Genomic DNA, 63,801 nt, shown 5'->3' on the forward strand with positions numbered 1-63,801 from the left:
TTTATACACAACTGCCATTTGCTAGATATGCCTCATGTGATGGAGGGCTATCTCAATTCATTAGAACAACACCTTTTAAATCTCTTTATGCTATGAGCCGATGTGAAAAAAATTGTTGTGCAATGATTAAGTTTCAACATGCTCTCAATATAATACAGATTATCTTTCCTCAAATTTGTACTAATGAACAGAACATAAAAGAAAGCAGACAAATGTATAAATAGAAGGTTCTCGGATATTATAACATTATATCTCTGTATATGATATAATAATAATATAAAATATAGCCTAACAGCAGTAGGCCTATTCTATGGCAAAAGACATTTAGAATTTTTCGCTTACCACTGAAATTGCCAACTGGGGAGTAAACATATTAGAACAAAACATGAAATCTTAGTTTTAATTGATTCTAAGTTATGACTGATAGTTGCTTGTTTTCTTGAGTTCATCATGTATAATTGGTGAAACTTCTAGTGTCATTCACTTTAATTCTTATATTTAACTTCCACATCCAAAAAAGATAAGGTGGAGAAAAAGACCAGCTTAATTAAGTTGATGAGCAGTAATTAGCATAATTTGAAACCTTTATTATATATAATAATATATATATATAATAAATACATGAGTTTAAACTGCATCTTAAAGCAGGAATTACAAGCCATTCACTCAGACCTCCGTGACAGACTGACGACAATATAAAACATTATGATGATGAATGGGTCGTGGTGTCTCTGCAATAAAGTCACATTTGATTTTCATTTCAAAACATGCAGTAGGTGAACTCCCTTCATCCAGCTAGGAAGATGAGTGTTTATTAACTGACAACACAGACCAAGACCAAGCAGCGGAATAAAATTAAGTAATAACATCTGGCCATGAAAATGACACTCATGTCATGAATGAAACTTTTGAAATTGTTTCTCTAAGAAAGAAGAAAGTCTCATGCTATTGTGTGTATAGCTCTTTTAGTTTCACGTGTGATTTAGGATACGGCTGATCTCCTTAACCTTCACCATATGTCACAAAACACATGAATTTACCTGTCGTGTGAATCACATGGATCTTTTGATCCGTCTTGTTAAATAATGGGGTCAGCAATGAATTAAACTCTACCATACCATATAGTGTTGAAAAGCACTAACTAAAAGTTGGTGACGCTAGTAATAATAATTCAACATTTCTCAGTAGCGTCTGTTGTTTAAAAAAAAAAAAAAAAGCTACGTTTTTTCCAACGACTAGCGGTGTAGCGCGACCAAACGTCATATTGCCGTTTTTAATGCCAGGGCTGAGGGAATAGGCTAATCAAACACGCTCACCTCAACGATTTGAGTCATTTTAGCGATTCGGTTCATTCTCCTTTTATCAGTCTGATTCATGGTAGTTAAAGGAGAACTCCGGTCAATTTTAACATTTTTTTGTAAATTTGGAGTGCTGTCAATACAGAGAACAACGACAAAAATCGGTGTTGTCTACACCGTGTTATCCTCTTTTTAAAATTTGCACCCTGTTGACTTCAATGGGGCAAGTTTTAAACCTGCTTTTAGCCTCTTAACATCCTTGATGTGTCATTACAAGTGCCCAGCCATGTTAGATGATTCCTTCAGAGTGAACATGGTGAATCTGACTGCAGTAGATGTGAAAGATATGAATAAAAATGATGTTATTTCAGCCAGCGCACATACCTGTATTTACATCCTGTTTTTGGTCGAAGTCCACAGTAGTCGATTGTCGAGTTCACGCGCGTGATCATAGGTAACTAAACCTATGCGCGTCAACTCGACAATCGACTACTTTGGACTTCGACCGAAAACAGGATGTAAATACAGGTATGTGCGCTGGCTGAAATAACATCATTTTTATTCATATCTTTCACATCTACTGCAGTCAGATTCACCCGTGTTCACTCTGAAGGAATCATCTAACATGGCTGGGCACTTGTAATGACACATCAAGGATGTTAAGAGGCTAAAAGCAGGTTTAAAACTTGCCCCATTGAAGTCAACAGGGTGCAAATTTTAAAAAGAGGATAACACAGTGTAGGCAACACCGATTTTTGTCGTTGTTCTCTGTATTGACAGCACTCCAAATTTACAATTTTTTTAAAAATTGATCGGAGTTCTCCTTTAATTTCGCTCGCATCAAAATGATTCACCAATTCAAGTCCCTGTAGGCTACTTATTTTCTTCTCGGTTATGAAAGTTAGGGTGTTTTATTATTTAGTATAAATTTACCTGTTTACCTTTTACTACTTTTTCAAAACAGTAGCTTGACTATAGGCTTTCTTGAATTTAAGATTAGCTTGAAGCTTGCCACGTTTTTAAGTAGCTTGGAACCCCAACACTGCTTACGCCAATTGTAATGGTTGTGGCTGATGAATTCAACTGGTCTTTCACAGACATTCCATTGCAAAACAACGTAATCGCTGTCCAGTTGTGATTAGACTGAACAGATATTGGTTCAAGAGAGACAACAGGCCCACATATTATTTTGGATCTCATTTGCTTTGAGCTCCACAGGGGCAGTGGGAAAAAAGCGAAAGTGGAGGAGATGTATTATCAGAGGCCCTAACTCATCTTTAGGGGAGCTCGAATCTGCCCATTGTCTGAGAAGAGGAGCGAGCCCCACACTGTGGCGCCGTGCATTTGAATTGCTGACATGGCAGAAAACTGTCTGGGTCACAGAGTCACCTGGCACCAGTGGTAATGGCCGGCGAGGCAGGGCGATGGGGGGGGCGGTGGTGTTTTTGAGGGTGTGCTTCGTACAGCCACTGCTGGGCATCGGGGCCATTATGGCGATGCTGAAATGCTCCCCTTCTCCGTGATGACAGGCCAATCTTCCTCCAACAATACGGTGTAATTTGTGAGGGGACCTCGCTGTGAGAGTGAGGATGGGTAATTAAGGGAAGAGAGGACAGTCGGGGACACACACAAGCCAACAGTGATGACAGCCATCAGCTGACTGCTGTATGGAGCCTTGTTATACGCTCCATCATCATGGAACTAAACGCTCCCTTGACCCGGTGATGAGCTCGGAGCGAAGCTCAGTGGCAGTGGAGAGGGGCGGGTGGCTGAGGGGGGGGGGGGCGTTCGGAGCCTGTTCTTCTCAGGGGAGGGAGAGGAACCAGGGAGAACAGTGCAGGGAGCATTGTCCCCCCGCTTTCTTGTACGTGGGAAAAGCCTTCGAGTTGTACGACGGGAAGTTATTATGAGGCCTCGTTCAGACCCCCCTCCATTACTGTTACTGCCCAACAAAGCCAGTTCAGTCCAAGAGCCCAGCACTGACATGTTAAGGCTGAGCTCTTGCCACAGTCCTAACTGCTGAATTAGGAACTTTCATTTGGCTATTAAGTCATGAATGGGATCGTCCCTCTACTGGCTCTTTAAATGTGAGGGCCTTTATGCTTTTAAGGGGAGTTAGGCTCTATACTTAGGGGGAAATGATTGGCTCTATTGTGGACAGAGATAATCTCTCTTGTCACTTAACAGCTTAGACTGCAGTCAAAGAAACAGCACAAAAGTCCTATTTAGTGAAAAGGCCACTAATACACAGCTAGGTACCCATTTGTGTACAAAATGGACATTAAGCTGCTTAAGAACAGAATATGATATGACTTTAAGCAGTTAGGGAAGTTATTGAGACTGGTCATACTGTCAATGTGTCAGTGGGTGTTGCAGAAAATCTAATGTATATTTACATTTATTCATTTAGCAGATTAGCAGATTTAGCAGTTTTGACCCATGGGGTAAAATGCCCCCATTCTGAAAAAAATCGATTTACTTTATACATTTACAGCAGAATCAGAGTACAAGCAGTTGTAGCTTACAATTAAAAAGACAAGCCAAAATAACAGTAGATAAATTTGAATATTTATTAATGAACCATGCTGAAAATCCCTATTTGAAAAATATTGTTAGCTGATGTTAACTGGCTAGCTAACTAGCTAGCTGATGCTAACTTGAGGTAATTTTTTGCTACAATCCTTACTATTCTCATATTATATATAACTGCGATGTTCTGCAAAACAACAAGCTTTAAAACACTTTTTTCTTACTGCTCAATCACTTACCGTGAAATCTGTTTTCTCTCAGGTAGCCTATACTTCACCAGTGTCAGTCTTCACAGTAGTGATACTTCAACATCACTCTTGTCAACATAGTCCATAGCAACAACAAAAACGGGCTTTATCTATTGGTTATTTTGGGGAAAACAGTAGGGGGCGTTTTCCCCCATACCCTATAATAATACATATTAATTTAGCTTCATAAACATTAAAAAGTTCAAAAGTTTTGAGTAAGAATTTTTTTAAGAAATGTTTACTTTTATTCAGCAAGAGTGGATTCAATTGATCAAAAGGGACATTTATAATGTTACAAAATATTTATATTTCAAATAAATGTTCTATTCATCAAAGAACACTGGAAATGTATCACAGTTTCCACAAAATATTAAGCAGCACAACTGTTTTGTGGATCAACAATTGATAATGAGAAATGTTTCTTGAGCAGCAAATAGAAAACAGTTCTTTTAAATGTACTTTAAAAAAATAATATATAAATATATATGTACGTATTATAGTCTATGAAAGGACAAGGGATGTTACATTCTTTAACTCATTTGGAGGCCTTTCATTCTCCTTTAAAGAGCATTGAGCCTGTTGTGGCCAGAGTTCCTCACACTTCAGGTTTAACATCATTTCATTGCTCCCAGAGTTACAGAGGCTTCTATCTTTCTCCAGTGCTTCACACCAGAGCAGATACAAGCCATATGAGTGTGTGTGTCTGAAGCTGCTTGGCACAGTCATGGGCAGACTGTGGCTTCCCCCTCACAGACAGCACACTTTCAACCACACTTCAACCCTCATATTCACCATGAGACCACTGATCTGCTGACAGATACTTGATTTACGATTACTTTGCAGATTTTTATTGCAAATGTTAACGTGACATAAACCACTCATGGAAGTCATTTTGGCATCGGTGATGATGGCTGTATTAAAGTACTTTCGTTTTGCAAAAGCATTGGCTTAATGATATGCTTTACCCAACCTTCATTTCTGGATTTTTGGTCCTGTTCTGTAAAAGATGACATTGCATCAGTCATCAAATCCAGTAGATCTGTGTCTCTTAAAGGGATAGTTCACCCAAAAATGAAACTTCAGTAATCATTTACAAAATCACTTTTGTGCTCTTTCGTGAAAAAAGAGAAATGCATAGTTGGGATTGGCATGATGGTGAGTAAATGATAACAGATTTTTTGGGAGAACTCTCTTTTTAACATATAGCTGAAAGCATTGCTGAAAAGCTCAAATGCACCTTTTGAATAAAAGGACAAACTGGCAAAATAAAGGCAACAATGTAGCTTGTTGTGTGAAGCTGGACAGTAACCGGTGAAAGCTCACTACATGAACAAAATACAGCCATGCCTACGGGCTGCCCTGCATTTTAACGTACCCTTAATTAGGCTCTTTTAAAATGCCTAATTATACATTTATTGTAGTTCGCAAACACACAGACGCACTCACACACACACAAACACACCTTCCCAGCCACAAACACATGCATAAACATATGGTAACGCTTAAATCCATTTAATAGCTATTTACTGTGATCTGTACTTTTTTATTTAAACACATTTTCCACTCTGCAAATGCAATTTTTTCATAAAACCACTTTTTTTTCCTGCTTTGAATTACATTATTATTATGCCAGCACTTAGAACATTAGCTGTTACATCTGCGTGTGAAGTGATGCACTTGTGTATTGGAAAAAGTCAAACAACAATTACCTCCATAAGGCTGGAAGAAGCTGATGTCAGGCTATCAGCCCCTGCTCTCCTTAGCAACACTGGGCCGCTCTGATAATAATAAACGAGACTCTCCCAGCAAAGAAAAAAAAGGCTCTTTGGCAGAGCGTGAATCATGCAGTTTTAATAAACAGTCATGAGAGCTGGCCAGGCTAAACCTTTGAGGTCAGCGGTAGTTCTGCCATCTACAGCGAGTCTCAATCGCTGCGTACTGAAGGCCTTCAAAAATGAAACCCGACTCCGCGGCAGCACAACGGGACATGTGTTCACTCTTACTCTAATGTGAAAATGGACACTCATACATTCAGCTGTGACCTGTTTTATGGTTTTACACAGTCATAGAGCCCTATAACCTCTAATGGGACACAAACCTGTGCCACAGAACCATAACACTCCACCAGCTGTTTCACAGGGAGAGTGATGGCGAATCTTTAAAAACGTAAAATAAAATTACACTGCACATGGAAGAAGAAGAAACAACGATGAACCAAAACACAGACACCTTACACGAACTCCATAGTGTCGATTTTATAGTTGTCTGACATAGTAAATAACTGAAATTGTAGCATATTGCATCAAGTTTTATTATCTCCAATTTAATAGTGTGTGATATTTTCTTATAAGTAAATAAGAAATATTTTCATGTACAAAATAGGATGTATAAACAAGCACACTACAAATCACTTTAAAATGAGCTCATAAAGACCCAGTAAATAATGTTTTGTTTAAGAGGATGACAGATACAACTTCAGGAGGCCTAAAATGGCCCATTAAGCATTTGGTGCTTTGTACTTTGGCAGGAGAATAACAGCTGGCAGGCTGGGCACTCCTCATTTGGCAGTTAAAGAGGGAAGAATTTGTTTTTTTAAGGTAATTACTCTATTCAGAACTGACATGTACCTAATTGATATGGAATATGAACCTGCTTGTTAAATATACTTTGCTATTGCAATCAATCTAATGAAAGCAGATAATAAAAATAAGCTTCATACTAGATTTACATCTGAAGGAACTGAAATATTTTCATTATACTTTGCCCCACGGTATATTAAAATATAAGTAAGTTAGGGTGTTCTATAATTAATTTGAATTAATATTGCAGTGATATATGGCAGAAAAAAAATGAGTGATTGTGTCCTACTTTTCTCAACGGCACCTTAAAAAAATGCCACAGCTCCTGCATGACATACTCCACCCATAATTCCCAGACGCTGTTGAAGAAGTGATCTGTGGGTACAATTATCACACATCTTGTCCTTGAAATGGAGGAATGTAAATTGTACTCTGTGGCTCTAATCTCATACTGATACATTCAAACTATGTCTTTCTGGCTAGAAGAAATGCGCAAGATTTGAGAGCACCATTTTTCATCTTTTTCCTGATTAACTGGAGTTTTCCAGGACTCGAATGACACACATTAAAGCAAGTTTTATGTTTATGTTTTTTGTCCTTTGGCTGCTCCTTTGCTTACATGTAAACTCCTGATCTTTTCAAGTGAACTAGGAAATCTGTGGAATGTTTGTTAAAAAAAAAATTGTTAGAATACACAGGTGATTTGTTTTACAGTAAGCTATGTTGTCAGGAATTAATGTACTATTAATGATGTCTAATTAACTGCTAAATATAATTAAATTCTCATTGTCTAAAATAAATGGGGATTGAGCACTAGAAACCCAAGTTTAGGGTTTCTAACATACATTTCATTAATGCAACACTGTTTAGAGAAACTTGAAATTAAATCATAGTCATTGATTTTGAAACACAATGCCAAGAAAGGAGCTCAAAGTATTAGTTGAGAATAAATAGAACAAAACTATATTTTTTTAAAAATGTGTTTTTTATCAAACATTGTGCATCTAAAGTAACCGGTTAAATTCATAAATTCAGAATTACCATTTAATTTGCGTTACACTAGTGGAAGTCATTTCTATGGGTCAGATCGGGTAGAAATAGCTTCTGTGAAAGTTCTTCACTTTTACAGTGAACAACAGCAATAATTCAGAAAGAATGGCCACTCCGTTGCATCTCGGTTCTTTTCACAGAACACAACTATGGGGAGGTGGTGCACAGAGCCAGCGTGGGGTGGAACACATGGCCAGCGCTTCAGTCAGGTGAAAGTGTCTCCCCCATGCTGGCGTCTGAAATACCCGTCTCCAGGTCCCACTGTGGCCCCTGCCTGCCAGCTGGAGCCCCCTGACCTCGGCCCTGAGTGCCGTCACTGAGCAGGACACAGAAATGAATGAACGGGTTAACCAGGACCCCCTGAAGCCTGCTGGGGTTAGTTCACAATGTAAACACTAATCTAATATTAGATGAAATTGGAATTTAATATTATCTGACAAGGAAACACGCAAGTATTATCTAATAAAATCATACTTATGCACTATTGCACAAATATTGTAAATGCAAATCACTAAAATGCACATTTTCATGATCTTGGACCATTTTCTTTAAATTAAAGGGTCTATCAATTATATATTTTTCAACACCAAAAAAGGTGGTAACCTGCGATTGTTACCTTAAGGAGTCATTTCTGCATGATCTAAAATTTTGCTTTGTTGGTGTAACTTTATATATTTAAGTTGATTCAGTGAATAAAAATTACAATTAAATGAGTCAAGGCAAAACAGTAATTTATAATTACTATAAGTTTATAATTAGTCATAATAATTTAGATGTTACCACATGAAGCAAATTTTTAAGGTTAACACAGTGGAAGACAAAAGTAAAAAAAAAAAAAAACTTAAATCACACACGCACCTGAATAGTTTCTGAATACTTTGATATATTTCTCCTAAAGAGCAAACGACTAATAAATTGTTTTCTCAAGTTATAGAAACACAATAGTAATGTCTATGACCTGTCGCTGACAAAATTATGGCGCTATTTTAAATCATTTCAGGTTATTCAAAGGAGCCAGAATGGATTGGACACTGCTGACCCAAAAGTTCAGTGGAGAACGTAACTCTGAAAAAGCAAACCTGTAGGCAGACAGTCGTAAATTCCCCCTACATGAAAACCTTTCTTTCCTGTACTGATATATCTTAGGCACTAAATCTTCACTGCTAACTCGGGGCCATTAGAACCAAACACAGGGATTGCTGACTAATTGATAACGTTACGATTTGAAACATTCTCAGAGGCCCTAATTGAAAACATTAGGGAGGAGGCCTGGAGATGTCTGGGGAACGAGCGGAGGGAATCGAAGGGGGTCTTTGATCTTGGAGCTTGTCTGTCATCCTGTTTTCCTTCAAGGTTTCCTGGTTTGTTTCAGTAGACTGAGGCAGACTCTTGGGGACAGGACGTTAATGGATCACTTAAAAGAGACCTATTCTTTACGAGGAGGCTAAAGCGTTATCAGCTGGGTTAAAGACAGTCAGGCCGCAGAGCTGCATTTATGGGGGGAGAGGGGGGGGCTGACAGATAACCCTTCTGAGTATTACAGTAGCTTTTTGTTGCAGGGAGGAACTGCATTTTTCAGGGAGGAAAAATGGGAGAAAATCATTGCAGAGTTCAGGACATTGTTTGAATCAATTTGTCACATTGATGCAAAACTAAGTTTGCAAGTTTCCAGAATGCAAGAGCAGAACGTACTCGTGTGTTAGTCCATCCAAACATTTTACAGAAAAAAAATGGCTCAGAAAAACTTTTCAAAATAGGCGCTAAACAACAGATAAAAAAAATATTTAATGTGTATTCATTTTACTGTAGTTTTTTCCTAAATGACTGCAACAAAGCACTTGATTGATTACAACAAATATGTTCACAAAACAATAGTCAATCCTTTCAAAGTTGCACCGATTGATAGGGAATGTTATCAGAACTGTTCTCCCATAGAACTTTCAGCGTTATCAGGATTGATAAACAATCTCAAAACACTAGCATGAAACCATTATTCATAAATTGTTTCTATGGAGAATCCATGAGTTAATGAATTAACAGCAAATAAAAATTGCTCAGGGTCTGAAATGTTTTACAAAGTGCTTCAAAGTCATAAGACACAAATCATAATTCTGTTATTTTATCACTGTTAATCACTGTCATTTTCACAAACATGAAATCTCTGGGTAGGCTTATCATTGAGATAGACTAACATTAAGCATGCAGTACATTTACTGATAGAGCATATGAAAGTAAACTGCACCATAGTCAAGAACGTTTGGATTTGATCTTGGGCAGTCTAGCCATCTTTACACTTGATCCAAAGCACCAGCAGAAAATTGCTTTTTGTCCCTTTGCAACCGTACATTTGGATTACAAATGAGGCCTGAATAAGGTGGAATAAATCATTGTCCAGTGTTTTTTGCACTGTGAATTAGCAGCAGTCATCTCAGTTGAGTAAAGACTGTGCAGAGAAGGACTCCTCTGAGAACATAACACAACATGATTCTCCAAGCTGTCCAGGCTCCGGAGCACAGTTGGCTTTGATAATGGGATTTCAAATCACAGTTGGCTTTGAGCAGAAACATTTACTTTAGAGAGATTTTTTGTTTGCGTGTCAAAGCCCCATCCATTCCAATGGCTCTGAATTATAGTGGAGATCATGCTGTTCCAGCATGAAATGGTGCCTGCAACAGAAAGATCAGATTTCATGAATTTTGGTCTTTCATCCTTATGAAAGAAATGTGTGCACCATCCCAAAATGTTATGAACGTCCGTTTAAAGTTTGTGTAGAAAGCACATTGAACTATGCAATATTTGAGAAAATTACATCACAAATTTCACTGAGGAGACAGTTTGCTGAATAATAAGGAATCACTAAATGAACACAACATCGCCATTTTAAATGTTCCTTAGACCTGAATCTCCCTTGACATCTAAATTGAGATATATCATGCACGCAGAAACCACTGAAAATGCAAAAAGAACCTTAAGCTAGCTCTTATTTATCATTTAAAACTGATGGCACTCATGCTGCCTCAGGCCTTCACACTTTAATTGGACTGGTGCCACGGCTGCAGAGGGGCTGGAGATCAATGGATTGCATGGCCAGTGGAGCGTCCGTGACCCATACAGTCAGACTCTCAGTGAGCGTCTGCCTCTTGCTGCCTGTCTCACTCTCTTGCCCCGGGCTAGTCTCTGTGTATACAGGCACGCCAATCAAACAAGCCTGATCACAGTCTGAGTCAGTGTGGGTCCTCACTTAAACGGTCTTAATTGTACCGTGATTACATTTGGTAAGCTGTGTCTTTATAAAGGTGGTGTGGGGTGACAAAATTTAATCAAGTTTCTAAGAAGGTAATTACATCAGACCATGTTTTCATAAACACAATGAGACCACAGCTGCATTTACAAGCGTTTTCATATTAAAAAGCAAAACATTAAGGCTTTAAACTCGATCATTAAGAAGTAACTATGAAGATTTTAGCATTTAGAATTTTGCAAAACATTTTTTGGTATGTTGTTTTCTTCATTCTAAACCATCAATAACAGGGAAAAAAGTTCAGAATAGAGAACATTTGCAAACCATTGTGGGGCATTTTACTTTTATTTTTATCTACAATGAGATATTAATTTCAACAAATCTGAACCAACAACTTAATACATTTCACTAAAATATTTGTTATAACATCAAAGTCTCCCCATATTGGGAATCAGCTCCTCCTAAAACATTCAATCAGTCCTACCATTCTACATTATCATTATCCCCTAAACAAGCAAATGTTTAGTATCACAGACTTATGCAATGTCTATTTTGAAGTGCTTTTCACCTTTGAAGAGTTTTCAAGTCTATTTGAGGAAGAGATAGTAATTCATATCTACAGGGCTCTGCATAGGAAGTACCGGGTCCCTTTTGAACCTTTGGGTTTGCTTTAATGTGGGTCAGCTTGGAGGTGTAGTCCAGAGGTGTGGGGTGATATTACAGACTGCGAGAGAGAGTGTTTGCTCTCTGCTTATTATGGAGAGGAGCCAGTCTTCTCCGAGACCGTGGGGAGAAGATGGCAGCACTGATAGCAGCCACATGGGTTCCATCAGACTAATTGAAGCAGGCTGCTCTGCACCAAAACTGAGCCCTGAAGGACGTGACAAAACCAATTGATTTAAAGGCAATAGAAACAGTACTCAAAAAATGACATTTTTACCAACAGCCCTTAATACGAAGCAGGGTTGTTTACGGCTGAGTAGGTGTCTCCCGAATATGTATTTTACTTTTACTGATTAGAGAGAAGTTTGGGCTTACATGCTGCAGGGTTTCAGAAACAGAGCTGCACTTCAAAAACACAAGAGTGATGAAGGCATTCTTTCCAGTGCAGGAACCCAAGTATGATATTACAATAATCTGAGTGATTCTTTGCTCATGTCAGATCCATTTGGAGCACTAAAAGATGTTGACAGAGACAAGGATGAACCAAGGAAACTTCACATGCAGCATGGAAAGATTGTAAAGATGCATGTAACATGATCAGAGATGTGAAAACAAAATAAAGGTCATTTTTAAAAGGATTTGGCATAAAAGAGTGTGTACATGAGCACAATGCACATCATGAGGTTCTGTATAAATAGCTGAAGTAAGTGCAAGCTAAGAACTTTTTTTTTTTGACAAATGATTTGTTATCACTAATAAGATCAAATTGGTCACCAATATATCAAGATTTCTACAACACAGTGCTATAGTGAAGATAGTCCTGCTAAAAATACCTTTCCAAGGATCTGATCATCCAATCACAATTTTTGTAATAATTTACACACACACACACACACACACACACACACACGCACGGACACACACACACACAATTAAACTAAGGTCAAAATATACTTCGGAAAAAAGTAGGAAGCTACAAAAAAAAGTAGCTAACTACTACGAGTTGCATGGTGATGCTCCAGAGCGGTGTCTTCGAAAATCTGCTGAGAAATATAATAAGAAATGCACCTCTACCACAGATAAGCATGGAGGAAGAGTATCATTGTGTGGGGAGCCTTTTAGCTGCTAGGGTTGGTTAGCTACTTCACTGTCAAAAGTAAATGTAATGCTTTGGAGTAACAGGATAATATTACAGAATGGCTTGCTTCCCACAACTGAAAAATTGTTATCTCAAGAGGAATGATCAGATGTTATTTTTCAACAAGAAAATGCTCCTGCCCAAATTACAAAGACAACCAAGAAGTAGCTTGGGAGCAGCTTTGAACCCTATAGTGAATATTTGGTCTCAAACAAACTGGGAGACATTTTTCAACTACTTATGAACTGTTTGAAGCATTGACATTGAGTGGAACAACACTGACTCTACTTTCTGTAAAATGCTATTGCAAGTTGGGGAAGGCTATTCCATGCTAAGTTACTTTATCTACAGTATTTGTGCAATTCTTGCAAATTTCCTGACCATTGATTTGTGATTAAAATTGTTAAGACCATTAAAATACCACTAAATATTTTACCATTTTTTTGCCCAGGAGTGTACATAAAAACTGGGGGCAGATGGTGCGACATTGTTCGACCAGATTAAAAAAAAAAAAAAAAAAAAAAAAACTGACAGGTTTTAGTTGGTCGTTTGTCTGTTTTTTTTTTTTTTTGTTGTTGTTGTTTTCATAACTTAATAAATATTTTGCAAAATGTACTTGGAACAAACATATTTTTGTTAGCTACCACCATAAAACTAAAACACCACTTTTATAAAACCTAAAATAGTCTATTACATTGTTATTAACACCAGCAATTGGCTAAATTATACTATTGTGTAAAATCAATGTAAAATATAGCCTATTATAATATTATTCTGTAGATCGCTACAAAAAAAGACTTGATGCTGCTCATTTATCTACGCAGAGGAGTGATGAATCAGTGAATTATTTATTTAATGTTTGAACCGGGTCATTTAAATGAATCATCAAATTAACCGACTATCTAAAATGAATCAAACTTTTCCAGCGCATACGAAAAAGAGAGACAGAGTGTGCGGCTACCATTGTAGACTACCGCTTTTCATGATTACCTCTTGTTATGGAAAAGCTACACTGTTTTGAGAAGCTACTGTCAAGTTAATGCAAACTATAGGTATAGGTTATATCGTCACTTTAAGTCACTTTACTTTGAATTACTAGTTTCTCCCTTTAACATTAGAAGCAAAGAGGCTTTCAAAAGGTCCCTCTCATCCAGAGCAGATTAACATAGGTTTTAGATACAGATATGCCAGGTTAAACAGTCAGTGGTCACAACAAGCGGTTGACCTAGAATATCTATTTCTAATTGTGTGTAATTACACTAAACTGGACATCCTTGTGTGTGATGAGGCAGGGAGAGGCAGGGTTCACATGTCCAGCCTGCACATTGTTCAGAGCCATTGTCCCCTGGATTGTCTGGCTCCAGACCTCAGAAACCCTAATTACATGTCTGCAAAAACCACATACAATACTAGACCAACAAGGCAGCTTATCACTTGAGGCTCTCCATGCACATTTTTTCATCCCCATTGTTTTGCTATGTCTTGTGTCAGAAGAGAAGGAAACTTATTGTGTGCTTATATACTGTAACAAATAAAGCAAGAAAACAATGAAATGCACATAGCTAGATTGTTCTATGGTTTAACAGGGTGCACATAGTATTGGCCATGGTTTCGCTGGTCAAATTTCAAACCAGTAAACAAAAAGTTCAATGTAAAATGGGATCAAGATTTTTCTTCAGCAACAACAAAAAATGTGTATGTCTGGATATTTATACCAAACATTTGTGACAATTAATGAAAATGTTTTTAAAGATCACTGGCTAATGAAAGAGATAACTGATAAAAGACAAAATGGTAGGCCCACATACAATCCATAACTTGCTTCTGCTTATCTGGTGTTTCTTCAAAGGCTGCACCGAAAGAACATTAAGGCCTTCTGAGTCAGTAATAGGACATGACATACAGAGAAAAACATACAACCAGGGTCAAATATGGTGCTTGTTAAGATAACGAATGCCCCATGTGAACACTATGCTATACAGCTCTCACATACCCACTCAGATGAAACTGAAGCCAAATAACAGACGTTTGCACTAAACTGTATTTTATGCTGAATATTTCCCAAGTTTTCACTGTCTGCAAACATTCCTTTGCATTCTACATGGCAAAGGCCCACATTTTTGCCAAAGAGTGAAGTCGAAGCAATACAAATATATAAAAAATATCACCTTTTTTTACCTGTTACATATGGTGCTAAATATTTATAATAGTTGTAATCACTTTAATGATGCCTACTTTATTAATTTAGTCCATCACTTTCTGTCTTTAGACTACAGTGTTGTGAAATCAAGTTTAGCACCCCATAGTTGGCAATGAGAAGATGTGCAGTTTACTGGTCTGTATTAAAATAAAACAAGCTACTAAAAGTCAACAGGGAAGCTTGGGCTCTTTTTAAACTGTGCCTCATATAAATAATGCAGAACTTGGTAATTCTTACTAAACTGGATTATAATTACATTATTGGTTTACGTAGCCTCCCGAAGTATCCCAAAGGGAAGTTCTTTGGCAAAGACTTGCTTTAATATGTCTCAAAATTGTTACCAGCTGACTTGGCTACAGGAAATGCGTCCCTCTTAAAAACCTCAAAGCAAATAATACAAGTAGCATGCAATATTCATAACCCTGTTTGGTTTTATTGCCGTCCATCCAATGGCGACATGTAGTAGACATCTTGCCTCTCGGTATTTCATTACATGTATTTTTGTTTAATACTTTGCACAAAGTCTGTGATATAATTTAGTCTCATCAATCTGTCGTCTCCCGAGGCTTAGTTTTATCCATGCTACTATGAAAGCATCTCTTGACCTCCTAACCCTCCTGAGACTATCATCAGAGCCTTGTGGAGCCAGATCAAACCCATAATAGCCCTGTGTTCTTTTTTCTCTCTTTCTCTGCATGAGACAGGACACAATGTCTTCAGGCAGTGGTGTAAAGTACACCCTGCCAGCAAACTTAGATCTTAAATATCACACTAAGAAGGTATTTCACCTTCTCAGCTTAAACAAGTAGATTTTTTTTAGAACTTGTTTACAACTATGCCGAATTAGTCAAACAGCCAGATCTGTTCGCCACATGAGAGATACATTTTTGCATTACATTATGCCTGGCTTTGGGCTGTGGGAGAGATTTCATTTATTTCCTTTTTCAGACAGGCAGAGAAAGACAAAGTATGTTTAGATGGTGACATCATACATGCTGAAGCATTCAAAGGGCCCAGTGGAGAGAGTCCAGCCTGCATGTCTTGTATCTACCTGGTCTCCGGCTTTATCATTCAGGACTTCTACAGAGTGGAGAATAACAAGCTCTGAAGGTTCACGGTATGAACTTAGGAAGTTAGAATTTCCCTCCCCAAAATACAGAATACATAAGAGAAGAAATATTCTACATGTAACATGCGCAATGGAAATGTGACAACTTTGGGTAATTTGACAGGAATCTGATTATATAACTTGGAACCATATCATATTTAATAGTTAATCATGTTAATCATATACAAAAAATAAAAATATATTAAAAAACATTTGTGTCATTTGGGTTAATAAGCAGAATTACACATTCTTTCATTGCTTTTCTTACACAAAGGTTGAATGGATGAGGCCTGGATGAGGACTTTTTCCCCCAGTTTCTGTTAATCCAAGTTGTTGTGTTAAATTGTAACGCAAGTTAAAGCACATGTAATTCCATCACCTTAACCTGTGTCTTAAATTCCAAGGTAACTAGTAAATAGAGTAGTAATTCACCCTATCGAATTGTGAATGTAATTAAGAGAAAAGTAAACAGCCCTGGGCAGGCAATAACACGAAGTGGAGTTGATTCAAGAAAACCCTCCGAAAGTACTTAGTGAAATTAGACCAGAACTGATAACATCTACTTACCAAACTTAATTAGTTCAGGCACTCAGATGTTTCAAAGCATTCCAGGCTGTCTATGGCAAGGCTGTCCCATCCTAGCTTTTTTTTCTTGGCACATGCGATGCTTCTCAACTGCGTTTTTATCACTCCTATTTGTCATAACAAGACATGCAGTCTAATACAATGGATGATATTTCAAAACAGTCAGCGATGTCAATATTGAACCTGTCTTTGCTCTAAAAAAAAGAAAAAAGAACCTGCAGATAATCTATGAAACAAGTTCAGAGAGAAGACACGTGATTAAGATACACGTTATGTCAAAAACAACTAATGGTGATTTCTTTGACATTGCAGATGACACGCAAAACACGAAGGCAGAGGGGGAGCAGGCACACTGGTGTGAACTGAGAAGTCTGTGTTTTCTCAATGCGGCCCCCGCTTCAAACCCTCACTGATGTGAAGGAAAGTCATGCAGTGGTGACTTTCGGCCGTCAGCATCGGGGAGTCCAGCTCCCTTGTCTACTTAAGCCTCTTGATATGAGTGTGAAAGCTGTTGTTAATAAAAGTTTCAAAGGGAGAGATGAAAAGGAGAAGAAATTGAGCAGCCTGGGCAGCATTATTCCTGCTCTGTATGGAGGCTGCCCTGGCGGAGGTGTTCCGCCGACCGCAGGGGATCGCAGAGGTCGCCGGAGATGTCGCCACCGTCGCCCAAGGGCAGGGGCGAAATCACTCGCCTCTCACAGGCTTCAAAGAGCCGGGCAATTACACTCAAGTAGCCAAATGAATAGATGTCTCAGCTTGCCAGCAGTTTCTTCAGAAAAACAGAGGAGGCCTTTGAGAGGGAGAGGAGGGGAGAGCCACACCTTATGAGTAATGTGTAACAACTCGTTTGATAATTGCAGGGGGAAAAAGCTGCCCGTCTTCTATACCGAAAAAAGCAACCCGCGCCAGCCGCTGGCTCTGATCGCAGACAGAAAAACCGGAGAGAAAAAGGCCTAGTGGCAGTACTCCATATGAGCAATGTTGTTTAGAGAAGGCGTCCATTGTGAATGCTACTCTCGAGCAGTGGCACATACGAAGTCAGCTTCCCATTGAGTGGGCTGAAAAGGGCCTTTGATTGGAAATTGCTCTGGCAGGAGAGCACACCTGCAGAGAGCGCTCTATAGAGCCTTTTGGAGGGCCCAGCAGCTGCCAGAGCTGTAAGTCTGGGCACCTAGTGGGCCGAAGAATAGAAGCTGTGGAGTCTTTCAATGCAAAGCCACTTAGTAACAGAAGGCATGTGCCAAGCTTGCAAAGGCAGAATGAAAAGTGCCCTTCGGAGTTGACTAAATATCAGGGGGGCACTTCTTCGAAACTCACCCAGCCCCCTCTTGCACTTCTATTTGTGAGAACAATAACAGACCTGAGAGCCCAAACGGCAGAAATATACCAACAATCGCCAGGGAGAGGGGCGAGGAACTCAGCCGGAGTGTGGAAGCCATCAATTACACAGAGCAAAAGTTAAAAACCCAGCGGGACCAACGCATTAGAATGCAGAGATATGCAGGCCTGCAGGCAATGGACAGCTCTACTGTGCTGTGGTCGAGGCCCCAGAAAAGTACTGTGTGGAAGAATATGGACCATGACTGAGAACATTCGACCACAAGTCTCAGTCATATGCAAGGTTCCATCTTGCATTGTTCAGAACGCTGTCTTTTGGAAGTTTGTATAATGTGGAATTGCTCTTAAAGGGACAGTGCACCCAAACGACAAAAATCATGTCATCATTTACTCACCCTCATGTACTTCTAAACTGGCGTGAGAATATATTTTAAGAAATGTCTCGGTGCATTTTGTCCATTCAATGAAAGTCAATGTGATATTTTGGACCTAACTGACTTTCTTTTATTTGGACAACAACAGTTCAAAATATCTTCTTTTTAAGAATGAAAGTCCTGTGGGCTTGGAAAGACATGAGGGTGAGTAAAAGAATTTCCATTTTTGGGTGAACTATCTTTTTAAAGCTACAAAGACATGATTTGTTGAATGCAACTGGAATATAGTTTTAACAAACATGGCCTCCATATAAACACAAAATAAGGTTTAACAAGACTTCCACTGTATACCACTTTGGATAATCTCATCTGAAAGACTTCAAGGGATCAAAAGCAGTTGACTGTCCGGGCACTGAGGTCCCGGATCCCCTTGCGTTCTTTCGGCTGAATCCCTCTGAAGGCGCCGCCTGACACATAGAGAGCCATGTGCAGGAATCACACAAAGCATTGTCAATTGAAGTATCTCCCAGCAGCTAATTTATGATGCCCTCAAAGCAATTTTCACAGTCAGAAAAGTGCAATTGTATTTTCCAGCTCATTAAACCCAAGCACAACAAAGCTTTCATCCTCCCGCAACCCCCTCCCTCTCTTTCCACCCCTCCAACCCACAGTCTGCATTTCAAAAGAGGCAACATGAAAACACAAGCCTCCGCTAAGTGTAAAATAAACATTTTGCTCTCATTTCGATGTTTTTACGGTCACCACCAGGAATCTCTCTGCATGTACGGTACGGATGAGAGCACGGCAGCTTGAAGTGTTCATAAATGTGGCGCAGCTAAGATTCAGTGAGAATTTAAGGCTTGTTTATTCAGAGGGCCTCTCTGCTCTCCTCCCTCCTCTTTGTTCTGGGTTTCATGGGAGGACTTGGAAATTGTAATCTCAGGACAATCAGGCTGACTTATTTGTTCAGGCCCTGTCTCACTCGTAATCGCAGTAAACCCTTTAAATCATGTGAGTACCTGTTAAAGAGCCTCGCTGTGAGGTGCTTGGATTCCCCAGCCTCTGAGAGAGTGTTTCAAGCAGGGAGACTTCAGTCTCAAGTGCTTAATAAGTGTTAGCAGTTAAATAAATCTCATGTTAAAAAAGCACTCTTGATGGATGAGTCTTGTTTAGTTTTGATCTTTGTTTGTAGGATTTGATCCGGCTTGAAAACAGTTTAGTTTCTAGTTTTCTTTGCAAGTAAATTGAGGAGCGATGCTAGAATAGGCTGACTATGACTTCTTTTCTTGTCTGTTTTTGACTTTGAACACCTGAGCTTCTAATCATAAACAAGAACCGGCATAATATCTTCCATAAAGAAATCAAGAATTGCATTTGCAATGATTCTAATGACAAATAGGGCATTAATTACACTGAAGAAACTGACATACAGACAAATGTTTTTGGAGTGGTTGACAAGGAAGGTCTGCATAAGAACAGCCCCTTTTAATTCAATACTACATTTCTGCTGAGGGAAGTGTGCTCTGAGGAACAGTTAAGTGCTGGTTTTCTGTCAGGCGTTTATCAAATTTAGGTTGAAGAACCAAAAGGTATAATTCACACTTCTGTGAAAACCTAACTCATTGATTCATACAGAGAGCCACTGCAGACAGAATGAGAGCCGTTGGTGCATTCGAATATGTGGTCACATTCTTGGTTCCTCACTAAACCACAAAATGGCCACAATTAGTTTCTCATCCCAATAGTCAAAACCATGTGACCACGCTCATTGTCCTTTGCTTTCCCTCAAAAATCTCGGCTCGATTCCACAGCTAGAGTCCAGAAAAATTGCCTCAATTTTGTCCGCTGTCATCTTTGTGGTGCCCCTTAAGCGTTATTTGCTTTTTAGTGTAATGGATATTACATTTACACTGGAGTAGAAAAGAGAAAAGGAGAAAGTGACTGTAAATGCCAGTAAATGAAAAAAATATGCTTAGTCTGTCAGGGCATGCAATTAAACTTGATAAACTTGAACATTTAGGCAATTCCCTCACAGCATGCTTTATAAATGATCCTGACATGAAAATGACACTGCAAAACCGCACCTCATTTTCTCAAAATCTACTTGCAATATCCTCTCATTAAAGGGATAGTTCATCCAAAAATGACAATTCTGTCATCATGTAATTCCAAACCTGTGTGAGAACGTCGGCGTCCAAACAACATTGGACCCAATTGTATGAAAAAAAAGAAACAACCTGAAAGTCACACATAGGTATAAATGACATGAGGGTGAGTAAATGATGACAGAATTATGATTTTTGGGTAAAATGAACCTTTAAGCAACATGCATGTCCCTGATTTCATAAAAATGTATAAGTGTGATTTTAAATTTTATATTAATATTTACAAATTCATATTGCCTCATAAAAGCATTTTATACAACAACAATACATGTAGCCTATTAAATGAAAACCAAATGAATGTAACACAGGGTATGTGTTCATTTCCATTGCTGACTACCTAATTGTTGAATTTCCTCTTTTTTATTTTCCCTTTTTTTGCTTTGTAGCTATTAAAATTAGCCAGATAACAAGCAGTCGCTAAATAATCTCCTCAAGAGTCATACATTTGGTTATGTTGCTTTACGATTGAGTTTCAGATTAGAATAGGCAATTGGGTTAATTTCAATAAAATAGAATATAATTTATTTTACTGTACATTCCTGATATGTACATCTTTATTTGCACACCATGAACTCATCATTTTTAACCTATGCATTCAAAATAATGTGTATCAATATATAAATGTCTGAGAATTGGACAGGCTGCATTAATAGGTTCAAGGCTCTGTGGTGGGTTCAGTCTCTCAGCTGGGATGCTCAGCAGTTCATGGGCGACTTACCCTTATAATTGTTGGAAAACATGAGTGCGACAGTTGAGCTAAAGCAGGCAAGATTTTTCTGTGGGGAAGTCAAATGGCTTTAGGATTGGGGCCATGATGTTAGCCTAAACTGATTGGGTCAGGTCAAGCTCTTGTTAAGTCAAATAAAAGGTCAAGATACTTTCTACTTATCCGTGTCACCCGAGGCCTCTGTTTTAAGTGCCCCCTCTGGGCAGAGTAAAAAATCTTAAGGAAACCCTATGCGCATGGACATAAACACAAGCCCAACTTGCCAAAGCAGTTTCCCTTTTGGGGTAGTTAAGCATTTATGAGGCCTGACCTCCACCGGTTTCACTCGCAACAACCCATTGGATTCTAGTTCAAAAAGACGTCAAGAGAACGCTGGTCAGAATGAGTAGAAATACTACTAAAGAAATAACTTGACCCAGGCCTTTTTCTAAACCCCTCTTCTTAAGAAACAACCATTTTTACTCTTGAAAATTTGCACACAAGCTACCATACAGCAGATGACGACCTTGGTTTTAAAAGCATGTTAATGCTTGCGCGTCACAAAAAAAAAAAAACAGATATAAGCACCTTCTTTTAAGTCAGGTTGGTAAGAAAGCATCTCTCAAGATCATCAATAAATATTTGATTGCAACGTACACACTCTCAGGCATAGAAATACAAACTTACAATGATAAACTTTTAAAAAAAATACTTCAGTTACTTGAATCAATAATAAGAAAGCGACAACAAAAAAAGAACAAAATGAAACTGCAATGGACATTAGAGCAATATAGTTTTTGTTAGCATTTACATTACACTTTTTTGGAGGCCTGGGATTCAATTGCTGCTTTTGTGTGCCGTCATTGATACAGCAATAATCATTATCCAAGAGGTAATTCTCCCCAGACATGGCAAAGTCATGATTGTGAGATGTAAATGATAGTTTTAATTTTCCCTCAGTGGGATACAGCCGTTGTGCTCTGCCTACTTCTGTCACATCAACACTTCATCTTGGCCACCATTTCACAGAGGGCTATAACTGTGTCCCATTGTGCTTCTGACAAGGGTTTAAGGTTCCAATTGTCTCTGTAAAACCCAGGAACAATGCTCAGATGTAATCCTGTTGGAGCTTGATGCCACTTTCTGGATTTTTCATGCGAGCGGTCAGTTAACGGACATCATGAGCTTTGTGGCAACAACTTCATCTTAGGTTGACTTTTCAAAGTGCTCTTTAGCATTTAAGTAAATGGATATACTCTACAAAACTTGATTTCCACCGTTGTGATCGCCCTGGCAACACAACAAGAGTTACTTAAATGCATACTTATTTTAGACTAACACAGACTGCAGTTTCTAACATTTTTAAAGAGGTACAATTAGCACAGCTGATACAACATACTGTACTCGTTTGCATTTCAGCCTCTAGTTGACTTAAGTTTTTGAATCATTGCACTGAATCAGCCAACTTTCAGTCACACTATGAAAATGTCCATCCTACTCCATGGCGACCTTGAAGGACAGATCTGCTTTCAAGGTCTGTAATGACTTCTGACATAGTTTACTTGCCTCCACGCTGTGACAGAAATGTCTTCTGGAGTCAAAGGCGGAAATCTCTGAAACAGGGCACCACTTTGGAAGCCTAAAGCCAAACATTGTGAGATTATACTTCAATGGGGATTTTTTTTCATTAAGGTATATGTATAAAAATGCAAAAGATAATAGGATAGATATATAATATTCTGAACGTTTTCCTGCATAATTATGTTGATTTGACAGGATCAAATCATTTGCAAGCAATAACCTCCTACCACTAAATGATATAGACGTATGAAATGGAAAAATAAAATAATAATTATCTTAACATAAATCTTGGGTGAGAACCTTTTATGTACAATAGGCTGAAGAGTAGCCAAATTTAAGGAGAACCATGGAGAGACTGCACCCCACTAAGGCACTGCTTGACACAGAGATGAAAACGCTCAAAACTGAACTACTGTAATGTGCGTATGTAAATTGATCTTGACAAGCCAAAGTATTATCCACAGAACAAGATCTGATTAAAAAACAAAAACCTTGAAGCCAAAAGTTCAAGTTCTGTGCCTTGGAGTATTCAAAAACACTGATCTCATTTAAAATGGTTACTTGTGCCCTTTGAAACCTCTGCAAGGATTTTCTTTGATCGTCTAAATGCCTATGATTATCATAACATGATGCCAATACAATCTGTACGGATATGCCTCAAGATTTAATGTTTATAGACGGTCCATTTTAGCGGTGACTATAGAAAAGCATAGACTTGGTTATGAAGATGGAAATCTCTGAAGATGACAGTCTGAGATTTTACATGCTTAGAAGTATAGCTTTCTCAAAGGTTTTCATGGTCTAAAGAGAAATGAGGCACAGATCAGAAAGACACTAACATGCTAGGATGAGATCACAAAATAGAGCTGTAAAACCACAGAGATGAGATAGTTCTGTGACCTTAAACTTCATAATGGCCGTGTGTGTGTGTATGCGTGTGTGTGTGCGTGTGTGTGTAAGAGGAGGTGGTTGTCCTCTCTGTACTATGGCATAACCACACATCTGTGATTGGCTCAACATACAGCATGTCGGCATAGCTGGAGAGGGTATGAAACGTCTTGAACTATTAATGTCAGTTGGGCCAAGATGATGGCAATTTAACTTGAACTTCAACTATGCTTCACACATTTGTGTATGAATACTATTGCATTCCATCCAAGATACTGGCATGATTCTGAATTATTAGTCTAAATTGGCATTAAAAAAACATTTAATGTCATGTAAATCTGGAGTATTTATTTAACTATACATTTTTTTCTGTTTTCGAACACTTAGGCTTGCTTACATCCAATGAACTAGGAGCAAACAAAAACGTACCACTTTATAACTGACACAACTTTTCCCAACAATTTTCCTTTTGAAAAGATGCATTTTCCAACCACAAGAGTCTTTCAGCAATCAGCATAGAATTCTGCTTGGCTTTATTTTTTTAAACATGAGAATCAAAGCTAAGGATGCATGAGAAATCTATGTAACCCCCCTTGGACATAGGCAAACATTCCATCAAGAATCAGATCTTTGCAAAACTTTGAACTCATGCACAGAGGACTAACATAAACAGTATTGTACTGCTTAAGAGCAATTGTTCCATTGGCAGAGCAATAGTCAAGTCATGAGGGATTCCCAAATAATAACATTGTGTGTTTACATTTCAAGCAATTATACTAACCTCAAGAAGAGTAACAGGAAAAATTAATTATTCAATAAAAAAGGTTGAGAGTCAAGGGAGACTGGAGGAAAGTTACACATGACATTAAATTCCCCAGAGATGAAATAACGTCCTGAGATGACGGCAAAGGAAATTACTTAATAGCTATATAGAAGCAAAAGGCAACAGCGATGTCTTCAGATAAAAATCTTAATGTGGTCTTTTAACATATCAACTTTGACACTGGCTCTAAGAATATGAAAATCTTGGTTTGTTAACAAATAATGAGGACATTGTGGCCCACTGTACAGTAATGCAAGTCCAGCTTCTGGTAGTAGGGTACAACAGAGCTAAAGGCACATACAAAAAATGTATGTGTATGATTGCAGAAAAAAAAATGTTTGTATTGAACATTTATGGAGCAATATATTTTGTGTGAAAATAAATCATAAAAGTGGTTTATTTTGTTTAAAAATCTTGTAAGTGTATGAGGTGGCAAGATGGGCCTTTTACCCCACACACAAAAGGCTCACCAGTATGGGGCAAAATCAAATGCACATAGTATTTATACAAATACAACCAACTTAATATATGATATTTACCACCTGAATCTAACCATGTCATGTCAACAAATGGAAAAGTCAACCAGATATTTATTATCATGTCAATTATTGTGCCTTTCGCCCCAACAGCAGGGGCGCCTTTTACCCGAAATACCATAGGCCTACCTTTACATTCTTCCGTTAATGAAAAACTGTTGCTTTAATTAGCTTGAACAAAACTGAAAATCATTAAAAAGACCTTTGTCTCAAAATATATTCAATAATTTTAGCGATTATCATTTACTTAAATCGACAACTTTTTTTAACTTAAAATATCACATCAAAGTAGTGCAGAACTTTGCGTTCCTGCTCGTGATCGCGTCAAGGATCCGCCAAAAAATCCACTTGCATCTTGAAAAGCGGATGTTTTAGAAAGTGCTACGGCAAGTTTTTTGCCATCTAGAGGTTTAGAGGAAAATCAAATCAAAGGAGCCTTTTACCCCGTGGAGCCTTTAGCCCCGTCAAACCCTAGCCTAAGTGCTATAGCCTATAGTGCTAATATATATATATATATATATATATATATATATATATATATATATATATATATATATATATATATATATATATATATATATATATATATATATATATACATAGGCCTACATACATACATACATGCATACATACACACACATTGCCTATGTTCTTAAGCATTTTACAGTCCACTTGTACATCTAAAAGCAAATATATCATGTCTCACGTAAATGCCAAGAACATTTAATTTATTCTATGGCAACTTCAACATTTTCTGAATTAATTTGTGGTAGAAAGTGAGCTAAATATGTATAATTAATAATTTGCACACACACAAAAAAAAAATTATTCTCAGCAAATATTTGAATGGTTTACTTATAATTGTAATAGCCTATAGTTTTTAAAATCTCCAGTTATCAGTAGGCAAATAGTCTTAAAGGTCCTGTTTTCTTTACACATATTCATATAAATATATAAGTTGTTTGGGCTCTTTCACATCTTAACCCATGTCAGCTTCTGCCATTTTGGGGTAATGAGTAGCACATAGACACACTACTTACAGTATTTTGTTTTGTAATAAATCAGAGAACCACTTCCTTAGTAAATGTTTCAATATGTGCACTGGTTTTGAAGAACACTTGGAGTGGTATTCTCATGGGAGGAGGTTACATGGGCCTAGCAATTACATTCACCAAGGATTTCGCTGAAATACCGCCTTATCGAGAGCAGGCACTGTGGATCAGGAGAAAAAGCACTCCACTTTTTTCTCACCGGTGTTGTTGGATTGAAAGACATATGAGCATGAAGTCCACAACACGCATCTTGAAAGGTAGAAAAGGCATTTGGTATTACTCTTAACAAATTATCTATCAAATATTAGGCTACTAAACGTAATAGGCTATATTTACAGACTGCATCAGCAACTCTTAATTAAAAATGTTAAATATCAAACATAGACCTAAGTGCTATAGCCGGTTTGAATCAGAATTAGCCTACAAACCGCAGTTTGTATCGATGAATCATGTGGTTCTTAAATGGTTTCGTATAAATTGTACATCCTAGCCTATATTAGCTGACATAATAGCCTATACAGTAAGTTTCCGTTTATACTATATAGCTACCTTTTTATAATTACTTTTGTCAAATAGATAAAATTTTAACTCTACGTCCTGGAAGAAATATGCTTCTTCAGGTCTTGAAACTGATCAAATGAATGTCATGATCCACAAGCAGGTCGCAGGCTACTAATAATAAAACCAAACATTCCCGTAGGCCTATAATAAACTTTATTTTCTTTTTTTATTTTCTTTTTTTAAATGAATGCGTTTTTATAGTATGATTTTAAAACGAACTGCTAAAATGCTTAAAATTTAATATTAAACTAAAATGTATATAGGCTAATTACAGGAGTCGCTTATTACATTTAGGTTAATTTAACTTGTTGGCACAAAGGTCTAAATCCGTTTTAAAAGTAGGGTAAACTTTACTGGGCTAATGGCTCCAGTTCATTCTTTGGCAGAAATCTGCAAAGTAAACATGCTCCGATGATAAAAATGATCAAGTCTAAACCTTCTAAAAGTAGACATGTAGTGAGGCAACAGTTAACTTGAGTAGTGCGCGCTGTCTGTGGGAACTGATTGCCCTCTGGCTATTGCCTTGACATTAAACTCTTCGAGGACAATTGGTTAAGTGGAGTTAACTGTTGCATATTCTCCCTGAGGTAGCTTCCTTTTTGATCTTGCCGAGACTGGCGCCTTCCAAAACAGGGCTTGTCTGCGTTATGAAATGCTTTGACTTACGGTGAGGGGTTGCCAGTTGCGCCTCAATGGAGGCTTTCTGCAGTCTTAAAGGGCCAAGACAAGCTTTAAATTGCTGTAATGCAGCGTGACAAAATCATCCTCAATTCAATCACATCATTTTGTCCTGCCATTTTGTCTTTATGGATAAACGTTTTTTTTGTTTTGTTTTTTCTCTCTACTGAACATAGTTCCATTTTTGCGATTTAGAATTTAAAATTTAAAAAAGCAATTTTAAATAAAATAAAAAATTAAATAAAAAATTAGGCTATACCACAAATGCAAAAAATAATACCACCCGCCTTATCTTAGGGCGTTGAATAACACTCTCGAAATTCTATCACATGTGCAATATAAATATTTTTCCGCTATCTCCACTATCCAGCGTTTTTATAAAGAAAATCTCCCAGAAATTGTGGACGAAGAGGCCAAGGAAGTGGTTTGTTTCGCTGTATGTTTTCAATAAGAGTTCAGTTAATGAGTACGGAGGCCCGCTATACAGACATCCCCTCTGGTTAATTGCAACAAAACTTCTCAAATGGCTCCTTGCCTCCAAGACTGGAGCCCCCAGAGCAATCAATAAACCACCTCGGCAAGACAAGTATGATTAACCATGCAACATTTCTTTCAAAATCATTGTGACGTCTCAAAGAAACTTGTTTGACCAATCAGGACGAGCAAGCGGAGAGTCATGTGGGTGAAATGTCAAGCCGATTGGAGGGCGGCAGGGAAAAAAGAGAACTTTTGGAAGTTTATAGCTGCGAGTGCGCTCTGCTAGGAGAGGGAGGCAGGCGTCGCAAAAGCGCGGCGGCAGAAGGGAAAGGCACTGGGGAACGAGTACAATTCAGGACGACTCACATATTCTTATTGTATGGCCCCTCTATCATCCATGATGAATTCTTTTCAAGGGCCACTCTCCCAAGAAGGAAAACTACAGGAACGCAAAAGTGCGGACAAAGAGGAGCAAACCAACGATAAAGCGACTGTCAAAGGATGTAAAGGCAAGGCGCAGAGTCTCCCGTTCAGTGTGGAATCTTTAATATCAGACAGAACAAGCACACGGACTTTATACACGTCATCTGAATCTGGTATTATATCTCCGACATCCAGTGCAGATGAGCGGCTGAGGCTCTCGCCCATGGCTCTTTACGCAGACAGAAAGATCCCAGTGGAGAGCGTCTCCAACCTATCCGACTGCAAGAGAGGAGATATGGAAGAACTAAATGACAAGGGACAGTCCGGCTGGTTTCAGACACCCTCGTACACTTCTCCGCCAAGTGAGTTGTTCAGTGATGAGGCATTGCAATTATAAACATGAATTTTAATATATATAGGCTATTATATAGCCTAATATATAGCCTATATTATATTATATATATAGTCTATATATATATATAAATATATAATAAAGTTTATTTAGATTTGAAATTAGCTTTTTGTATGAAAATAAAACGATTGTGAGATGTGTAGAGGAAAGTCTTGATGTCTTCCAAAAGTAGAATTTAATTGACCAGTAGCCTACTTCTGCAAAGAAAAGCCTGCGTTGCAAAAACGCATTCCTTTTTAAGACAAATTTGTGGATGTAGCCTATTTGATTTAAAAATAGGCTAGGCCTATATTTTCATATCTGAATGTATACGCAATTTAATAGGCATTTCAAGCAGGCTAGGCTATCCCAATTTCGCATAGCCTATGTATATACTTCTGATAGCCTAATGCTGAAAATAAACGTGAAGCATAAGTGGAAAAAGCAGGGATTCATTGTTATCAAGGCAACGTAACATAATTATTCTCAATTTAACATGTTTAATGTTTTATTATTTGTTCGCAGGGCACTCAAGTCCACCTCCGTGTACCCTCAGAAAACATAAGAACAACCGAAAACCGCGGACACCGTTTACCACCTCGCAGCTGCTCGCGTTGGAGAGAAAATTTCGTCAAAAACAGTATCTTTCTATTGCAGAGAGAGCGGAATTTTCCAATTCACTCAACCTCACAGAGACTCAAGTTAAAATCTGGTTTCAAAACAGACGGGCGAAGGCAAAAAGGCTTCAAGAGGCCGAACTAGAGAAACTAAAACTTGCAACCAAGCCATTATTACCTGCGTTCGCCTTTCCGTTCCCACTCGGAACACACGTTGGTTCTCCACCCCTCTACGGACCGTCCAGTTCCTTTGCTAGACCTGCGTTACCAGTCCCGGGACTTTTCGGTGGGCCAGTGACCTACGGAATGTACTATTTGTCTTAACCGACTGAAGAACGTCCTTCAGTTCACCGTCTGCTGCGGTTCTGCCAGTCAAATGACGAGTGAAATAGCAAATATGTTTTCTTTAAAGAACTTCAGCAAATATACCAATTTAAAAGAATTTATTCTTGTGAACTACACAGTTTATTCCAAAAGTGAGAGTCCCCAAATTGGCTTTAAAAGTGCAATGAATCTTCTTCCCCTGAACACTTAAGACTTTATCTTGTATTATAAACAAGCAGACATAACACAGTGTGGCTGATTGTCTTAGTCTCAGAGAAAACAATTTCCAAGAGATTATTTCTACTGAGGGCACAGCCGATTTGGCAAGTGCCACTTGTTGATCAGCATCACTTGTTGATGGGTGATGCGCGAGAAAACACTGATCTGAAGTGTGGGATCTGCCAGGTCCAACAAAGCTCTTATTAAAAAAATGCCCTTTTAGGTTTTTAAAAAATTTTTTCTAACTTAAAGAGCTTATTGCGATTGACAGCAGAAACGCCTAGTAGGCTAAAATAAATAATAATAAATAAATAAATAAACATTTAATTTCTTATGACATTACTCATTTCCATTAGCTTAGCCTATACCTGCAGCCAAATTCGGCCTAAATGGATAGTCAATTTGAGCCCACATTTTTTTTAATGAACACATGTATTTTCACGCAAACCAAATATTTTGTAGCATATTACAAAGATTATGTAAAGGCTACCCAAATAGCTAAAAATTTACGAAATCTGCCAGTAGGTCTGCTACACTTCTTTTTTTCCCCCATTAATTTGACAGGCTACACGGTTTTATGTTCACATACGATGCTTGTTATTCTGTTGGTCTTTATTGAAGAGAAACTATGCGGAGACAAACAGCATCGTCTATTCCATCCTTTCACTGAACTTACCAAACGTTTTTACATGTCGTTAGATAGCCTACAGAGAGTATTTTGGCCTGTTTATTGATTTTTCGCCTGTTTAGGCATAATCCCTTCAGTAGACTACATGTATGCTAGTTTGCTAGGTTGTAAGATTAATGTCTAGATTTTTATTATTGTAAATACGCGTATATATTACCAATTTTGCATTGCCCTTTTGAAAAGAATAAAAAATACAAATAGAATTGCTGATATTTATACAGTGTTTACATTTATCTTCTGTAAATTATTGTATATTTTATATGTATATACAAATTAGAAAAATAATCTTTTGCATTAAAAAATAAATCTTCACAGAGACTGATGTGTACAATGTCATTATTTACAAGTAGGCCTAAAAAAATACAAACTTCAACCTAATAATCATCCGGGAGTTTTTTTTTCTCTCTCTCTCTCTTACGTTTCATAAACCTAAATAAAAAGCGCTAGCCTATGTAATTCACTGAGGTTTGTTACAGCTGTAAAACTGCGCACTGTTCCATGTATTAGGCTACATTGTTTAATGATGGACGATTACATACATTTAATTTAAAAATAGGCCTAAGCGCTAAATGGGAAGCACGACCATTTCCAAGAGACACGAATATGCTCCTAAATATAAATATTTTTTTTAAAAGAAAAAAAAAAAAAATTGGAATAAAACAGTATTTAAATAAAAAGATGAAACACTTAACGCCGAACTCTCGCGACCAAAATGAAAAACGAAAGACCCATACGTAGCCTACAATCCAAATGCTAGTCCTTCAGATAACCTTTTTATAGTGCTACAAAATCCAAATCCCCGTCAAACCCATTCGAGAACACACATTCCTTCCATAGCATCTCAAGTTTATAACAGGTCTTATGTGAGTTCCACAGTTCCACGTATTTGTGTCTGAAGCATCAAGCGAGAGAGCAAATCAATGTGCCATTCGTTGAAAGCATCTTTAGATCTCGAAGCACATAGCCTACACTTAATGGAATACATAAAATATGTATTTAAATGACTCAATATATGTGAAAATATTTTAAGATATTCTGCTTGACATTTAATTAAAATTTCTTGCACCAAAACTGCCTAAGTTTTAGATCTGATTAATAACATCAAAGAGAGAAGACACCTTTTTAAAGATTGCTTTTACAAGTTTTATTACAAAAATGCCACTCTCAACAAATTACTGCAATTGTTTGCATTGAATAAAAGCTTTGCCCTACTTCTTTCTTCTTCCTCTGAAGCCTCTGACTGAGCCTTGACCGAAGCAAATGGATGATGGAACTCTGGAGGAAAGATAATAATCAACACAGATAGTTTTGATCACTGAGTCTACAGGGTAATGAAACTTAATCAAGTATTTATATGAATCCATGACCATGAATCCACTCACTTGTATGAGTATTGTGGCTTTAGATTAGCTGCATGCATTGGTCCGGTTTCTGCTGTCTTAAGGCTTTTTGGATCTGGGGTCAGAGAGAAGTCCATGGACTCAAAGCTCTCTTGTTGTATAGTTGCTGTTTCAGAAACCTCCATATGTGCATCCTTCTGTTGCCGAGTCTTTTTTTCTCGTATTCTGTTGATTTGCGTATTAAGATCATAAAAAAAAAAAACATTCTAAAATGATTTCAAAAAGTAATTGTATGAGGCACTGAAATGACTGAGGTGACTGGATAGGAGTGCAAAAGTAGAATATCTATATTCTAAAATTGTCCACAATTTACAATCAGTATAATTTCAAACCTTCCACTCTTCTTTGATTTGTCAAATCTGAAGTCTGCTGGATAGCTATGTGTTCTGATAAGATGATCTTTCCTTTCTTTGGTTGTTTTGAATTTCAATCCACATCCATCAACCAAGCACTCATACTGAAAAGCAATATTAACAGAACACAATCAGCAAAGCTGAATGATATTTGTTTGTTCAAAGAGAATGTGTATGGGAAGGAGGAAAAGTGTACTAATATTTTCTTTCACAAACATTATTTCTTGTCCCTTTAAAATCGGTTTCAAGTCAATGAAACACGCACTGACTCTGTATTCTGCTGTTGAAACCAGTAGGTGGCAGCATTTCATAAACATTTTAATGAATGGTTACCGGTACTTTTCTGTGTAAATGTATAAATATCAATTCTTTAAAAAATATGTAGTATTTCCATTGAGAGAGTAATATAAACCTGTAAAATGTATTTGTAGTTTGTATGCGCTACAAAAATGTATGCATCATCCAATTATTTTTTGTACAGTAGATTTTCTTATCTGGTTGGTAGGCTATACATATACACCCAAAGAATTCATGCAAGATTGCCTGCAATCAATGACACTCCAATTCTCATCAACTTCATCAAAGTGGTAAATAAAATCTAGCATGCATATAGTCACGACACGTTCCACTCAAAAACATGTTATGAAATACATAACCATAGCACTTCATACAACAACATGTATCACTCAGTACAGTCCTATGACCTATCTGGTGGTACTATTACCATGCATTGTTTCTCCGCCATGACCTGGAAGAGCGAGTCATGCCACTCCAAGATGTGTATATCCAGCAGTCGGTTTGATGGAAATGAGCGCTTGCAGTTGGAGCATACATTTCGATGCAATGAATTGTAGTGGTGTTCATACCCTTCCAATGTGTCAAATAACTGTTTGCATCCAGCTATGTGACATCTAAACTCAGAGATACTGGGAAGAGGTTTGAGATATTAGTGATACATTTATCAAGGCAAGAGGATGTTCATCAAAATCCCCACTCCCCACTCATCCAAGCGACATCTTCAGTAGGCACTAAACATCATGAGATACATTGACATCACTTAATGATAGTACTAATAACTACACTAATAATAATAGTAATCTAGTAAGTCATAATGACAGCAACAGAGAAAGAATCACGTCCAACTTAACTAGAATAAATATACAAGGACATTTTAAGAGCTGAACAACTGAGGTTAACATGATAATTATTTAATAGCTTTAACAATTATGATGCATAACAATTATGATCTCAATGAGATCTACCAATTATTATTATAATTATTAATGATTTGTCAAAGCAATATCAATGGTGAGGCGACATTACTCACGTTGGAGGTTGTTCGTCATATACAATAGCCGTCACCACATCTCGTAGGTACATGTGCCTGTGTATGTCGCCATCCTGATGAAGAAACATGAGATAGGGATATTGGTAAATATCATCACCATGTGGTCATGTAGTTTCTACTTTGGCACTCTTAAGTTAAGTAACATATTTAGAGAAAAACATGCAATTGTTTTTTTGAAGTGCAAAATTCTTGTCGACCAAATCGAATCTACTAACCTCAAAAAATGCATCTTCTACAGCAATGCGAACTCGTTGAGGTCTGAATCCAAAAGGTGAAAGAGCAGTTTCATCCCTTCTATCTTCTTGTTGTAAATCAAGACACGCGTATTTTCTATATTCAATCACCGGTATCTTATCTGCTAGAATTGTTGGTGTTACAGACCCCAACAGTTCAATTAATTCTGCTTGCAGCATTATGTCAACATACTCCGTTTATACGCCGCCATGCGAATCCGTGTCATCGCGCTTTCAAAATAAAAGCCGGTTGATGACGCAGATACGATTTCATGAGAAACTTGTAATTTTATTTTGATGCAAATCCAGTGCAATCTAATAAAAAAAAGTCTGATTTATAGTCTGATAGTCTAATATATATATATAGATATAGTCTAATACTGATAATAAACAATACCTGCTGTAAACCTAATATAAGCAGAAAAAAAGCTGAGAGAAAAACTGCACCTGCAGAAAATAACCACAAGATGTCAGTAGAGTCATTCTTGTTATGCTGTTCATCCATCATTTTCCAAACGGCTTGTCCAATAAGATCGCTGGGATACTGGATGATATATTGGATAAAATATTACTGACAACAAATGAACAATTTGAAATCGTATTTGTTGTTTTTCTTATAGCACATGTGATACATTTTAACTACTACTATTCTTGTCCTTTTTTTTTTTTTTTAAGTGACCTTGAATTTCACTTTCTGTCCCAACTATACACTTTGGCAATATCCTTTTTGTAATAACGAACATATCCTATCCTTAATGACATCATCCTTCAGGAGATGACAAAATCTCATCTCAACACATTTAGGCTAATGAATGGCTATGCTCTTCCTAATTTTGTCATTTAATCTGAATATCAGCATTTGTAATATTTAGTCAGTGGAAACAGTTCTGAGGTTAATTGATCTAATTATGTGTCTCTGGATAACAGTGATGTGTGACATTGTATTACCTTGAATATCATAGATTTTATCATAGTCTACTTGATATTGAGGAATTTGTGGACACATTGAGGTTTTTAGATAGCCTATGTGGAGTAGAAAAATATTGTTTTTATTTTGGAGTGAAAAGATCAAATTAGACCCTTGGGGTAAGCCCCCATAATTGGCACAGAAGCCATTAAGAAACATAATTTTAAATAGAATATATAATATTTTATATTAATGAAACTTAAAAAATATATACGTGTATTAATAAGCAAAATATCAAGAGTAGCCTAATACATTATTATGTTTCATTCTTCACGTAATAAACACTTAATTAACACTTGATACACTTAGTATTCAGCAATGATTTGACTACACTGACACTATTGGATGAGAACTTAACTGAGCTGGACGATGACAACACTGTTTCCTGCAGAACTGCTTTCGTCTTAAGTTTGCATCATTGAATCAGTTTCCGGCAATCACTATAAAGCTGCTGAAACAATCTGTATTGTATAAAGCGCTATAGCCTGCAGGCTATAAATAAAAGTGACTTAACATTCTGTTTAGGATATAGTTAATTGTTTTTGACAGTATTACCAATCAAACTATTTGCTACTTTAGTGATCTTAACACTCAGAAAGTTTTAATAGAGATACTTTGTTACACAAGCATATTCATTCCAGTTATGGAGTTGAAAATTTTTTTGATGAACTACAAAAATCTACCATATTAGCATTCGTAGTAGGCTAGCCTACCTAGCCGGATTTTTATTATTATTATTATTATTATTTTTTATTTATTTTTTACATCAAATGATTTTTCTATTGAAAATTTGTATTTTGTTTCTTGAAAATACTTACACATTTACGGGGCTGTGACTCATAGTGACTAGTTTGCTGTTACCGGATAAGGAGGTCGTAAAGTATCGAGGCGGAGCATTAACTTTAAGTATAAGTTCCCACAGCAGCCCACCACGAGTCCCCGAGCAAGTCCACAGGACAGTGAACCATGCAATACACTGGAATATTTATATCACTGCTTTCTTTTGTTTATTCATGGGGTGAGCGCACAGCATTATGAGGATTATTTTACAACGCGAATCATGTCACATCGAGTGATGTGCTTTTAACTTACTGATTACACATAACGTACTGATGATTTGTTTATTGACTGCTGCTTTAGAGAATCTTGAGGGAGCGAATCCAGCTTTACCTCATGTGATGCGCTATGATGTGGTGCAACTCCGACCTCAGGCACTGAAAGAGAGAGTGAGAAGGAGCGCCTCTTCTCTCAAGGTTCGCTCTTTTTCAGACTATTTTTGCAAATCTGAAATATCATATTGACATCTCTTGGGATGCTTGATTCGACTTTTATTCATGCATGCTTGCTTTCACCTCTTTAGAGGTATCCTGAACAACTTGAATATGATTTGACTGTAGATGGGAGGAACTTAACAATATCTTTGCACAGAAATAGGTGAGAATGTGACAATATTATAACAGCTTATGCTCTAAACAATATGTAGAGGACGTCTTGTATTCACACTCAGCCTAATTAGATTTCTTTTTTTCACAGGGAGCTTTTAGGAAAACATTACACCATGTCACATTATACCGAAGATGGAATTTCAGAGACAAAGTCTTCAGACAATATTGTATGTTCAAAAAGTAAAACAGCTTAATTCTGTCTGACATAGTATGTGAATATTGCTGCTTAATATTACATTGTATTCTGTTTTTTCACTTCAGGATCACTGCTACTATCAGGGACACATCCAGGATCTTGAAGACTCTTCAGTCAGTGTTGGGCTTTGCTCTGGAATGGAGTAAGGATAATGTTAATTTTAAGCAACTTTTGCTAATTATAAAGGGGATTTTTGTGGATTTTGCCTGTAATAAGTTGCTTTGGATAACATTGTCGAGTGTAAATGACTACATGTGTACTATATGTGCAATATCGGCACATAATACATTTCGCCCTCTTTGAAATATTGTATCTTCTTTATTTTGTAGAGGGTTTCTGAGGGTGAATAATCAAGTTTACTTGATTGAGCCCCTAGAAGAGTCTTTGGATGGGGACCATGCTATTTACAAGCAAGAGCATTTAAGGACCAAGCAAGGGGCCTTTGGATACATTAATGACACAGTCTATGACCTTGGCCCTAAGTCTAGCGGGCTGTATAAAGGCAAATATATGGTAATGATATTATAATGATCTCTTGTTGAAATCTGATTTATATTGGACTAGCTCCTTATTTCATTATTATGCTGAATGTTTAATTTGTACCTACTGTCTATTTATAATGTATTTACCATTAAAAGTTTTATGACAATGACTTTTTCAACTTTCCTTCAGAAAAACAAAGTCCCCATTGGAGGACAGCGGATCATTGAGATGGTTTTGGTCGTTGATCATACGGAGGTATGAATGTGCTTTAAAGGAAAGAAATATCTTGATGTGTTACTAATGTGTTGTGTTCATATTGTTAAAATATATCTATACATTTTCTTCAGTACAAGAAATATGGGAGTTTTAAGAAAATTGAAGCAAGAATGATGCTGGTTGCAAATCATGTAGACAAGGTATGGTGGTATTATTACAAGGTGTTATTCAATTATTAAATAATAGGTTTTGCATGGTATGGTTTTTAAAGTAATAATTATTGAATAAAAACAACTTTTTTCACTTTCAGCTTTACCGACCGTTAAACATACGTGTCATGTTGGTCGGACTTGAAGTTTGGTCTCAAAGAGACTTGATTGATGTCAGCAAAATACCAAATCTTACTCTGGAACGTTTTTTACAATGGCGCCAGGATAGCCTGCTCAAAAGAAAGAAGCATGACAATGCCCATTTTATTACGTGAGTCACTGACTGCTCATCTTAATCAGTTTCTGTGCTGAGAATGCCACATTTGTACTCACACTGAACACTGTTCCCTTTAAAATGTGTCTCACCACAAGCTTTAAACATCTATTTTTATTTAGTAATAGAAAATAATATTTTAAACAGGCGCCTTGATGAAAGCCTGTTTGGGCCGATATGCGTTGGTGTTTTTAAATATGTAGCCCTGCCCGGAAAATAATGGCTTTTTAAAAGATAAAATCTATGTGAGTGCCTGGATATTTGACCTATTCTATGCATTAGGATCCACATACAAATAGAAATTTTATTTGTGGATTTTTGAAACAACAAAAACATCATTAATGACTTAAATTCTCTTTTTTTATTCAGTGGTGTAGATTTTGATGGATCAACGGTTGGGTTGGCAACAATGTATGCTATGTGCTCTTCATCCTCCGGTGCTGTGAATGAGGTATATTTTGAGAATATGTTTATATATGTAAATCAATAGATTAAGAAGTGCTACATTTCTAATGTTTGAAATAAAGCTTTGGTTGTGGTAAATAACATAAGATATTTTTTCTTTGCAAAGGACCATAATAAAAATTGCATTGCAGTGGCTTCTACCGTTGCACATGAAATGGGACATAATCTGGGTATGTCACATGATAATCAAAACTGTGGATGCTCCTCTTACAATGGCTGCATTATGCAAGATAGCATTGGGTGAGGCTAATTGTAAATGCATACATTTATACAATGGCAGAAGATATAAGCAACTGCAGTTTAACTCTTCCTCAGAACCTTCATTTTCTTTCATATTCTTCCAACAGGGATATTTACCCTGATTCCTTCAGTACTTGCAGTCAATCATCCTTGAGGACATTTTTGCAGAACTATGACAGCAGCTGTCTGCTAGACGTGCCGAATGAGGGTGAACTATATGGAGGCCCAGTTTGTGGAAATGCTTTTGTTGAAAAAGGCGAGGAATGTGACTGCGGAACTGTTGAGGTTTGACATGTTGGTTTTGAAATTTTCCAGATGAGTCAACTCAGTTTCTCAATTACAGCATAACATCACTAAAATAGAAGTGTGTATTTGAGTAGCCTATAATATATACACTATTGTTCAAAAGTTTGAGGTTTGGTAAGATTTTATTACGTTTTGACATTTTTAAATGTTTTATTGAATACAGTAAAAAATACAGTAATATTATGAAATATTAATACAGTTTAAAATAAAGGTTTTCTATTTTAATATATTTTTAAAAATGTAATTTATTCCTGTGATGGCAAAGCTGAATTTTCAGCATCATTACTCCAGTCTTCAGTGTCACATGATCCTTCAGAAATCATTCTAAAATGCTGATTTGCTGCTCAAGAAACATTTCTTATTTTTATTAATGTTGCTGCTTAATATTTTTTGTGAATGCCATGATACATATTTTAAGGATTATTTGATGAATAGAAAGTAAAAAAAACAGCATTATGTCTTTATTGGGTCTTTACTGTTACTTTTGATTCATTTAACATGTTCTTGCTTAATAAAACTATACATTTCTTTAAAAAACACTTACCCCAAACAGTAGTGTATTCTGAAAAAGTTGAAACTTCATTTTGTTGACCCAAACAATGATTTTAGGAATGCAACAATCCCTGCTGCAATGCCTCCACCTGTCGACTGACCGAAGGTGCCCATTGTGCACATGGAGAGTGCTGCCACAATTGCCAGGTATCAGAAAAGCCACCCACCAGGCTACACAAGAAGACAATGGAAAATACATGTGAAAGTAGATTATTGCCTTAATTTCTGTCATTCATTTTCCCCTCTAGCTGAAACTTGTAGGTAGCCTGTGCAGAAAGAGTGCTCACGACTGTGATTTGGATGAGTATTGTACAGGAGATTCGGCCTTCTGTCCTGAAGATGAGTATAAGATGAATGGACTCCCCTGCAATTATAATCAGGGCTACTGTTACAATGGACAATGTCCAACACATAAGGAACACTGCAAGATGCTGTGGGGATCAGGTACTAGTCTCACTGAGCGAGATTACATGGCATTTTGGATGTTTTATTATGCATTTACAAAAACTTTAACATAAAAGTCTTACTACTTATATACTTGTACAACTTTTATATAGAAATTGATAAATAATTAATAAAATTAATTAATAAAAATCAATATCTTGTATATGTTTAGATGCTGAGGTGGATGCTGACACCTGCTTTAACCGTAACGTATATGATGGAACCTCCAAGAGCATTGAGTAAGTGTAACTTAACTCTTCTTTGATGGATAAAGACTAAAAATAGTATTTTGTTCATTGCTTTCTAATGACACAATGGTATCCTAAATCCTATAGGCACAGTAAATGTGGGAAAATATACTGTTATGGGGGAAATGAATTCCCCATAACCTCGAAAAAATATGTAATAACTTTACCATCAAAAACCTGCTACATGGCTGTGGATCCCTCGCCCACAGAAGACTTAGGGATGGTTCCAGCAGGCACCAAATGTGGCACTAATAAGGCAAGTAAATAATGTCCAGTACATTGCCTTACACAGAATACAAAGTGTACAAAACCTTCAGTTATTTATTCTTTTTTTTATGTTTTCCAATCAACAGGTGTGTTACAACAGCCTGTGTCAAGACATTAGTATATACGGCACTGAGAACTGCTCTAATAAATGCAACAATCATGGGGTGTGTGATTTCTTTTTCAGTTTTATATTATTTTAAAAACTTACTTAACTTAAAAATTATATTTTTTAGAAGAAAAGCATTAATGCAATGTTTGTCATGATGTGATACTGTGATGTTGTGAAAAGCCATATCGCTCAAATGTGCATGTGGATATAATCCCTTTCATATTTGCTTATAGACAGATCATTTTTCAAAGCATAAATACATGTAAACATATTACTGACTTATATTTTAAAGGTGTGTAACCATGAGAGGAAGTGTCACTGTGATCCAGGCCGGGCACCACCCCATTGTGATGTCCAACTCTCAGAACTTCCAAAAAGTAAACCAATTACATCCTTACCATAACTGTACAGTACTTCACGTAATTCAATTATTGTCCATGCAATACTAATTCTGTGCAATTTCAAATGTGTGATTTTTATTTACAGAAAGAAATGCTGTGGTAATTGGTGTGTCTGCATCTGTAGTCGTCATTGGACTGATCATTATTATTGGAGCACTGGTGTGTTACAGGAAAAAAATAACAGCATTTAGAAAGAAAAGGTAGGATCTGTTACCTAACTGTCAATAATGAACTTTCAATGTCTGTTTTCATTTCAGTAAAAATATTATACTATTAAAGAAGGATATTCTATTTTAAATTATCTTCTAAAAGGTCTTTGAAGAACATCCACACTTCCTCAGGCCAGTGCAACCCGGCATTCCAACCAGGAAGTGCAAAGAACAGCCCCAGATGTGCAAAGCCACGTATCAGTCAACCAACTTTCCTTGACTCATCCACTACTCTGGCCTGCAAACCTCTCTATTCTCCGGCTACACCCTGGAGAACAGCACCACTGGTAAAATGATTCATTTAGCACTGAAACAAGCTGTTCTATTTGTGCTTCACATTAAAAGTGCATTTTAGGATGAAGGAACTTCTTAATATATACTGAATTCCTATCACTTATGTCTCACTATGCACAGCCTCCAAAGGATGCACCACAAACTAGGAAAGAACAGGTAGTTAATCTTATCAAAATAAATACTGTGTCCATCTATATGAATCTATTCTTGACTAACACTGTTTTAAAAAAAATATATAATATATGTCCATATTAATTTAGATTGTGAAACCCTCTGCCCCACCTCCTGGCATTTCCAGAAACATTTATCCTGCTCAGGTGAGTCCTAGAATATCTTGATATACACTCTTAAAAACAAAGGTTCCTCAAAGAGCCTTTCAGTCTTTCTTAAACTAACTGTTCTTTTTCATAGTGTGAAGAACATTTTAATAATCTTAAAGGATATTTTTGCACTATAAAGAACCTTTTGTGCAGTGGAAAGATTCCATGAATGTTAAAGGTTGTTTATGGAATCATAGATGCCAATAATAACCTTTAATCTTAAGAGTATACACTACCGTTTAAAAGTTTGGGGTCAGATTTTTAAAAAGAAATTAATACTTTTATAAAACTTTCTATTTCAAATAAAAGATGTTATTTTGAACTTTCTGTTCATCAAAGAATCCTTAAATACTGTAAATGCATGCCAATTTCCACAAAAATATTAAGCAACACAACTGTTTTTAACACTGATAAAAAGAAGAAATGTTTCTTTGGCACCAAATCAGCACATTAGAATGATTTCTGAAGGATCATGTGACACTGAAGACTGGAGTAATGATGCTGAAAATTTAGCTTTGCCATCACAGGAATAAATTACATTTTTAAACATATTAAAAATAGAAAACAGTTATTTTAAATTGTAATAATATTTCACAGTGTTACTGTCTTTGCTGTATTTTGATCATATCAAATGTAGCCTTGGTGAGCATAAGAGACTTCTTTCAAAAACATTTTAAAAAAAGTTGACCCCAAACTTTTGAACGGTAGTGTATTATTAAATATAATTGTCAGTTCAGTGTTGGTTGCTTTTATAATGCCTTCAAGCTCATTGCATCATAGGTAATATCATGTCTAAATTTTGTTTCAGGAAAAAACTCTACTGCCACCATCTAAACCACTTCCTCCATCAAGACCGTTACCGCCACTGGTGTCTAAACCTGTAAGAAGCTAATTTTTGATGACTGATTTAACAGAAAGCATCCAACCCTACTAACATACTATAAATACCAACCAAAAATAATATCCCTTCTTTGTTTGAACTGATAGGTGACTAAGTCAAAACAGCCTCCAGTGCCTCCAGTGAAACCTACTGGGATGCAGCCAGTATTCACTCCACCTCAGGTACAATTTTACATTTAGCTGTTCACTTATAAACTATAAAAGCATTTTCGTTTGTCTCAAGAACTGCTGATACTAATTTTTTCAAGCTGCTTGACAGGTCAGTTGTGTGAATAAATGTCAGTGTTTTGAAAGCTCTTTTACATTCTTTTACATGTAGGTAATCCAGAAAGTTGCACTAAAACCTCCTGCCAGGCCCAGATGATCTGGAACAGTATTAGTTACCATGAATCACTGGGAGTTTCATAAGAAGAAGTCTACGAGCTGAACAAAGCTCATCTTTCTTTGTGGTATTGCTCTGAATAACAAGATGAAGTTAAGGATGGTAAAACAGAATAAAGCATTTGCACTCTAGGAATCGCCTGTGTTACACTTTTGGTACAACTTGTTTGTAATTTCTTTCCTTTATTGTACTTTGGCTGTCTTTGCTGTTTATTTATTTTATATTTTAATTTTATAGAGTGTTATGTGCAGCTGTTTACAGTCAGTTCAGTTTGTATCTCCCTGTAAGTCTACATCACATTGCCTCTTAAGTGGGAGAGCAAAGAGTCTTTCATACAGCATGTTCTTCAAAAACACACTTTTTCTGCAATGTATTATGGTGTGTTCATTCTTGTTGCTGCAACTTTATTTTATGCATCTTTAATTATTTTTTCCATACTCTCTTGTTATTTGGACATTTGGAATTACAAGAGGCGTCCTGCAAAGAGGCTGGTGCCATTTCTCAAACATAATCCGTCCTGGCTTTAGTGATTATCTTATGTTCAGACTTTGCCTTATTTATAAGTTTCTTACACCTTTTTTGTGTGTGTGTGATCTTTGAGGTTTTTGCAATTAATATTGCAATTTTATTAATTAATTAGGGTTGTTGTTGTTTTTTTGCCTATTTTTTATTATTCTAACTTGCAATGATCTCAGCTGGTCTGATTTTACTTTTCAATGAGAGAATGTACTGTTTTTAAATTTGTTTACTATAATAAAGTTTTTCTAATTTATTTTTTAATCCGTTTTAGTTTATTTCCACATTATTGTGAATCGATTCTCACGTGTACCGACATGACCTACTGCCATAGACACTGCGCCCTGCATTTTCGTTGCCTAGTAACGATTCAAACACTCATGATAATACGCGTTCCTCTGAGAATAACAGTTTCGGGCTTTAATCACGCAAAAGCTTGTTTCAAATTATGGATGGGCCTAAACAATTAGACGAAGAAACTTTGCAATACCTTTACGCGTGGATAGACAAGATACCGCTCTCCAGAACCAAACGGAATATATCAAGAGATTTTAGCGACGGAGGTAACTTAACGTTATCCTTCAAGAAACAAATAAAAACAATAGCTAATTAACTATTCATGTTTGTTGACATCGCATTTGAACAATGACTAGATACAAATAATGCAATATTATTATACTATTATATATTATCATCTAATTAACTGACATTTTCTCAGTTCAGTATAGTCTGAGTATTTTAATGGTTTCCATAAGCAGTTATGGCAGCAGAAGTAGTGAAGCATTTCTTCCCTAAGCTGGTGGAGCTGCACAACTACACGCCCGCACATTCCACGCAACAGAAGCTGAGTAACTGGAGCACCCTGAACAGGCATGTATATTTATTTGTTCTCCACGCAGATAGTAATGCAAACAGCGCACTGCTTATCTGACCCCTGCGTGTCGCTTGCCACATTCCCCGGAGGATTGCAGGAATGTTACATTACACCTCAGCAATAACACTATTAACACTAGCTGGGTCTCCAAACCTAATGAGTTGGCTAACTACTAGACAGCATACTTGGGCATCATATGTCGATCAGTGGGGGGAATGATGTAGAAAGAGCAGTTCCCTTTCAGTTCGGTTACGTTCGACGTAGTTAGGGACACGCTTAGGGAGCCTGTCATCTTTCAGTATTGATAAAACAAGCCAATGCACATTGGCGTGCGAAATTTGCATCTAAACACGGAAGCGGATGCTAGCACCATTTGTCTTTCGCTTCGGGTAGTTCACCCAAAAATGCAAATTCTGTCAGTAATTACTCACCCTCATGTTGTTCCAACCCCGTAAGACTTTCATTCATCTTTGGAACACAAATTAAGATATTTTTGATAAAATCTGACAGCTGGCTCACTTCTTCATAGGCTGCTAGGTAATTGATATCTGCCAGCCCAGAAAAGTTAGTAAAGACATCATTAAAATAGTCCAAGTGACTACAGTGGCTCAACCTTAAGTTTATCAAGCGACGAGAATACTTTTTGTGCGAAAAACAAACAAAAATTATTTTTTTTCAACTATTCATTTTCTTCTGTGCGGGCCTCTGAGTGAGTTCACAAAGTGTAACAGCGCAGCGCTTCTGGGTTGTACGTCAGAACGTAGGCTCACTATTGGCCAGCATCACATGCATCACACATGACCAGCGTCGGCCAATAGTGAGCCTACGTTCTGACGTACAACCCAGAAGCGCTGTGCTGTTACACTACGTAAACAGCTTAGGAGATTGACATGGAAGAGAAGAGATGGCTGAATAAAGTCATTATTTTTGCTTTGTTTTGCGCATGGGATCCACAGAGCGTGGTGTTCGTATCCTCAACTATCTCAACGACTGGCTGATACTAGCTCAGTCTCGGGAGCAGTTGTGCGAGCTTGCTGCTCCAGCATATCAGTCAGTTGGGTCTTCGGGTCAACTGGGAAAAGAGCAAACTCGCCCCTGTGCAGAGGATCTCTTTTCTCGGTATGGAGCTGGACTCGGTCCACCAGACGGCACGCCTCACAGAGGAACGTCTCCGGTCAGTGCTGAATTGCTTGAATACTGTCAAGAGCAGAACAGTGGTCCCACTGAAACTTTTTCAGAGGCTCCTGGGGCATATGGCATCCGCAGCCGCAGTAACGCAGCTCGGTTTGCTTCATATGAGACCGCTTCAGCACTGGCTTCACGGTCGAGTCCCAAGATGGGTGTGGCAAAGCGGCACGCTCCGTGTGACAATCACCCCGGCCTGCCGCCAAACCCTCAGCCCATGGTCAGACCCTTCGTTTCTCCGGGCCGGAGTGCCCCTAGAACAAGTGTCCAGGTATGCTGTGGTCTCCACAGATGCCTCCAACACCGGCTGGGGGGCCACGTACAACAGGCATGCAGTAGCGGGGGTCTTGGCAGGCCCCCAACTGCATTGGCACATCAACTGCCTCGAGTTGCTTGCAGTACACCTTGCTCTGAGACGCCTCAAAACGCCAGTCCGTTCGAACAACACCGTTGCATACATCAACCATCAAGGTGGTCTACGCTCCCCTCGCATGTCGCAAATCACCCGCCATCTCCTCCTATGGAGTCAGAAGCATCTGAGGTTGCTTCATGCCACTTATATCCCCGGCCTACTCAATCGTGCCACCGACGAGCTCTCACGACAGCCTGTGGCCCAGGGAGATTGTAGACTCCATCCCCAGGCGGTCCAGCTCATTTGGGACCACTTCGAGGCTGCACATATAGATCCGTTTGCCTCTCCGGACTCGTCCCATTGCCAGTTGTTTTACTCCCTGACCGAGGGGACCCTCGGCACGGATGCACTGGCACACAGCTGGCCTCAGGGCTTCCGCAAGTATGCGTTTCCCCCAGTGAGCCTTCTCACACAGACACTGTGCAAAGTCAGGGAGGAAGAGGAGCAGGTCTTGCTAATTGCCCCTTATTGGCCCAACCGGACCTAGTTCCCTGAACTGATGCTCCTCTCGACAGCCCCTCCCTGGCCCACTCTTCTCAGGGAGGACCTCCTCTCTCAGAGACGGGGCACCGTATGGCACCCGCGTCCAGACCTCTGGGAACTTCATGTCTGGTCCCTGGATGGGACGCAGAGGTTCTAGGTGATCTACCACAAGCTGTCGTAGAAACCATCACTTCTTTTTGGAATATGGTGTTACAATCATTGTCTGATCTGATTGGTATTCAGCTCCCTATGGACCCTGTTTTACATCTTCTCAATGATGACTCTAAACTTGAAGACATGAATGAAAGATCTAGAAAAATTTGGTTAGCTGGTCTTACAGCAGCCAAGAAAATCATTGTTCAAGTTTGGGTTCCACCCCACAACTTAGCCCATAAGCATTGGCTGAATACGTTCTTAGAGATTCTTTTTCTTGAACTTTCTTCTGCCAAGATCAACGGCGCTACACCTCGGACTATACAAACATGGAGCAATGGAATTGCTAGAGTTCAGGACATTTTACTGGAAAGACACTAAGTGGACTGTTCTTTAACATTGACTGTGCTACACTGATAGTTATGTTGTATCCCATGCGGTAGGGGTGGGTGGGAGGGGGTTGAATGTATTGCCATGTATATCTGTACTGTCACAATATCTCTTTTATATTGTTACCCAAAAAGGCAATAAAAATTGAGTACAAAAAAAGAAAAGAAACCATCACTTCTGCGAAAGCACCCTCTACGAGGCTTCCTTACGCCCTGAAGTGGAACTTGTTCGTTGAGTTATGTTCTTCTCCCCGAGAAGACCCCAGAAGATGTTCGATCGGTGCTGTGCTTTCCTTCCTGCAAGACGGGTTGGAGCGAGGGCTGTCTCCCTCCACCCTCAAAGTGTATGTTGCCTCTATTGCCGCACATCACGATGCAGTTGATGGGAGATCCGTGGGGAAGCACGAGCTGATCGTCAGGTTCCTGAGGGGCGCGAGGAGACTGAATCCGCCTTGCCCCCCATCTATACCCTCTTATCTCTGGTGCTGACGGCACTGCAGAGACCTCCCTTTGAGCCATTGCAGGCAGCAGAGTTAAAAGTCCTGTCTATAAAAACAGTTCTCCTGCTTGCTTTGGCTTCTATCAAGAGGGTAGGGGACCTGCACACATTTTCGGTTGACGAATAGTGCCTGGAATTCGGGCCGGCCGACTCTCACGTAATCCTGAGACCCCAGCCTGTATATGTGCCCAAGGTTCCTACCACTCCCTTTTGGGACCAGGTGGTGAACCTGCAAGCGCTGTCCCTGGAGGAGGCAAAGGCAAACCCAGCCCTGGCTTTTCTCTGTCCCGTCGGCACTCTGTGCCTGTACGTGGACAGAACACAAAGCCTCAGGACCTCAGACCAGCTCTTCGTCTGTTACGGAGGCCAGCAGAAGGGAAAGGCTGTCTCCAAGCAGAGGTTGGCCCACTGGATAGTGGATGCCATCATCTTGGCGTATCAATCCCAGGACGTACCATGCCCCCCCCTTTTGGAAAACAAATCGTGCGTGCATCCGCTTCCATGTTTATACCTGCGCTGCGGGCCGGAGCGCAAGATGCAAATCTCGCACGCCAATGTGCATTGGCTCATTTTATCAATACTGGAAGATGACAGGCTCCCTAAGCGTGATCCCAATCAGTACGGTACGTCTGACTACATCTCCGTTCCCTTCTTCAGGAAATGAGGGTTACATGCGTAACGAGACGTTTTACTACCAAGAAATTCCTTATGTTTGTATATAATTGAACAACACACGCCTGCATCATGTTCTCATTTCAGAAAGGTTTTCTCCAAGCTGAACTTTCAAATACCTGAGGACTTTCTGAAGAAAATTGTGGTCAGCACACCAGGCTACATTGAAACAGTCCTTTGCTCTCTAAAAGAGAAGATAGAGGAAAAGAGACAAGAAAAACAATTCGATAGTACACAGGTGAGTCTGTGTGAATTTGCGTTGTCCGTTATATTTGCATCATTCATTATTCTTTATAATGGTTGACCGAGCAGTATTTTAACCCTGTCTCATCCTTTTTCATAGGACTTGGAATATTACAGCACATCAAATGGACAGCTGAGACCAGGTAGATACTGTAAAACATGTTGCACAGAAACGGGACTATAGCTTTTCAAGTTTTATATGCTACAGTAAGGCAATGAAGTCATTTTGAAAAGATATGACATGAAGGTCATGGCTCAGGAGTAGGTGAGGGAGGCGCTGGCGAAGCCCCCCCCCCCCCCCTTTTGGGTGGGACGGGCGCATCGATATTGCAGTATCAATATCTATCAATCTATTACCATTTTGTGATCCTATGGCCGTCTCTCGCTATGTTTTTTCTGGGGTAGGTTGCCAGGACTTTCCCCAACCCTCCCCATTACATGGCTTCATACTCACACACACACACCTATGGCCAATTTGGCATGTTCAAGAAGTTTAAGAAGGTAAAGAAATCTTTAAGAAAGTGCACATGTTTTATATTGTTGTATTTTAGTTTAATTCATTTATATTTATGTTGTCATTTTGTATTGTTTAATCACAATATTTTTAATCACAAAAAGTATCGGTATTGTATCAACTTAAAAAAGTTTGCTATTGCCCATCCCTAGTGACTGGCTTTGATTCTAGGTTCATTAAGACTGTTTTTTATAAAAGTCACTTCACAAATCAGTACGTTTTAGTTGTCTGTAAAATGTCCCTAAAAAATGAAAATTCTGTCATCATTTATTCACCTTCATGTCATTCCAAACCCATAAGACTTTTGTTAATCTTCAAAAAGTATTGTGAAAATATACGATCACGTTATATGATGAACAGATTTAAAGGGGAACTGAAACTAACAAAATATAATTCGATAACATGTTGGTTATTAAAATTGTAAACAATTAATTCAAAAATAATTTTAAAAACAAAACATATATGAAGTTTTTCCCAATACTGAAATTTACATTTGTTGTTATCAGAGCACTGCCGTATTCAATGGCGTCACTGGCATGGTACCACTGTAGGCTACTAACGTTATGTCAGGCTACTCTACTGCTACTCTGACTGAACTGACTGATTTTGACTGTACACATTTTTTTAACCGTACAAGTTAACACTAAAAACAGCATTTAAGTAAGAAATTGAACTTGGATTATACAACTTGATTTAGATGGACTACTTTTTACTTATCGCCTAAGTTTTGATTACCTGGACTTTCAGTGGAGGGACAGAAATATCTCAGGTTTCATTAAAAATATCTTAAAGGTCCCGTTCTTCGTGATCCCATGTTTCAAACTTTAGTTAGTGTGTAATGTTGTTGTTAGAGTATAAATAATATCTGTAAAATTATAAAGCTCAAAGTTCAATGCCAAGCGAGATATTTTATTTAACAGAAGTCGCCTACATCAAACGGCCCGTTTGGACTACATCCCTCTACTTCCTTCTTTAATGACGTCAGTAGAACAGTTTTTTGACTAACCTCCGCCCACAGGAATGCTCCCTCAACTCTACCGAAATTCGTTTATGTACTTGCACACTTCTTATAACTTACTGTGTTTACTCAGCTCTTACGGTGATTTTCTGAAGTAAAACTGACGCTTCATCTTTTGTGTGATGTACAATAAACTTTATTAAACTCATCAGTATATGTTTGATCATCATTCGGACCTGGTCCGAAACAGCAGACTTGTAGGCTATTAATAATGGATACATACAAGCAGATGACAAATACGTTATAATAACCGTAATTAAACTACTAAACTATACCTGTTACATCTTTATACAGCACTCTGACTCTGTAGGCATTATTGTCCGACTCGAAATGAACACCGTTACTGAGAGTTTCTGATATGAAATTGTCCTGAGAGACTGAGCGCGAGCTCATGAAGCTCCGCCCCCTGTGCCGTCCAGCAGCAGCTTATTTGCATTTAAAGGGCACAAACAGCGCGTTTTTCTGAGCCCCCAAAAATGACAATTTAAACATGCTGTAAAAAATGATCTGTTGGGTATTTTGAGCTGAAACTTCACATACACACTCTGGGGACATCAGAGACTTATTTTACATCTTGTGAAAAGGGGCATTGTTATTTTTGTGTGAACTATCCTTTTAAGCTCAAGAAGGAAGCTGAAACCATGTCTATACCTCTACAGAACATGACTCCCATAGATAAATGTGACGCAATGTGGCATGACCTCAATCACCCCCCACCTAAATGTGTTAGTGGAAGTCAGTGGCCACTGGCCAGTGTTCCCACCCATATCAACTGTTTGCTGTGAAGGGAGGACATGTGAACTGTAGACATGTGTTTGCTGTCTCCGCTGCATATGAATTGTGATGATTATTTTTGATGCTAGTAAGAATGTAGTCTAATTCCACTGTTTAGCTCATCATTTGTCTAAACAGATCATATCTGAACACTTGGAAATGTGTCATCATTATGTTTTTAGGAACAGGTCAGTGTTAATAGATGAGCTGATTGTCACAATACTCAGAAAACACAGCCCTTGCCTCAGTAACTGTAAACCAAACTACCAAGATTAGCAAATTAAGTGTCACAAGTGCTAAGGAGTTTATTTATGCCATTTTATGTGCAAAGAAGAGCAGTTTCCTTGAAAACTAAGTCAAGACTTTTAGAGATGGTCAAGTGTCTTAGGTTTTGTGTGCTCAGGCCTTCTGCTTAGTTCAACCTAAAATGACATTTCTGTCATAATTTACTCACCATCATGTCGTTCCAAACCTTTCTTCTGTGAAACATAAAATAAAATATTTGAAGAATACCACTGAAAACCCAATACAATATCTTCTATTGTGTTTCACAGAAAGTCATACAGTCTTTTTTAAAGATATTTTAACTGATAAGAATCCACAGATAAAAAAAAATATATAGGCTATATATTAGATAAATATACAGGTGCTCCAGTTTCAAGTTTAGTTTGATAAACAGTTATGGAAACTTATTCTTTCCATATGTATTAGGATGTGTTTAGAAATAGGCCAAATGCATTGCATGGTCTGTACTCTTAACATAACATGGAGAAGGGCCAGATCAACCCTCCATTTCCCACACCTCATCATCATGGCGTCTTAGTCATGACAACATCTGGTTTCAGGTCCTACTCCCTCTTTTCTTGATAGAAAAGGTTCTGCGTCCATCAGCTCCATTTACCAGATAGCCCTTATCACTTCCAACAGGCTCAACACACTTGGCTAAAAGCCCTTTTCATCCATAGCAAACACAAGCCAACCAACAGTAGACTATTGAGTCTATTATGAGACCTGAAAGGCTAGATTGTTTCTGATATATCATATTATCGAAGTGCAGACCTTTTCTGTTAAGGAAACGGGAGGCTTTTTACTTTTTTTTTTACTATGTTTATAAGGTGAAGCACAGCTGGTGTTGATGATTCAAAGCTTAAAGCCAAATAAAACTACTGCTTCGTTGTTACAGTCTGGTGCCCCGTCAATGTGTCTTTTTGACCTTATTGTGTTTAATGGGTTCAAATGGAGTCTAATTAGTTTAGCCTTCCTGGCTAAGCAATTCTCATGAGCTTTAAAAACCTAAAGTATGGGGAGTACCACTCATCTAGAGGAAATTGATGCAGGGTATCATGAGGATAAGGTCTCGGTGCCTGAATTTAGCCTGGAGGGATCCTGAAGCTGGTCTATGCCAAGACCCGGCACTTGAGTTTTAGGCTGTCACCTATATTTGTCCATCAGGACATGTTTACCATGTTTTTGTTAGTTTCAAAACCAAAAATGTTTAAATGAAAATGTTTTTTGTTTTTGTTTTTTTTTAATATCACCTTGTCCCTTTCTGTGTCTTCTCACATTTATACAGTGAATCATATGATGGTTTTTGAGAACACTCCAGCCACCAATCCAAGCACTGTGATGAAAACAGGCAAAGTCAGGTATTGAGTGATGAGATTTTGTTAAATAGAACTTTCGGAGGTCTTTGATGTAGGCCTGTGAAAAAAGATATACATTTATAATGGACTTGTTGTAAATCTTGCCTAGTGCTGCTGCAGCCTTGGGACCAAATGCGGATCCATCTGTCCGTTTACTCTTGGAAAAAAAGGACCAAGACATTTTGACTTTACAGGAGACTGTTGAGGTAAGGTTTTGATGTTAAAATAACAACAACAACAAAATCCAACTTGATATGCAGATTTCCCATATAGTGTAAACACTGTTGATCTTTGGCACTTTCAGCATTGCTTTGTTTGTCAGAGATTAGACATGTTTGCTCAACCAAAGGCATGAATATTTGGGTTTAGCTGCCTGTTTGTCTGCTGACCAAATATGGGGGGAAGGTTTAGGAAACCTGCATCGAAACAGTCATTATGTTTGCAGTTTCGTTTTGTGCCACTAGTAGTGCAGAAACCACACTCTGCACCTTCTGCAATCAATGAAAATGAAAATCTATTTTCAAAATGCATGTTATTGATCTTATTGTAAATGATTCATCCATTTATACATTTTATTTATTTTAACATAGTAATTTTCAAATAAAAAACAACGTATCTCAATCTTCCAGTGAAATGACAAACTTTATCAATCATTTAGTCTTAAATCCCCTGCAAGCTCACATTCATCTGCCTCTGTTTTTGAGTGCAATGCCCACATTTCAAAATTCAATCAACAACCAATTAATAGAACTATGTCACCGGCCTACATTTATTATTTTCTGATAATCTGTTTCACTTGGATGTACGTCCCAATACAGAACCAAAAAATCATTTTAAAGGGGTCCTATTCTGCTTTTTCACTTTTTCAACTTTAGTTAGTCTGTAATGTTGCTGCTTGAGCATAAAAAAGATTTGCCAGGATACAAAGCTCCAAAGCATTTTATTTAACAGAATCCACTTTCCAAGAACTACAACGAACGATTAGTTTGGACTACAACAGGATTTTTCCGGATCTTATGAAGTCACAATGTTACTCATTTAAATAATCCCCGCCCACGGAATATGCAAAAAAAGGTGCGAGGCCTGGTTGAGCTGCACTAGAGAAGACAGTTCCTAAGGTTTAACTTGTAGTTAAAATTTCTTTTAAACACTGTTTCTGAACATTATAACCCCAACGTTTGTATGTGCGCTGCACATTTTACCAAGGACAGCTTCTAGAGACTAAGAGAAAACAATGCAGGCTACGCACAAAAGCTTCTCCTGAAATGGAGCAGTTTTCACTTTGTCGGGACAATCTGTTGTTTGTGGATCACAACTTGTAAGTATGTCTTATTATTTCTAGTTGCGTTTTCTATTAACAGTTCTAATTATGAGTTTATGTTGGTGTTACGATGTAAACAAAGGGCAAAGCTTTGCCTCATCTCGCCTGCTTGCTGTTAGGGTAAGGGGAGTGACATTTCCCGAACGTGTGCTTCTCCGCTAAGTGGTGCCAACACACTGGGACACATTTAGTATTTCATATAATGTGTTTTTTGAACAATCAAGCATGAAAGCATAGTACACCCCAAAAACAAAATCAAGACTTTGTAAAAGGGCATAATATGACCCCTTTAAATATTTATTTCTTGCATGAGACGTACAGATATTCTTTAAAAATGTTAAATCTTATGACTTGCAAATCCCAAAACCTAACTAACAAGTTAGTTTCAGCACCTTTAGCATACAATGCCAGCTGGTGAGAGATGATTGTGTCGCAAAAGGAAATTTGTCCTTCCTGTACTGTTCTCCCTGCATTTGGTCAAGGGCTGCAGGTCACATGTACACTGACATGTTTCCTGTCACTGTTGTGGTAATGTGGTAAGAGATTGCAAGATTGTTAAATGAGTCACTTTGAGTTCAGCAGACGTGATATTTGTCATCTGACAATTAGTAAGACATTTTTTTGATTTTCAGCAAAACATTCAACTGCTTTAAGTTTGATAATTGCAACTGTTTGCGTTTCAATTGAAAGAAAATAAATTCAGTAACTGTCCACCTTTTATCAACTTCTGCAGTCATTTGAATAGTCATCAAAGTTTATACGGATGGAAATTACACAACATAACGATTGTGACATTACCCTTCTGTTTGTTTGTTCTTTTGTGCCATTGGCTTTGCCTTTGGTCTTGCAGATATTATATCATAAACCTACAACCACTGTTGAATATCACCTAAATGTTCTACTTTCCTCCAGATTTTACAGATTAAAGTAAACCGATTGGAGAACCTTGTGCATCTTAAGGACCTACGCATTAAGGACTTGACAAAGCACTAAGAGCAATATAAAGGCACAAAACTCATGATCTTATTATTTCATTACATTGTCACCATAAGGATGTGCATACTATATGCATACTCAACACTCCTAGACTAGTTAACTTGTAAAAAGCTGGTGTGTTGTCCATGTGAAATTATCTTTTTTTCCATACCTGTTTCCTAACCTGTGATCGTTAGCACACAGAAACACTGATGGCTATTTCTTTAACTTGCATATTGCATTAGCACCAGCAGTTACCATCTTCAGCAGTTATTGCTTCTGCATATGAATGATTCACAAGTATCAGTATAGTTTTTATTTTTAGGTTTTAAGTTGTATTTTTTCACTATTTTTCTTTTTTTCACTCAATATTTAAGAACAGACCTCCATCACCATTGATCGTGATAATCTTACAAAGCTTACTCTCAACAGTAAATGCAGTGATAGTGGTTTTATTTTATGTGGAATTATTGAACACTATATTTAGTATATATAATTATTTTGATGTTATAATTGTGTGATTTTCAAAATCTTAATGATTTTCCATAGTATACCCAGTAAATATATATTTTTTTTTTTGCTTCATAAATTTGGTTTTACTGTATTTTGGAATTTTTCTTATCATTTTACATTGTTTGTAAGTCACCTGACTTTACAGTATTATTAGTCGTCATGTCATAAGACCAGTCTGCCATGTTTGTGGCTGATGTTAGATGTCGAAAGTAAAGTATTTGCAATGTTATCACGTTATTTTACATATGCATCTACTTATGTAAAATACATCTTGTTTTTTTTCACCTGTGTTTTGATCCGGAGATTCTGTACTCTTTCAGAAGACGTGTAATATCGCTTCCCTACCGTATAAAAGTGAAAACACAGAAAACCAGAAAATTCTGTCAATGGCAGGGAAGCGTTTTCTTATAAATGAAGTCAATGGTAGGGAAAGAGTAGCCTACGCACTTTGCATAGACACTAAAATATCCAATGACATTTATTTTTATCAAGTTTCACTTCTCCTTTCTTTAAGAATATCCTCCTTTGACACATAGACTGCAGGCAAACATTGATTCTTAACTTATACAGTGAGGAAAATAAGTATTTGAACACCCTGCTATTTTGCAAGTTCTCCCACTTAGAAATCATGGAGGGGTCTGAAATTGTCATCGTAGGTGCATGTCCACTGTGAGAGACATAATCTAAAAAAAAAAAATCCAGAAATCACAATGTATGATTTTTTAACTATTTATTTGTATGATACAGCTGCAAATAAGTATTTGAACACCTGAGAAAATCAATGTTAATATTTGGTACAGTAGCCTTTGTTTGCAATTACAGAGGTCAAACGTTTCCTGTAGTTTTTCACCAGGTTTGCACACACTGCAGGAGGGATTTTGGCCCACTCCTCCACACAGATCTTCTCTAGATCAGTCAGGTTTCTGGGCTGTCGCTGAGAAACACAGAGTTTGAGCTCCCTCCAAAGATTCTCTATTGGGTTTAGGTCTGGAGACTGGCTAGGCCACGCCAGAACCTTGATATGCTTCTTACAGAGCCACTCCTTGGTTATCCTGGCTGTGTGCTTCGGGTGTCATGTTGGAAGACCCAGCCTCGACCCATCTTCAATGCTCTAACTGAGGGAAGGAGGTTGTTCCCCAAAATCTCGCAATACATGGCCCCGGTCATCCTCTCCTTAATACAGTGCAGTCGCCCTGTCCCATGTGCAGAAAAACACCCCCAAAACATGATGCTACCACCCCCATGCTTCACAGTAGGGATGGTGTTCTTGGGATGGTACTCATCATTCTTCTTCCTCCAAACACGTTTAGTGGAATTATGACCAAAAAGTTCTATTTTGGTCTCATCTGACCACATGACTTTCTCCCATGACTCCTCTGGATCATCCAAATGGTCATTGGCAAACTTAAGACGGGCCTTGACATGTGCTGGTTTAAGCAGGGGAACCTTCCGTGCCATGCATGATTTCAAACCATGACGTCTTAGTGTATTACCAACAGTAACCTTGGAAACGGTGGTCCCAGCTCTTTTCAGGTCATTGACCAGCTCCTCCCGTGTAGTTCTGGGCTGATTTCTCACCTTTCTTAGGATCATTGAGACCCCACGAGGTGAGATCTTGCATGGAGCCCCAGTCCGAGGGAGATTGACAGTCATGTTTAGCTTCTTCCATTTTCTAATGATTGCTCCAACAGTGGACCTTTTTTCACCAAGCTGCTTGGCAATTTCCCCGTAGCCCTTTCCAGCCTTGTGGAGGTGTACAATTTTGTCTATAGTGTCTTTGGACAGCTCTTTGGTCTTGGCCATGTTAGTAGTTGGATTCTTACTGATTGTATGGGGTGGACAGGCGTCTTTATGCAGCTAACGACCTCAAACAGGTGCATCTAATTTAGGATAATAAATGGAGTGGAGGTGGACATTTTAAAGGCAGACTAATAGGTCTTTGAGGGTCAGAATTCTAGCTGATAGACAGGTGTTCAAATACTTATTTGCAGCTGTATCATACAAATAAATAGTTAAAAAATCATATATTGTGATTTCTGATTTTTTTTTTTAGATTATGTCTCTCACAGTGGGCATGCACCTACGATGACAATTTCAGACCCCTCCATGATTTCCAAGTGGGAGAACTTGCAAAATAGCAGGGTGTTCAAATACTTATTTTCCTCACTGTATATAGGCCTATTTATGTTTATTATTATTATTATTATGCATTCGTAAAGTGGCATTATAGGCTGTGAAGAAGGCTCGTCAGCATGCCACAGTTGCCCATACAGGTGTTAGCAGTCATTGATCAACTTCCCTCCATGAGTCTATCCAGTGAGTGAAAAGTTATCAACACATCACATTCTGTTTCCCTGGGGGGCCATCAACAGCTCCCTCGTTTCACCACAGGCTATTCTTTATCATAAAGTTATCAGATCATGGGAGACCTGTAATTTGGGGGGGGGGGTTTCTTTCAACAATGTAGATTTGGCTCCAGCAGAGTTGCAGCCACTCATCCTCTCTCTGCTCTTTTTGGCTCCAGGAGTTCACAAAATCCTTTTAAAACAGTATTTGCAATCACTTTGTGTCTCTCTCATGAGGCATGTGTTTATACTAACATCAACCCCATGTGGAAACCTCAGACCAAATGTAAACAGTTCTGCAGCAAAGTTGAGAGTGGAAAAAAGCTTTATGGCTATATGTAAGAGATCATTATGAATTACAAATACGTTCTTATAATTGAGTGAATATTGCTGGATATATCCTGAAAAAGATATGTTTCATATAAGAAGCTGATACTTTGTGCCATAAAGTTCTCATAGCTCCCTGGTGACTCAAGCTGAGCTCTCAGAGAGAGACCGGCGGAATTTGGGGGTTGGATCTTTGGGTGGTAAAGCAGCATTAAAGCTCTCTGAGTCACACTGAATTACAGTCAAATGCATGCCTGAGCCCCTCAGCAAACGGTATATGAAGACAGCACACTGTGAGAACGTCTGGAACGGGAGTTGTTCTCATAAAGAGAGAATGAGAGTGATACTCCCTCTAGTCTATTACAATGTCTCATTTTTAAGACCATTTACAAAAGGACAGAGTATAAAAGAGTCCAATACAATAGAGGAAAAGCAAAATAAAGTACTGCACATACTCTCCTTCAGAGAGCTTTTTCAGGAGTGTTCAAATTTAAGAGCTTACTCTTCCACTAGCATTTTTGGTCAGTTTCAAGTGAGCATGTTTAGTGCTTGCACTTCAGAGAATCTTGTCTTCAAATGTTTAATTGTCATGATGTTTTTTTCACAACTAGTTTTATATGTCAGGTTTCGCAATGTATGTTTTTCCAGTTTCCATTATAATTCTGAATATTCCATGTTCAGTACATGTTGGGCTCAATCAACAGCAACTGTGGCATAATGTTGATTACCACAAAAATGTAATCTTTGTAACTTTTTCTTAAAAAAATAAATATTCACAAAAAAAAGTGAAAATCCAAGTTATGGTGAGGCAATGTAAGTAATCAGTTTGCAGAGGTAAAAGGCATTAATGTGAAGGTTATAATTGTATAAAAGCACATTAATTCTTCCCTTAAAACTGTTTGAGATCTAAGGTTTTTTAAATCAAAGTTTTTTGCAGAATTACAGGGTTTAGGCCGTTATGTTATCATGGCAAAGAACTTTTAAAACTATATATGACTTTATGCAAAAAAGTTGGTAATCGAAAACTAAAACCATGTTAACAGGCATATTGTTTATTGTTGTATAGCTAGAAACAGTGAGTATTTTAACGTTTCCATTCACTACTATGGTTTGCCTCTCTTTAGCCCAGATTTTTTAAGTTATGAGGAACAAATCAAAAATGAATTTTTGTGCTAATTAAAATGATGCCACAAATGCTGTCTATTGAACTCAGAATATTCATTAGAGCAATGATAATGGTAGGCCTGCAATCCTTTTACTGAAGGTTCCTGTAATTCTCAAACTGAAAGTCCTCACCACTGTGCTGTATAGGGTTGAACTGCTGAGACATTCAACCCAAGCATTCATTATGACAATTTATCAACATTTGGAAGGTTAAGATCATCAGGTAAAGAAGTGTAAAATGACATGACAATAGTGTTGTTTTGTTTTGCACACAGTGAAAACAAACAAAACTCAAGGCGTGACACTGCATAGTAAATTCATTAAAATCTGATGGTACAATTCCAGTGACAGAGTTCAGATGTAAGGGATAGCCTTGATTCCTATCCCAGTCATCTGTTTCTGTTCAGACTAAGACATGACTGTCTGAAGCGTTCCTTTCTTTTATGTTGTTTAAATGACTCTTGGAAGATTAATGAGGGAGGATTTTGAAATGCAATGAAAACCACATGGTAATCAAACTGACTGAAAAACATTTAAAACATTCTGTAAATAAAAATGTCTTTTTATACCAGGTAATTGGTATGTTTATTGTGTTTTCCTCCTATTCACTTCTTTTCTCAAAGGATGACTGAAGATGGGAAAGAGATCCACAAACATAGTTTGGGATTGATTTTTTGCATGGATGTTTCCTTAATGTCCCTGCTGTACATAACTGCAGATGTTCACATAACAGAATCTGTGTGCTCTGTTGAACTTTTTGTCTGAGTAATCTGGAAACAAGCTGTCTGCTGTCATCAGAGACATGATCCGTCAATGAAGATCTATTAGTCTAAATGAGATACATCCTGGACAATACATAAAGACAAATACTTTACTGATTATCGTTCTAGTCATGACAATTCCAGCATTGAAAATGGCTTAATTTAAGTTTCATTACACTTAAAAGCCTTTCAAATTTTGCAAATCTTGAAATGAACCAGTTCAGGAGTTAACTGATGACAAGTATGGGAAAAATCTTGGAGTGTAAAACAAAGTCAGCGATAAACTCAGGTGTTATCAGGGAGAGATGCTAACCCTGTGACACACCCAGGGGTAAAAGGAGACCTCAAAGCATTGCTTTCAAATCTCACAACCTTAAAAACAGACCTGCACTGAGTCATGATGATTAAGTGGATGTGCAAGCAGCAAGATAACTGTTCTTCCCTTGCCAAGATAAGAGAACCACACACATAATGCACATTAACATCCGCCAAAACACTAGATGCAAGCAAAAAAAAAAAAAAAAACACACAAGTGGGTTTTTATATTTTATGGGGACAATTCATAGGCATTATGATTTTTATACTGTGTAAACTGTATATTCTATCCCCTAACCAATTTTACAATTTCAAAACAAAAAAAACCCCACTATGATTTATAAGCTGTTTTTCTCATGGGGACTTTCAGACAGATTTCATATATTGCCCTCATGACATTTTGTCCCCATAATGTAGGGCACACCTGACCTGAACCACACACACTATACTGTTCCGGGCCATGTTTTTGAAAAGTTTCTTATGCTCATGCAACAAGGCTAATTTATTTAAGCAGGAATACAGTGAAACTATAATATTGTAAAATATTATTAAAATTTTAAATAACTGTTTTCCATTTTAATGTTTTAGTGTAATTTATTACTGTGATGGCTGTGAAAGCTTAGTCATTACCCCAGTCTTCAGTGTAACATGATCCTTCTGAAGTCTATATTAGCTATTTTGAGAAACACTCCTGATTCATATAACTTGAACTGTAATGGGATTGTATTGCTTTTCTTATGATGGATCCATAGGCCTTTAACTTTTTTAATAAAATAACAAACATTATTGAATTAAAAAACAAAAATTGTTTTTTGATTTCATGCTTTGTTTATAATGAGGAGGTCGTTTTAAGCCTTGAAACTTGTACGTTTTTTTTAATGTTCTTATGTCAAATGTTTGAGTAAATTTTGTTTTTTCAGGTCATCCCTATAAGAAAAATCGTACTGACCCCAAACTTTGGAACGTTAGTGTGTGTGTATAGGCCTAATGCAAAATTCTGTTTCACAACCAGTATAGCCTAAGTATGTGCTGTATCTATTCAGTTAAAACTACAACGTCATGTGTCACAAAATCAGATTTGGGCATGTAGAAATCCCCTTAGATTGGTCTGCATTATTGTGCTAATCAGAGCTGGTTGAGAGAAGCCAGGCTTATCATCTATCATGTCCTTACAGAAGCTGCCCCATGACTCCCTGGTAAATTATGGCAGCGCTTCAGGGGACGGTGCAGGGCGATGAGCCAGACTTAACACAGAACACAATTGTTCAGGCTGTTGCCAGTAATTCATAAATCTCATCATGGTTGTCATAGGAACATGACATGGGAACATGGTGTCTCTTACGCCATAGTCCCTCCAACCAACTACAAAACCTGGGCACTGCCCTTCCTGCAATGGTTGTAGGCAGGCCACAGATTTGCCATCAGTTCTAAAGAAAAATAAAATAATAATCTACTAGCATGTGTCCTGCTTGGATGATGGCTTTTCTTTTAAGATAAATAAAAATATATATGTTTGTGGATATTTCTTGTTCTAGTGCACGTGTTGCTTTTTTTCATTCCATGCCAATGAACAACGGAAAGAAAAGTTGGCCACCATCCCTGTGCTGAGTAAGACTGTGCAAGTGATGTATCCTGTATAAGTCATTTGGGAGTCATTGAATTCTTGCTCTCCAGAGAACTTGTTTTAACATGAATTCAGAGTCAGTTCTGTTTAGTTAATAAAAAAATTCTTTAAATCAAATGGCTTAAGGATTATTAATGGAATCTGCAATAAAGTTGGCCTGACAAAACAACCACAACATAAGACTATTTAGGCTGCATCCAAAATCGCATACTTTCCTACTATATAGTAGGCGGAAAACAGTGTGACAAAAAAATATGTCCGAATTCACAGTACACATTAGAGAGTAGGCAAAAAGTGCCCGGATGACCTACTTCTTCCGGCGAGATTCTGAAGATCCCAGGGCCACGGGATATGATTTGTGAATGGCAGTGACGCGACCAAATTCCCTTTCAAGGACGCGATGCCACCTATGGATGCAACTGACGCTGGTAGGTCACGTGATGAGGGCAACGTGGCAAAAGTAGTACTTCCTGATTACATTCATTAGCTACTACACACATTAATACTATATATAACTTTACTTTTTTTTTGCAGTCGTGAAGTAATTTCTCATTCAAAATAAGTATTCACTCGAGACAATTTGCGGTTTCTGACGCTGCCTTGGTCTCTTCACCTCAAAGTTAGCTTAGGTGGAGCCACTTCCTTTATATCATTGATGAGTAGTGCAGGAAGGAAATATGTGGTGCACCCTGGACACAGTGCATTTTTAACAAGCACATTTTAACTTAACATACAGATTCATCTTCTAAATGAGACACTTTAATTCAAATTAATTTTGATCCAATCTAAAAGTCTAAATGACTAATTTCTAATTAGAAACTAATGTCACTCTTATTGACCATCAGGAACAGGAAACGTTCCGTCTGGGGATTGAGTCAGCCTGGGGACCTGATCTAAATGGTTGATATTTACTCAGGAGGTCCTGGGGAGCTCAAGCTTCTGTTCTCCCTTTAAGGTCAGCTGGAGACAGACCTTTTTGCCCACTTCCTTGAGTGACTATTTCCTTCCTTTGTCCTTCTTCTACTCATGCACTGTTAGTGAGTCTGAGTCCTGCATCAAAAAAGTTCAAGCTGGCTCATTTGTTACTTGGAGATGACACTTCGTGACATTTCCTGTATTTGGACAAATACCACTGACTGAGACATTCTGGGTTTATTTGCTAATTAAGCAAACACAAATATATGAGCCATAACTGCCTGCTGTGATTGTTCATCAAGTGGTTGAGTTATTTTTAAGATAATAACTGTATCAGATTATTCCCAAAACAGAGTTAGAAAAACATGAAAAAGTTGTTGTAAGATTGAAAACATAGGCCTACTCGTTAAATTTCGAGAAAAAAAGTCGAAATACAATCTTGAGAATAAACTCATTAAATATCGAGAATAAAGTCGTTGTGTTTCGAGAAAAAACTCGTTAAATTTCGAGAAAAAAGTCGAAATACAATCTTGAGAGTAAACTCATTACATTTCGAGAATAAAGTCGTTGTGTTTCGAGAAAAAACTCCTTAAATTTCGAGAAAAAAAAACTCGAAATACAATCTTGAGAATAAACTCATTAAATTTTGAGAATAAAGTCGTTGTGTTTCGAGAAAAAACTCGTTAAATTTCGAGAAAAAAGTCGAAGTAATCGTGAGAATAAACTCGTTAAATTTCGAGAATATAGTCGTTGTGTTTCGAGAAAAAAAGTCGAAATGAAATGTAGTAGAGAATAACGCATTTGATCAGTGTTCATTGCATAGCCTACTGATAGAGGACATGGCAGAGTTGGATAGTCAAGCTATATTTTAGACTTTCTTTCAGTAACAAAGAATAGAACATTCTTAGGTCTAGGTCGGCTAGGTCTTTTTAGAAGAAAAAATCAGTCCAATTTGCGCGATGTAGCCTACTCGCTTTTGTCCAACATGAAATTCATCGAGGTTTCGTGGTTTCCCAGGATACCAACTCAGTGTACCAACTTATTAAACTTGATCCTCAAGGTGTGGAATTTCGACGAAGAGACGCTTGAGAAGACGCCACTTGCTCTGGCCCAAATGCACTCTGGCATATGGACAGCTATGATAAATTAAAACCGTACGGCATTGCCATTAATATAGATGGTTACAGTCGTTACATGGAGGCGTACACAACCAACAACGATTAATAATGCGTCTTATGGTATCCAGGGAAACCACGAAACCTTAATGAGGTTGATATCAGTAGGCTATGCAATGAACACTGATCGAATGCGTTATTCTCTACATTTCATTTCGACTTTTTTTCTCGAAACACAATGACTTTATTTTCGAAATTTAATGAGTTTATTCTCACGATTACTTCGACTTTTTTCTCGAAATTTAACTAG

The 63,801-nt window shown here is 37.8% G+C and overlaps 5 protein-coding genes across 6 annotated transcripts in view; 3 read left to right on the top strand and 2 right to left on the bottom strand.

The window, feature by feature from the left end:
- The window catches only part of LOC311069942 (uncharacterized protein), a 16,834-nt gene extending 12,655 nt beyond the window's left edge, over positions 1 to 4,179 (bottom strand). Inside the window, exon 1 of the mRNA XM_084093556.1 lies at positions 4,067 to 4,179. The gene's annotated coding sequence lies outside the window, so the exon portion shown is untranslated. The remainder of the gene's footprint in view (positions 1 to 4,066) is intronic.
- Positions 4,180 to 26,680: 22,501 nt separating this feature from the next.
- On the top strand, positions 26,681 to 30,796 carry msx3 (muscle segment homeobox 3). Its single transcript, XM_084093879.1, has 2 exons — positions 26,681 to 28,603; positions 29,158 to 30,796. Exons 1-2 carry the CDS (start codon positions 28,198 to 28,200, stop codon positions 29,571 to 29,573), a joined length of 822 nt encoding a protein of 273 aa, XP_083950005.1. The 5' UTR covers positions 26,681 to 28,197; the 3' UTR covers positions 29,574 to 30,796.
- Positions 30,797 to 31,609: 813 nt separating this feature from the next.
- On the bottom strand, positions 31,610 to 34,062 carry znf511 (zinc finger protein 511). The gene is made up of 6 exons (XM_084093878.1): positions 33,797 to 34,062; positions 33,561 to 33,634; positions 32,958 to 33,159; positions 32,213 to 32,337; positions 31,863 to 32,045; positions 31,610 to 31,755 (listed from the first exon to the last, which is right to left on the bottom strand). Exons 1-6 carry the CDS (start codon positions 33,992 to 33,994, stop codon positions 31,689 to 31,691), a joined length of 849 nt encoding a protein of 282 aa, XP_083950004.1. The 5' UTR covers positions 33,995 to 34,062; the 3' UTR covers positions 31,610 to 31,688.
- A 1,585-nt stretch (positions 34,063 to 35,647) lies between these two features.
- Positions 35,648 to 43,521, top strand: adam8a (ADAM metallopeptidase domain 8a). Of its 2 annotated transcripts, none has more exons than XM_084093876.1 (25): positions 35,648 to 35,799; positions 35,922 to 36,034; positions 36,142 to 36,215; positions 36,315 to 36,393; positions 36,488 to 36,564; positions 36,752 to 36,935; positions 37,095 to 37,160; positions 37,253 to 37,321; positions 37,432 to 37,601; positions 37,974 to 38,055; positions 38,176 to 38,309; positions 38,417 to 38,594; positions 39,225 to 39,314; positions 39,416 to 39,611; positions 39,784 to 39,850; positions 39,947 to 40,115; positions 40,213 to 40,290; positions 40,528 to 40,612; positions 40,722 to 40,836; positions 40,949 to 41,132; positions 41,260 to 41,295; positions 41,400 to 41,456; positions 42,268 to 42,339; positions 42,447 to 42,521; positions 42,679 to 43,521. In XM_084093876.1, the coding sequence occupies exons 1-25, from the start codon at positions 35,748 to 35,750 to the stop codon at positions 42,721 to 42,723; spliced, it is 2,547 nt and encodes an 848-aa protein (XP_083950002.1). In that variant the 5' UTR covers positions 35,648 to 35,747; the 3' UTR covers positions 42,724 to 43,521. The 2 variants fall into 2 exon arrangements, with proteins under 2 accessions (XP_083950002.1, XP_083950003.1); XM_084093877.1 differs by having other exon boundaries at positions 42,456 to 42,521.
- A 125-nt stretch (positions 43,522 to 43,646) lies between these two features.
- spef1 (sperm flagellar 1) lies at positions 43,647 to 55,440 on the top strand. Its single transcript, XM_084093880.1, has 7 exons — positions 43,647 to 43,820; positions 44,016 to 44,131; positions 47,992 to 48,162; positions 48,268 to 48,310; positions 52,047 to 52,119; positions 52,226 to 52,322; positions 54,350 to 55,440. The coding sequence occupies exons 1-7, from the start codon at positions 43,706 to 43,708 to the stop codon at positions 54,428 to 54,430; spliced, it is 696 nt and encodes a 231-aa protein (XP_083950006.1). The 5' UTR covers positions 43,647 to 43,705; the 3' UTR covers positions 54,431 to 55,440.
- Positions 55,441 to 63,801: the final 8,361 nt, after the last annotated feature.

This window comes from Abramis brama, assembly GCF_963993115.1.
Source record: "Abramis brama genome assembly, chromosome: 19".
Classification (NCBI taxonomy): domain Eukaryota; kingdom Metazoa; phylum Chordata; class Actinopteri; order Cypriniformes; family Leuciscidae; genus Abramis; species Abramis brama.

Bases quoted from the DNA above. Each gene is read 5' to 3' on its own strand.
- msx3 (XM_084093879.1), top strand. From the start codon at position 28,198: ATGGCCCCTCTATCATCCATGATGAATTCTTTTCAAGGGCCACTCTCC. The intron at 28,604-29,157 runs GTGAGTTGTTCA...ATTTGTTCGCAG, and splicing joins CTCGTACACTTCTCCGCCAA to GGCACTCAAGTCCACCTCCG.
- spef1 (XM_084093880.1), top strand. From the start codon at position 43,706: ATGGATGGGCCTAAACAATTAGACGAAGAAACTTTGCAATACCTTTAC. The intron at 44,132-47,991 runs GTATATTTATTT...CAACACACGCCT, and splicing joins GGAGCACCCTGAACAGGCAT to GCATCATGTTCTCATTTCAG. The intron at 52,323-54,349 runs GTAAGGTTTTGA...ACTTTCCTCCAG, and splicing joins CTTTACAGGAGACTGTTGAG to ATTTTACAGATTAAAGTAAA.
- znf511 (XM_084093878.1), bottom strand. From the start codon at position 33,994: ATGCTGCAAGCAGAATTAATTGAACTGTTGGGGTCTGTAACACCAACA. The intron at 33,635-33,796 runs GTTAGTAGATTC...TTTCTTCATCAG, and splicing joins TAGAAGATGCATTTTTTGAG to GATGGCGACATACACAGGCA. The intron at 33,160-33,560 runs GTGAGTAATGTC...ACCTCTTCCCAG, and splicing joins TATGACGAACAACCTCCAAC to TATCTCTGAGTTTAGATGTC.
- adam8a (XM_084093876.1), top strand. From the start codon at position 35,748: ATGCAATACACTGGAATATTTATATCACTGCTTTCTTTTGTTTATTCA. The intron at 40,291-40,527 runs GTGTGTGATTTC...TATATTTTAAAG, and splicing joins ATAAATGCAACAATCATGGG to GTGTGTAACCATGAGAGGAA. The intron at 40,613-40,721 runs GTAAACCAATTA...TTTTATTTACAG, and splicing joins ACTCTCAGAACTTCCAAAAA to AAAGAAATGCTGTGGTAATT.